The sequence below is a fragment of the Oryza sativa genome, chromosome 3 (assembly GCF_034140825.1).
Source record: "Oryza sativa Japonica Group chromosome 3, ASM3414082v1".
In the NCBI taxonomy this organism is placed as follows: domain Eukaryota; kingdom Viridiplantae; phylum Streptophyta; class Magnoliopsida; order Poales; family Poaceae; genus Oryza; species Oryza sativa.
This window is the reverse complement of record NC_089037.1, coordinates 5,553,127-5,618,457: the sequence shown is the minus strand read 5'-3', so window position 1 is coordinate 5,618,457 and position 65,331 is coordinate 5,553,127. Positions and strand designations below refer to the sequence as shown.

The 65,331-nt window shown below is 42.6% G+C and overlaps 5 protein-coding genes across 13 annotated transcripts; 2 read left to right on the top strand and 3 right to left on the bottom strand.

The window, feature by feature from the left end:
- The first annotated feature begins 6,389 nt into the window (after positions 1 to 6,389).
- Positions 6,390 to 24,112, top strand: LOC4331995 (QWRF motif-containing protein 2). Of its 2 annotated transcripts, XM_026024322.2 has the most exons (7): positions 6,390 to 6,622; positions 19,308 to 20,673; positions 22,329 to 22,448; positions 22,563 to 22,679; positions 22,767 to 22,856; positions 23,426 to 23,533; positions 23,624 to 24,112. In XM_026024322.2, exons 2-7 carry the CDS (start codon positions 19,489 to 19,491, stop codon positions 23,690 to 23,692), a joined length of 1,689 nt encoding a protein of 562 aa, XP_025880107.1. In that variant the 5' UTR covers positions 6,390 to 6,622; positions 19,308 to 19,488; the 3' UTR covers positions 23,693 to 24,112. The 2 variants fall into 2 exon arrangements, with proteins under 2 accessions (XP_025880107.1, XP_015628604.1); XM_015773118.3 differs by lacking the exon at positions 6,390 to 6,622 and having other exon boundaries at positions 19,228 to 20,673.
- Positions 24,113 to 30,796: 6,684 nt separating this feature from the next.
- Positions 30,797 to 32,631, top strand: LOC4331994 (probable N-acetyltransferase HLS1). Its single transcript, XM_015773772.3, has 3 exons — positions 30,797 to 31,162; positions 31,255 to 31,412; positions 31,541 to 32,631. Exons 1-3 carry the CDS (start codon positions 30,872 to 30,874, stop codon positions 32,403 to 32,405), a joined length of 1,314 nt encoding a protein of 437 aa, XP_015629258.1. The 5' UTR covers positions 30,797 to 30,871; the 3' UTR covers positions 32,406 to 32,631.
- Positions 32,632 to 36,894: 4,263 nt separating this feature from the next.
- Positions 36,895 to 42,263, bottom strand: LOC4331993 (BTB/POZ domain-containing protein NPY4). Of its 4 annotated transcripts, none has more exons than XM_015772542.3 (5): positions 41,905 to 42,263; positions 40,012 to 40,875; positions 39,521 to 39,590; positions 38,000 to 39,160; positions 36,895 to 37,771 (listed from the first exon to the last, which is right to left on the bottom strand). In XM_015772542.3, the coding sequence occupies exons 2-5, from the start codon at positions 40,071 to 40,073 to the stop codon at positions 37,247 to 37,249; spliced, it is 1,818 nt and encodes a 605-aa protein (XP_015628028.1). In that variant the 5' UTR covers positions 40,074 to 40,875; positions 41,905 to 42,263; the 3' UTR covers positions 36,895 to 37,246. The 4 variants fall into 4 exon arrangements, with proteins under 4 accessions (XP_015628028.1, XP_066164948.1, XP_025880072.1 ...); XM_066308851.1 differs by lacking the exon at positions 41,905 to 42,263 and adding an exon at positions 41,641 to 41,796; XM_026024287.2 differs by lacking the exon at positions 41,905 to 42,263 and adding an exon at positions 41,416 to 41,550.
- Positions 42,264 to 48,816: 6,553 nt separating this feature from the next.
- Positions 48,817 to 53,780, bottom strand: LOC4331992 (membrane-associated progesterone-binding protein 4). Of its 3 annotated transcripts, XR_003241306.2 has the most exons (9): positions 53,532 to 53,780; positions 52,951 to 53,027; positions 52,574 to 52,645; positions 52,366 to 52,417; positions 51,871 to 51,947; positions 51,722 to 51,765; positions 51,025 to 51,071; positions 50,527 to 50,701; positions 48,817 to 49,210 (listed from the first exon to the last, which is right to left on the bottom strand). XR_003241306.2 is itself a non-coding variant. In XM_015772918.3 (8 exons), the coding sequence occupies exons 1-8, from the start codon at positions 53,619 to 53,621 to the stop codon at positions 49,040 to 49,042; spliced, it is 714 nt and encodes a 237-aa protein (XP_015628404.1). In that variant the 5' UTR covers positions 53,622 to 53,780; the 3' UTR covers positions 48,817 to 49,039. The 3 variants fall into 3 exon arrangements, 1 of the variants encoding a protein (XP_015628404.1); XR_003241307.2 differs by lacking the exon at positions 51,871 to 51,947; XM_015772918.3 differs by lacking the exon at positions 51,871 to 51,947 and having other exon boundaries at positions 52,366 to 52,403.
- Positions 53,781 to 54,168: 388 nt separating this feature from the next.
- LOC4331991 (DNA repair protein UVH3) lies at positions 54,169 to 62,548 on the bottom strand. 3 transcript variants are annotated; one of them, XM_015777340.3, is made up of 14 exons: positions 62,085 to 62,548; positions 61,041 to 61,237; positions 60,826 to 60,961; positions 60,579 to 60,656; positions 60,431 to 60,484; positions 60,061 to 60,245; positions 58,337 to 59,930; positions 58,011 to 58,205; positions 57,807 to 57,892; positions 57,225 to 57,498; positions 56,978 to 57,114; positions 56,383 to 56,467; positions 55,450 to 55,938; positions 54,169 to 55,106 (listed from the first exon to the last, which is right to left on the bottom strand). In XM_015777340.3, the coding sequence occupies exons 1-14, from the start codon at positions 62,421 to 62,423 to the stop codon at positions 54,543 to 54,545; spliced, it is 4,413 nt and encodes a 1,470-aa protein (XP_015632826.1). In that variant the 5' UTR covers positions 62,424 to 62,548; the 3' UTR covers positions 54,169 to 54,542. The 3 variants fall into 3 exon arrangements, with proteins under 3 accessions (XP_015632826.1, XP_015632827.1, XP_015632828.1); XM_015777341.3 differs by lacking the exon at positions 62,085 to 62,548 and having other exon boundaries at positions 60,826 to 60,938; positions 61,041 to 61,069; XM_015777342.3 differs by lacking the exons at positions 61,041 to 61,237; positions 62,085 to 62,548 and having other exon boundaries at positions 60,579 to 60,643; positions 60,826 to 60,908.
- Positions 62,549 to 65,331: the final 2,783 nt, after the last annotated feature.

The window sequence follows — 65,331 nt, the reverse complement described above, 5'->3', positions numbered from 1 at the left end:
GTGCATCATTCTGCTCTCCTATCCAGTCACTGAACAGATAATACTGAAATTTTATTGGTTAATGGAGAAGTTCCTGGATATTTCAATACGTAGCATAATATTAAGTTATTTTTCATGGTAAGATTAGGACTTTAGGAGAGTTAAAATTTCGGTCAGTATGATTAGAAGTATGACTACTGTAGATTTGTCTGAACAAAAGCCACTTTACCCTTCAGCTTATAAGCCGCATTTAAATTTAAATTTTATTAATTTTAGAGTTAATTTTAGGAATTGTTTTTCATCGTAATTTTTTTCACTGTTTTCTTTTAAATTGTTAACAACATGTATATATAAGTTTCATGCACAAATCATATTTTTGTTGCTAATAAACCGTTATTTTTTAGATAATGGAAGCTTTATTTAGACTCAGTTAGTTATATCAAGATGATACAAACAAACTGAGTCATCCCCGGCCTCTGCATAAAATGCACACAGCCAGAAAAGAAGAAAGAAACAACTAGAACATCTCCCAAGCATAAAAGTTTGACAGAAACATATATCTTAGTGGCTATCAATCCGTAGGCTAGGTCGCCACCCATGCTCCTGGGTAAAAAAACTCCTGTGCCACCTGGTCCAACTGTCGAGATACCACCGTATATCTTAGTGGCTATCAATCCGTAGACTAGACCGCTACCCATGCTTCTGGGTAAAAATCTCCTGTGCCACCTGGTCCAAACATCGAGATACCACTATAATAGTATCCCGCGGTCCCAGTTGGTGGAGGATAGCCCAGGTACGTAGCCACCGGGTAACTAAGGTGATAACCTGCAAAGGAGAAGACACCATTTTGTTATCAAAAATTACTCCATTCCTGCTTAGCCAAATGGACCAACACAGAGCTGTTGCACCCATCAAAAGCAGATTCCTCATTTCTTTGGGGACACATGATAGCCAACTCCCAAACATATGACCAACATTGCGAGGAGGTTTCAGATTAGAAGCCAAATGAATTACAGACCACACCAAGCGAGATAAGCGGCATTGAAAGAATAAATGTTGGATAGTTTTATCCTTGTGACAGAAACAACATGTCTTGCTGCCTTTCCAATTTCTTTTAGCAAGGTTGTTCTTGGTGAGAATTACGCCCCGACGTAAACAAACCGTTATGGCTTATAATCAACATAAGTGAAACGATGTCTGTCTTTGTTCCGCTATACAGACATGTGCTGATTAAATTTTGCACGACAACCTACCAATCTACCATACCCTTATACGTATTTTATGACATCGTATTTAGCACATGTTGGATTCTTATATTCTTTGTTTGGCTTAGACACTACGAATGATGATTTAATCAGAAAACAAAGTGTACACCTTTCTACCGTCTTCAGGTCTTTTCATTGAGAACTACTTGGAAAATTGTTGCATGTGACAATACAATACCTCCAAGCTGCATTTCAATATTTGATGTAACTGCAACAAAACTTAGTTTGTCAAGTCAAGTTTTGATTTGACTCCATATATTCTAATTCCATTGACGAACTTGAGTAGTATTCTGACGACATTGAATAAAGGAAGAAATAAAGCACGGTTAGCTTCTTTCTTAAATAATCGTGTCGAAATAAAGCAAGTGGTTGGTAAAAAGGGGGAACAACAAGACAGGCCGTGGACAACAGTTCCAATAGATCAGTCGAAAGACTTGCAAGACCTCTACCTCGCAGGAACGAGACAAGTGTTGGGTGATGGGAAGAACACCAAATTTTGGTTGGCGGACTGGTTGCCGGTGGGGAGCATAAAGTCGAGATTCCCCTTGAACTTCAGCCATGTCGAGCGCTCGGGCTTGACGGTGGCACGAGGGCTTCTGAACCACAGGTGGGTACGAGACATCAAGGGGGCATCCTCCAATCGCGCAATTGGGGAATACTTTCAGATTTGGGACGCGGTCCAGGGGGTGCAACTTCAAGATGGGGAGGAAGATGAGACAATCTGGAAGTGGGCACCAAATGGATAATACACTCCCTGCTCGGCCTACAGCATATTCTTCATGACAAACACGGTGGCGCGATGTGGTACTCTGATTTGGCAAACAAGAGCGCCGTCAAAGGTGAAATTCTTTATGTGGTTGGCAGAAAAAGGGCGATGCCTCACGGCGGATAATCTAAGTAAGCGTGGCTGGCCGCACCAGCAGGTTTGCCAACTTTGCTTGGTGGGTGATGAAGATTTTGAACACCTATTTGTGTCTTGCACCTACACGACCAGGGTGTGGAGAATGATCAAGGGCTGGATTGGGGTTGGCTTTCTGCTGCCATCTGAGTCAGGCTTGGACTTGGGCGAATGGTGGTTAGCGATGCGGCAAAATTTTCGGAACAACTACAGGGACGCCATTGACAGCCTTGTGCTGCTTGTTTGTTGGATGGTTTAGAAGGAAAGAAATGCGCGTGTGTTTCAAAACCAGCGGCGCTCAGCCGGTTTCCTGTTTGGTTCAATCAAATAGGAAGTGGCGATTTGGAAGGAAGCTGGGGTTTTCAAAAATATAGGAGAGTAGTCTCTTAGTGTAATCTTTTGCTTTTGGGAAGTTGCTCCGGTGACAACTTCCATTACTTCGACAGCTTTTTGTTGAAGTTATAACTTTGTATATTTGTATATATTCTTCAATCTTAAGTAAATTTGGTTGGCCTTTCTTGGCCGGCCTGGCAAAAAAAAAAAATCGTGTATCCAGATTATCACTTGAAATATTGTTTAGAAACAAGTGTTAGCTTATACCTACCTGATGTAATGTTTCAATTTCTTAGAGCTGTTAGTTAGGATTTTCATATTGCTTTTAACTTAAGCTCGGACAGGCAGAACAAACTAATAGTGATGGTTTCCCTTGTTGACAATTTCCTTTCAAGCTTTTATTCGCACTGATATAAACACGAGACACACGACAAACAATATTAGTTAGGAGATATATATGTCGCTGTTTCGTCTCAGTACTGAAATTTGTCAAGAGCAAATTAATTAGACCACGACTTGTTTTGAAACGAACTTTGCTTGTCCAAAGCATGTCTCTGTTAGGCTGGGGAACATCCTAAACTAAAAGCAAGCAGAACGAAACATTCTGAACACCTGCTAGGTAGGCCGCTAGGGCAAATCCTGATCTTAGAAAACACCCCGTTTTGATTCACATTGCATACAAAAGAATAAAACTATTATCATCAACTTGGATAAGCTTGATTGACATGAGACCTAATCACCAAGCATCACTGGCAACAACTTTGATTACCAGTATGATGAGCCATGGCATGTATGTTCCTTCTGTCTCAAGCCATAATAAGGCCATCAGCATTCTACTGAGAAATCCACACCACAACATGCACCCACTTCTACACAAATCTTTGTAAGCATCATGCTTACAATTATGCAGAGAAATCTGCCACTAATTTCTAATCCTTTATTCATCTACTAGGCAGTGAGGTTTAATTACCTCTCCACTGACAACCTCCATCTGGATTAATTAAAGAACTGAAGGTAAGCCTTCAGTGGCCATATTATGCTCTGTAGGTGACACTTGCTTTCAGGCTTTCAGAGATGGGCCTATTACTACAAACTAACAAGCATCATTAGTAGACAATTGAGTCAGTGATGATGGACTAATGCCGGTGTAATTAAGACTCAGCAATCAGCTGACACCTTAGCTAATGCTGAAGCTTCATTAGAAAGACTGAAAACCGGTGGTGGTGTTTCTTTCAGCGGTACACAGATTGTTCAGACTTCAGAAGCTGTTGGCATAGTGTTTTGCCCTTATCTTTTGGGGAAAAAAAACTGCTGCTCATATATGATCTATCACCTGCTACCCTTCGACAGAATTCTTGAATAATCTGCTTATCAGATCTGAAAAAGACCCTCCTTTCATTTTTTAAAATTAATTAGAGGAAGGTTTTCTTGGTTATTGACTTGCTGTAAACATCAGGGTAGCACCCTCTGAACATTCTGATACGGGCTTTTGATTAACGCCGTTCTGTAACTGAAGTCAAAATCGGCTTCTGTCAAAGCAGCCCGTTATGTTTTCACTTTCTCATTTCTGTATCATATTAGTACTGTAGATTTGGATGACATCCACACTTCCAATGTCGCGTTCAAATTAATTTAGTGAAAATTTATGGGGCTGTTCAGATTGATGTCATTTTCATAATATCATTTTTTGGCAAAGTTGCAAAAAAAATGTTTACGTTTAGTTTGTTGTCAAATTTGATAAATACATAAGAAGTCTTGCCAAAATTTTAGCAATATTGCCATCTTGTTAAAATTTTGGTAATGCCAAAATTTGGTAAGGTTTATTTTGGCTACAATCTGAACATGCCCGTACGATAAGTGTACGATAAAAAATACTACTGCGTATTAGTCTTTTTGTGCTCAACCAACAAGAACTGCATCTTCAAGGCTGCTAAAGTTTCATAATTCCGTTGTTTCAGGATAGCTTTATAAAGGAAAGTAGTGTTCCACTTTGACAAATTCCTAAGTTTCAAATGAGAATAGATTATGATACAAGTGAAACGCTATATGGTCTACTTTCCTTCGGCCATTTGCCAAGCAACTGAAATTGATCAATGCTTTGAGTGTTTCATTCCCTCGTATAAGCAAAGTTGTTCTGAAAACTGGAAAACTAGAGATTTCCTTGCCGAATGCCAATAAGAAAAATGGGCACTGAATCAAATGGCCAAATAAATTGAAGTTCAAGCTTTCGAAACGTTAGTGCGATGTTATCTTCATATGAAGAATCCTTTGAATTAAGCATGGAATATGAACTAACACCATGAAGCAAGCAATGAGACTCTTTTATTCACATACAAAAATATTCTTTCCAGGGAATGCACACACAAAAAAGAATTTCAGAACAATCCATTAGTCACGATTGCAATCCAAATGTTGGCTAAGCATAATCATGAATCTTTATGACTGATGGACGTCCTCTAGTGATAACAGCCAGGACCGCTCCGTTTATCTTATTTTTCGTAATTATTTCTGACTCATAAAAACTGGCACGTGAAAGACTACTTTGAAAAAAACTTCTAATGTATATCCACAGCTCTTCATGTATATACAAAATCTCGAACATACCCTCATACCTTACATCAGTTACGATTCATTGTATTTTCTATAGTACTACTATAAAAGACGATAGTGGTGATGGTAACTTTGCCACCGACTCACTGCCACTACCTTTACACGTTTTATAAATCAATCCCTAATTTGTTCTGATATTATGCAACAGTCTAATATTTATTTGATTCAAGTGAATAACATATATTGAAATAAGCACATGCATTTTACCTTAGTAAAATACAGGTATTTTGTTAGTTTTCAGAAAATCATTGCCAATTGCATATCCTCCCAGCAATGCACTCAGTTTGATTCAAAGCAGTGTCAAGTTCAGCTGGATGCTGCATGGAAGTGTGAGCAAACAAGTCCAGTTCTGGGCACAAGCTTAGCTGTTCCATACTTCCATTCCAAATTGAGTTGCGCCTTCCTTATCCGAAAGTCACGAGCAATCGTCCTAGTCACGCCAGTGTTGATGCAAAGGCATCATAAACAATTATGCCAGCCATGCCCAGGTTAGCAAGGGTTTTGAGTATGATTACGCATACATGCATCCCAGTATCCCACAGATCTTTTCAGCAGTAGTCAGTGTTAAGTCATGTAAAGATAAGTAGCAGCTCTTGATGCTTCTTTTCCTAGATGCTTCTTCTGATTGAGTGTTAAAACTTATGAGCTATAATGTCAAGCCACTTCTAATTGTTGGGTGATACGCAAGACATCAAACTTAAATGCTTCTCTCTACGTACATGTATTTAAATACAGCTGAATACTGCAGTGTACCAGTTGCCGTAGTAAGCAGCATCTAAGTACAGTACAGTACTTGGTACTAATACATGAGTTGAGTAAAAGCCTCAAAGCAGTTGCCGTAAGGGTCCATGAACTATTCATCTTTCTTCAGTGTTCTTCAATGTTAGATATTCAGAGTAACCAAAGTCATAGGCAGTAATAACATTTCAGTACTTCCCAGAGACTAATCACTGCAGCAAGAACCCTGCAATAATCTGCAAATCTTGATGAGCTAGTCAGTGATCAGTACTTACAAAGGTCCAGCTCTTCTAAAAAAGATGCTGCCACTTTACTGTGTGGATGAGCAGAAGTCAGATACCAGTCACACCTTTGTACACTAGTGCACATGCACAAGCACATGGCCAAATGGTAATGTGATAAGAGTTTTTTCTTCAGTGGCTAATACTGAGAAAATTATGTTCATGAGAAAGTAGATACACTGTTCCAACCTGTAAATTAAAGAAGAGACCGTGTGACCCCAGGATTGAATAAAAGAGAATAAAAAGGGAGCAAGAACCTCCTTAGAAGCAAAGGAGGAGAGGACAGGGAAAGGTATTTAGAGAGGGAAGGGAACTGTATGAGGGGGCTCACTTAGCTTAATCTGCAAATAATAGCTGCTTTTAAGGGCACTAAAGCTGCTTCTTGCTGGGTTTTGGAGGCTCTTTTCTTAAGAGATCAATTGAGCAGCTGGTCTGGGAGGCTGCAGTTTCAGTCACCTGCTAAGCTTCTCCCAACCTGATCATCTGTGGGAACTCTGCAATCTGCATTGCCAACTCAGGTACTACTGCTAAAACCTTCTCAACATTTCAAAGTTCAGATTTGCTTTTATATCGCAGCTTTTGTGTTTGATTCGTTCTCTTCGGAATCTTGAGATGCCCTCTGGGCTCTGATCTTCTTTTTTCAATGACATTTGGCATTGCCTGTTGTTGTTCCTACTTCTTTAATGCATTGCATTTAAACCGCATCCTGTCTGCGTGACAAAATTGTTCACTGTTTCATGCTAAGCTTGATGACGAGTTAGCCAATAAGATTCCCAATAGATGCTCTGATCATTCGACCAGTTTAGAATGACTTCCAAGTTGAGGTTTTGATTAGTATTCAGAATGTTCAGCTGCATTTCCGTATTGCAGCAGAATTCAGAGAGGGATCAAATTAAAGTTCAGACTAAAGAATTTTCACTTATCAACAGCAAAGTTCATTCAAAAAGTACTAAACTACTAATAACCAATAAATCTTCTCTTTGGGGGAAAAAAACAACATAATCATTCATGCCCAAAATAGCTTCCTCAGAACCACTCACTAACCAACTCGCTTACATGAAATCTACACGTAATAATCACAAGTCCCAGTGCTTATATACTCCCAGCAGCTGGTGTCCTGGCGCTTTCAGAACGAGGCCGATCGATCGGCGTGTCAGCAGCAGGAACACCGTGATGTGTCGCTCGCAATCTCACATGCAAAAATACGGCGAGAAGCAAACGGCTACGTGCAAGAGGCTAAATAAGAGAGAACGCGCGAAGCGTCCAGCGACGCTCACTCACGCTCCCAAATCGTTGCCGCATCCCTGTCGCCGAGGAGCGTACATACGTAGTTTTCATGTCGTCATGTATGTATTGTATGCTGCTAATCGCCATCTGAATAGGGACCTTTTGTTTTCTTTTCTGAAACCGGTATTAGCTTCTCCAAGTACTGAAAAAAAAAGTGTTGCGATATCTGGGGGTTTTTTGCGTTGAAGTTGCACCTCCTGATCAGCAGAAATTCTCTTGCAGATAGTCATCTGTAACTTAAAATATTCTTTTAAGATAATGGCTCTAACTTAAAATGTAGAGTGATTTGTTAGTTCTTAAGGAGGTATATCAAGAGATATCATATTTTCTATTAAAATTTTATATCTCTTGGTACCTCCGACACTAGGAAATACGGAAATTTCTTTTTTTTTTACTTTTTAGTACCTCTCGAAGATTATAAATTTTTTTTAAAATATAACATTACCAATTTGCTCCTATGGCTGAAGATACAAACCATTTTCATTATCCACAATTGGAAAATTTAATTATTTGTCGTTCTTTAGAGCATGACCGACTGTTCCTCTAAATCCAATCTCCTAAATCTCTTTTCTTTAAAAAAAATCTATAATGAGAATTTAAGGCATGAAAATATCCTTCTCTTCAAGAGATATCCTCATTTAAGTCCCTGAAATGAAATAAAAAAGGTGAGCTCCCCCAATTCCCGCACTGCGATATCTCTTGCAGCTGGTGCTTAGATTCCACTTCTCTTTGCACGGTGGGAAGAAGCTACGAGCGAGGAATCGGGAGCGAGCACGGCCCCAAACTTGTGGGGACCGAATTTGAAGGGAAAGGAAACTCCAATTCTTAAGCAGATGGTTAGAGCATCACCAAAAGTATTCCAATAATTAATTCCAAAAACTATGTGTTTTGGATTTTCTAAACTGAATGTAGAAAGCGAGAAAACCTATCTCTCCCGGAGAAAGACTAAAATTGAATTCCTATAATGAAAAGTGGACCCTCCCTTTAACTACCAATAGAGAAAATTAGTTTTTCTATGCACGAACCGCGTTATTTTTCCTCTGTGCGCGGTTATTTTTGCTCCTTGAAGTGGGGAACGAGGTATCACCGCACCGCCTCTACGCGCGAACTGCGTTATTTTTTCTCCGTGCGAAGTTATCTTTGCTCCTTGAAGTCGGAAACTCTAATGGGCGATCGATCACCCTGCCCATGGGGTAGCGATCGATCCCCTCCCCCCTCCCTCCCTTCACCCCTCCACCTGGTTTTCTTTTTTGGCACCGCATTACTTTCCTATTTTAGTAAATTTATACACCTCAAGTTTACACATCTAAAGTTTAGAGACCAAAGGTTTATAACTTAAAAGTTTATATATCCGATTCAAATTTGAATTTGAATTCAAATATTTTTTATATATAGTATTTCTATACATTTAAAGTTTATACACCTAAAGTTTATAGACCTAAAGTTTATAAGTCAAAATTTTATATACCCGTTTCAAATTTGAATTCGAATTATATCCGATTCAAATTTGAATTTGAATTCAAATATTTTCTATGCATAATATTTCTATACATCTAAAGTTTATACACCTAAAGTTTATAGATCCAAAGTTTATGAGTCAAAAGTTTACATACTCAATTCAAATTTGAATTTGAATTTATTCAAATTTGAATTTGAATTTATTCAAATTTTATAGACCTAAAGTTTATAAACTTTTATATATATATATAGTATTTCTATACATCTAAAGTTTATACACCTAAAGTTTATAGACCTAAAGTTTATAAGTCAAAAGTTTATATACCCGTTTCAAATTTGAATTTGAATTATATCTGATTCAATTTTGAATTTGAATTCAAATATTTTCTATATATAGTATTTCTATACATCTTAAGTTTATACACCTAAAGTTTATAAATCCAAAGTTTTTAAGTCAAAAGTTTACATACCCGATTCAAATTTGAATTTGAATTCAAATTTGAATTTGAATTCAAATTTGAATTTGAATTCAAATTTTTTATATATAGTATTTCTATACATAATTTTTTCTAACTTTTGTTTTTTTAAAAAAAATTGTGGTGTACTGTAGTAGGAAGAGAATAAGGGGAGAAGGAAGGGAAGAAGTGGGAGGAGGGGGGCGGATCTGATCGTTGGGCGATCGCCGGAAGTGGGTAACGAGATATCCGGAGTTAGGAACCTGTATTATTGGAAGACAAGTTGGGAATCTATTATATTATTAATGGAATAGAAAACGAAGCCTCCACGTTCGCTGTCATGGCCTAGAAATTCTCACATTAATCAGAGAAAAAGAAAATGCAGAGTCCATATAGAAATACAATTTAGAAATAGCTGAAATTCGGAATTAAAAAATAAGGAATATTAGAAGAGGAGACTAGAGTCCATGTAGAAATACAATTTAGAAATAGTTGAAATTCAGAATTAAAAAATAAGGAATATTAGAAGAGGAGACTAGAGTCCATATAGAAGTACAATTAGGAAATAATTGAAATTCGGAATTAAAAATAAGGAATATTAGAAGTAGAGTATAGAGTCCATATAGAAATTTAAAACTAACTAAAATTCGGAATAAAAAGGAGCCTCCACGTTCGCTTTTATGACCTAGAAATTCTCACATTAATCGGAGAGAAAAAAAGCAGAGTCCATATAGAAATACAATTTAGAAATAGCTGAAATTCAGAATTAAAAAATAATGAATATTAGAAGAGGAGACTAGAGTCCATATAAAAATACAATTTAGAAATAGTTGAAATTCGAAATTAAAAAATAAGGAATATTAGAAGAGTAGACTAGAGTCCATATGGAAATATAATTAGGAAATAACTGAAATTCAGAATTAAAAATAAGGAATATTAGAAGTAGAGTATAGAGTTCATATAGAAATACAATTAGGAAATAATAGAAATTCGGAATTAAAAATAAGGAATATTAGAAGTAGAGCATAGAGTCCATATAGAAATACAATTGAGAAAAAAAAAGAAATTCGGAATTTAAAAATAAGGAATATTAGAAGTAGAGTATAGACTCCATGTAGGAATTTAAAACTAACTAAAAATCAGAATAAACATAATAAAATGAAAAGTAGTGTTTAGAGTCCGTATAAAAATACAATTTACAAATAACTTAAATTCGAAATTAAGAAAAAAATAGGAAGAAGAGTTTAAAGTCAATATAGGAATACAATTTAGAAGTAATTGAAATTTGAAATTAAAAATTAAAGAATATTGAAAGATGAGTTTAGAGTCCACATAGAAATACAATTAGAAATAATAAAAATTTAGAATTAAAAAAAGAAATATTAAAAGACGAGTCTAGTGTCCATATAGGAATATATATATAATTTACAAATAACTAAAATTTGATATTAAAAATAATTAATAACTAATACATATATAAAATACAATATAAATATTATACATTAGTAGTTTCGTAAAGTTATTACAAAATTTAAAATTATGTTGTCATTTAATATATTTTAATAATATAATGAGAAAACATATATGCTATTATATGAGAGAAAATGTAATGATACTAGCGGCGCAATCTGCGCGGGCCATCATGCTAGTTATTAGATTAAGGAGGGTGTTGGTCATGCTACTAAGGATCAATTGGAACAATTTTTTTTCACCTAAAACCCTCTACTTTTAGGTTTGGGAGGAATTTAGGAGAAATATTGGCCATGTACTTAGGTCGGGGATTTGATGATTTGCCATGCTAAACCACTCGTTACTGATTCAGAGTCCTGCGTGCCATTGGCAAGGACGCAAGGTAATCTGTTGAGGGGCAAATTTGGCTCTAAAATTTGACACAAGCTCTACTAATTTCCATGCAGAGCACAAACAAAAGCCACAGTGGATCGAGTATCTTTTGTACACTAGCGACATTATCTTACGCTGCATGTAGATGTAGGAGTACTTTACAAATAGGAGTAATTTTAGCAATTCCACATGTTACACATGTGCATGACGGGATTGGAACCCTGAGTAGTAGACAGAAACATGTACAATCATCATGGGCGTCTGATTACTGATGCTTCCCTTGTCTGATCTCGTGCCTCTTATTGACATCATCACACACCATCTCTAGTCAAATTGAACTCAAAGATAACCAAACAGTGCTGATGATTGGGGTGGATTTGTAAATCCGTTCTAGTCCAAAATCTGGGGGAATATGTAAATGTTTATGACTCCGTACATTGCATGGCTCCATCCATGCATGGGAGGATGGAATCTTTCTTGGAGTATCTTGCTTCTAATTAAGTACCCCCCATTTGTCAGTGGACTATTGGTTCACTGTACTTGGCCAAAAACTGGGCTCTGCCTACATGGATCCATAATTAGTGAAACAAAGATGACAAATCATGTTCATTGTTATTGTGTTCTGCTTCTGCACTGCTGCCCCGACAGAGACTCAGCAGGCCAATAGGTTAACGGGTCAGTGTTTTCGCACTGTTCATACAGAAACCAAATGTTCAGTTTTCTGAAGAAAAAAAATCAACCGACTTTTCGCTCGTGTGTTAGGAGGGGATCAAATGTTCAATTTTCTGAAAAGATCCATCGTTTTTTTTTCTTTGCTCGTGTGTTAGGAGGGGCTACGATTTTTTTAGTGTCCAATAAGGTCGAGCCATGTTGATCCTTCATGTGGTTTCAAAATGCTCATGAACGTTACTGCGTGCGGGGTTTTCTTTTCTAGATTTGTTGTACTGTAAGATATCTATCTAAGGTTAATTTTTGTTAGAAACACACCATAAATATAGACACTCACCCATATAAACGCACACCCTACCCCTATGAAGACCTCCGAAAGACTAGGCCGACATATCTTGAGATCGACGAAGTCATCACAGGTGCATGGACTGGCATATTTTGAGATCGACGAAGTCACCACAGACGTCTCGCTGTCGATGGATATGTCACCAACCACTGAAAAAATAATTAACTATAAATACGAGTATATGTGTCAAGTCTTTGGACTTGAATATGGATGGATTGGTTTTAAAAAAAAATAACCAATTAAGTTACGCTTACTTCGTAAGGTGGTTTATTTTGAGATGGAGGTACTAGATGAAGCATCCAGCAGAAGCCATGCCGAGGCACCTGCGACAGAAAGGAGGGCCAGATATAGCAAGCACCGATGGTGGCGGATACGACAGAGAGTACGTACAGGAGAAAACGGCAAGGAAGCAGGCAATATCATATCCGGTCAAGTGTGAGGTGTGGAGGATGGAGGCCGGCCGGTGCCGTGCGTGGTCCAGGCCGTGCTAGCGCCTAGCGCCCGGCCCGATCGATCGATCGAGACCACGCGCGCCTTCCGTTTCTAGATCTCTTCGCTGCACCGCGCATGCGGCCGTTGCCTGCCTCGATGGCCAGCGTGCGGCGTGCCAACGCTGGCGAGCGAGATGAGATGTCCGCGGCGCGGCATGTGCACCCGCGGCTCTTCGTTTCGTTGGTTGGTTGGTTGATTTGGTCCCCTGAATGCAACGCCGAAACGCCACTGCGGCCAAGGGATCGTGCTAGCGTGGCTGGCATTGGCATGGGCCAATCAATCCCGTTCATTTCAGGCTGTGCCTGAAGCCTGCAGATGGATACTGATCCATCCATTCCAATCCTGGCAGTGTGTGCCTCGAAAGAAGATGATTCTTAATGCCACCTTACCCTTTACAGGGGCAGGCTGCAGGCAGCACCACTTCACACCAGCTTTCTTTATTTCTTTCTTTCTTTCTTTTTTTCTTTCTTATCCACAGCGAGAGACCGAGGCCGAGGGACCAGACCAGAGGGTGTACAACTACTACAGCGTTCGCATCAGCGGATCGCTGTGCAAAGTGCGTTGCGAGAGGGGAGGAGGGTGAGAATGTGAGATGGTGTGCTCCGGACCCCGGTGGCTTGGTTGGCCGCTGTCGCTTTACAGCCTCGCCCACGGGAGCCTGTGGGTTTCACGGTCAGTAGGCAGGCAGGCAGCACTAGGAGTAGTAGTCTAATAGATTTCGGCTGGACGAACACAACAACCAGAGTCTATAGGAATTTTAACATAACAGCTGTTTGCACCTGAAAGTCATGCCCGATAGATCAAGCATCATTTCCATATAAGTGATACAATTCTAGCCATATATAAACTTGGATTTCCTTTTCTAATTCCCCTTAGTAATGTATTGTCATTGGCGTTAAACTGATAAATATGATCATTCGTAAAAATAAAAAAGTAAATATGTAATTTTTGATTGACCGAGATTCGCTTTCGAAAAAGACGTTACCGTTCCCATTCCTACCTAAAACCCTCGTAGGCAAAAGGTGAACATGTGACGAAATGCGATCAGTATGGGATTTGTTAAAACGGAAACACTGTGAAATGAGATTCTTTAGAAAAATAAACAAAAAAAAATAGAGAATGGAGTGGTTTGGTACTTATGGTTGGACCGGTGGTGGCACATACATGTATGACCAGTTGAACTTCCCTCTCAGGTTGTTTGGCACATTCACCCGGTCGATCCATATATTCAACAAATTCATTAATTCCGATCTGGCTCGACTGAGTACTCAGACGTAAATTCTCTGTATCTATCAACATTTAATTGGTGATTTAGGCGACGTAGCAGCTAGCCATGAGCAATATACTAACATTTTTATCGACGTGACATGTAGCTTCATGCGTAGGTGGTGCGTGCAAGTAGGGACCGATTAAATTTGCGTACTAACGCAATTAGCTTTGCTTTCCGGTGATCATGCATGGTTTATTTATGACTTGACAAATGCACAGCATCACTGATTACACGTACAGCAACTCTACAAAGTGTACAGTGCAGTGTACTTAATTTTACAGTCGCTGCAGACTAAGCTAAGCAACTTTAGTGGTTCAAGCAACCCCATATTATATACAGACGAATTAAAAAGATTGTTATCGTCATGGACACATGGTTAGCTAGCTTATGTACAAAGCAAAAAAATACTTACCTGCTCAGTTCTTAATCTGTGAAATACTACTAACACTTTTCATTTGTCATATATTGACTTTGACATACAATACAACTAACCGTGATTAACGAGGAAAAGACAATCAACTAATTATATGGTCATGTCAGACGTATAAGGTTTTTACGCAATTACAATGTACCACTTTGAACACTACTTTATTTTATAATATATTATCAGCAACCACAAAATTAGTGTCATACAAAAAATACTTCCAAATACAGATTTTTTTTAGATAATGACTTTTTCTTGAAACAAGAACACATTATATATCCGTTTACGTTTGTATACTCTACTGTCCCGGATGACACCGATACTAAGGACGGGTGCTTAATTAGTATTGGCGCCATTTAGTTGGGGCGGTTGCTTGAACATGACTGATGAGATAGCTCTGCTACTTAGCACAGCTGAGCTACCGATCATGTATATTTTCTCCATGGTATTGCCAAGTTTGGTGAACTATGCTTGTCTAACTACCCATCTGATTAACTTGGAGCATGAGTACTGCTTCTATGCATGTGACGTATTTATAGTGTTTGCTAATTATAAGCACGTACTGTTCTGACCATGGCACACACAGAGATGTACAGGATGTATGTACGTACGGTGACCACTGTTCAAATGATCAATCAAATCCAATTAGGGGCTTGTTTTTTTTGCCAATTAATTAGCCCGTGTTACTTAACAAGTCACACACTAATTAATTAAAAGTTGCCTCACGCACTTGTCCAGTGGCCATGTGATGAGCTCCAATATATTATGGGGCGACCAATTTCAAGATCATATAGACTCGATAGTTTGGCAAAGAAATTGACATGTGATTGGCAATTAGGTTCCCATAGCATATTGTTTTCGTTTACGAGACGGCCTTGTGATGTTGTGGTTCCCAAAATGACGAGTGTGCTTGCTTGTTCTCCTCTCTGAACCTTAAAATAACATCTGTCAGAGAACTAGTGTGCCCACATTGATGCAATAATATACCGGACACAACTAATTAAACAACCGACAGTTATACATCTCTCTTCATCGAGAAAATATATATGCTTTAGATACTCAGGTCATAAATGTTTGGTGCTTAATACAAGATTAGATCGAAATATTGAAATTCAGACAATCAACTTTATATATTAGAATATAGGTTTGTAAAATATATTTTTCTTATTATATTATGATAGCACTTATCGAGACAAATATCTATTGATGTCTTCTTTTTTATGATTTTAAACTAAGCGTTTAAAGAATGTTCTAATTATGAAAAAAATTAAAAGTTTGATAAAATCTTATTCTAACCATCCTATATCTATGACCGGAGGAAGTACATAGAAGCACCGGGGCATAGTTTGGAACAAAGGAATTGAATTTTGTCCCGCACTTGTGTAAATACTAAATGGTGTTATTTTTTAGCTAACATTTTTTGGGCACGCCATAAAATTTTAAATGAGTCCAGCCATGTCAGGAAAATATCCTTCTGAATAATATATGGCTGCCTTTTTTAGGGCTTGAGAATTATTGTCACTTGATGAAGAGGCCTCTTTCCCAATTGGCAGGTTTTACTAGGCCCTGTAGTGGCTCCTGAACCTGACAGGACGGAAAACAAATTAGAGCCTCAAGTAAACAAATTAGGAAGGTTAGATGTCAAGCAAACAATGAGATTTATAGGAGAAGAAAGGCGAGGCCACAACATCGTTGTGAGAAGGACTACTTAGCGAAAAATACTATAGTTAACATGATGATGTGAGTCATAACGGAGGGGTTAGGGGAGATGGGAACAAAGCTAGCCAGATGTTCAAAGTACATGCAGTTCTCAGCTAGCTGTGGTTAAAAAGGCACTGTTTACCTAAACCAGAGAAAAAGGAAGAAAATGACATTAATTAATCAAATATGTGAAGGTGGTAGTTTGTGTGCTGTGCTAATTGATCCATTAGCAAGTGGAAAAGGAGTACCTCAACTGTTTTTTATAGATTATCACTCCCTCTATTCTTCTGTATTAATTTGTACCCTAAAAATGTTTGGTAGTCAATGTTTTACAACGTATTCAACATATTTTTTAAATAATAAACAAGATTTTCAATATAAAAATAAATAGATGTTTCTTAGCATTTTTAGACTAAGAAGTATAAGTATACACGGTCATCCAACTTTATGTGTTTGGCCAGATCCTGCAATTTTCCCTTCATCGGAAAACTAGACAATTATTCTCCACAAATATAAACAATTAAGTTTTGAGGTCAAATTATTTGATTTTATTTTCTTTACTCATACATGTAGTAAAGTTCTCATCATTATAGACACGAATGATTATATCACTTTACAGTTTTGGTATCACAAAGAAACCAACTAACTAGTTTAGTGGTAATATTCAGACTTTCTTGATTGATCTTTCTAATGGGTCACATAAGCAATCATATTTCAAAAGACTTGTTATTTAAGGTGTGTTCTTACTTCTTGGTACAACCATTTAGGAAATTGGAGATTTAGTACAGAAAGTCCAACAAGAAATTGGAGATGGTACCTTTCTTTTAGCGAAAGGAAACAACTTTCCCCTGTTTACCTTTTGTGTGCTATCCATCACTCTTTCTATTTATCAAAAGAGAAAAAAATTAAACTATACGTTTCTTGCTAGTATTGTTTAAGTAATCCTTTTCGGAGAAACTGCTCATGTCAATTTTTATACGTCGAGCCATTTACACTGAACTTTTCTACTAAAGAGTTGTTCTGGTGGGGCATCCATATTGTTGCTATTATTTTTTAGGTTTAATCAGAGGTGTGATAAAAATCAATAATTGTGACGTTTAACTGAAGAAAACTAAATCAGTCCCAACAACGAAGATCATAAGTAGCCATCACACGAGTTCACAACCGGGCCACATAACATGCGGTTCAAGCCTTGAAGTGAACTCGTGTTATCTCCTCCATCAAAATTAATTCAAGCGTAAATATCTCTAGTTGAAAAAAATCTATATGTCCACTACTTTTACTTTTGATTAGCTGATGATCTTAGTCAAACTCATAAGGTGCGTAACCATCGTGGCTCAAAGCTTTCAGGTGTTTCTCACTTTCTCTTTCAGCAACCAAAAAAAGAAAAAAAAATTAACAAAACAATGCAGAGCATTTTGATAATTTTTTTTCTTTGGTGTGATTGGTGTCCGCGTTTATAACAACGTTGCCTTCCTGTTTGCATCAATATCGCCCTGTCACGCATTCAATTAACTTTTTGTTACCTAGAAAAAACACTATTATGTTTTCTTATTTTCTTTTTTTTTTTTTGCATGTAGCAATCAAACAAAGCAGGATGGCTATTTGTTTGTAGATACGAGGTAGGAAATCAAGTCAAGCATATATAGCCAATACAGTAAAAATGTTTATTAATTCCATAATGGAGAATTATGTATCTTAACTTTTCTACAAAATTTGAGATCTAGGTCATGTATTATTATCCATATTAAATGAAGGCAGCACGGATTGTACTATAGCATTTTGGGCAACTCAACTTCTTTAAGCTTGGAAATGAATTAGGAGTACATCATTTCATTGAAGAACAAGATAAAGTTAAAAAAGCAAAAAACAATCCGGTACGTGTGCCTAATCCTCCCGCAAGTTACACGCACAAACACCCAATTACTAAACAATATAAACAGGACAAAATGTCCTTCGATTCGTTCGCTAACATCCTAAACTAAAGGAAGTACTACTAGACATATTCAGTCTAGCTAACCTACCCAAATCTTCTCAGCCAGTACTTGGCTTTCCAACACCAAAATTTGTCCCTTATTGATCGTTTTCTTCTTCACGTTTGATTTATCTATTTCAAATACAATATATATTTTATAAGTTGAGAAAACATGTATTCCAATTTCCTATTATTTATCACCCTTGCACTTCACTCCTGGCTCCCATTTCTCATCACGCTATTGCATTTACCAAGTTTTTTTTTCAAGTAAAAACGCTACCATTGAATCATCATCATATATGGAATCTTATACTGGCCACCTTGCTTCAACCGTCCGCACAAATGTCATTGTCCAACCCAAGTAACAAATTGACACGACCAATCACCTTTTACTTCTTGAGAAAATTTAATTTCCCATATTTGTTTTTTTCCATTAAACCTTAGCTACCAACGGGAATACATAAAACAAAACCATAAATTCATATCACCCACTTCTTAAATCTTCAGTTACAGTATTATTTTCCATGTCAACCCAATGAGGCAAATGTTGGAATCTATTTTGAGGGGAAAAAATCACATTTACATTCCCCACATTTTGAAATTCAAGGCGTGTAAAAATAACGGTCTTAGATAATACAAGACGTGTAAAATTAACGGTCTTAGATAGTTTTACCTTGGTTATCTTCTCCTATTTCAATACTCGTGTGTTTATAGAGGTGAGTGTGCGTGCGTTGTGAGTTTCTACGTTGTGCCATGTAATTTTAAAAAAAAAAGACGTACATAATTATAGATAGAGTAGCTTCTGCTGACTTTTTTTTAAGACAAACATGTAACCTACTCCTGTCTAATTCCTGCGCTTAACTAAATTTATCGAATTGTAAAACAGAAGGATTATCTCCCCATGGTTGATACTGTAAAATGTTCTAATTAACATCACTTTAGAAAGATCAAAGAGAAAGAAAAAGGCACTCTTCTCTCCTCTGGGACAGCTTGACAGCCACACTAACCAGAAGGAGGCCACACCCACACACAACCTGGCTGGAAGAATCAGCGGCAGAGCTGCACAACACAACACAAAGCCAAAGGCAGATTACAAAACGAGTAGAAGTAAAAACAACAGCAAAAGGCCCCAAAAAAAATTAAAAAAAAACATTGGAAGAGAAAAAAAGACGCAGAAAAATCCCCCACTTCACTCTAGTACTCTGCTTGCTTCTCCGCATCCATCAACCACTCACCCAGTTTTGCTGCTGCTGCTGCTCGTCTTCCTCCTCTTCCTCCTCGCAGGCGGCCGCGCGCGTCGATCCGGAGGCCGCTCGCCGCCGACGCCGCCGCCGCAGCAGCAGCCGGAGTGGGAGCGGGGGCGGCGAATCTGGAGCCGAGGGGACCTGCATTGCCGCGGGAGGGCAGCGGGTAGCTAGATCTCCTCCCCCCTGTGCCTCCTTCCTTGGACGGCCGCGGCAGCGGCATGGTGGCTGCTGCGGCAGCGGCTACCGCGCCAGATCCGGCGCACCCCGCGCGCCCGCCGCTCACGCCGGCCCTCGACAAGCCCAACTCCGCCCCCGCCGCGCGCCGCCCCGCGCGCTCCAGCAAGCCGGTCTCGTCTCGCTACCTGTCGGCGGCCGCGTCGCCGACCTCCTCCACCTCGTCGTCGTCGTCGACGTCGTCGTCGTCCGCGCCGTCGTCGAACCGCCGCTCGCTCTCCGCGCAGCGCGCGAGGTCGTCCACCCCCCCGCCGCAGCACTCGACGTCGCCCACCCCGGCCCCCGCGGCGGCGGCGGCGGCGGTGGCGGTGGCTTCGGGGGGCTTGACGGCGACCACGATGCGGAGCCTCTCGGTGTCGTTCCAGGGGGAGTCCTTCTTCTACCAGACGTCGCGCGCGCCGCGGGCGGCGTCGCCGTCGTCCCCAGGCGGGCGGCGCGGGCCCACGCCGGAGCGGCGGAAGAGCGTGTCGTCGGTGCCCGAGGCCGAGAACACGCGGCCGCAGCACCGATGGCCGGCGGCGAAGCCCAAGGCGTCGGACCCCCTCGCCCGCAGCCTCGACTGCAGCCTGGACCGCAAGGACTCCATCCTGGCTGCCGTCCACCTGCTCCGCCGCTCCATGGCGTTCGACTCCACCACATCCCTCTCCCCTTCGGACCCGGCCGCCGCCGCCGCCGCGGCCCACGACCTCTCTGCATCCTCCGACACCGACAGCGTTTCATCCGGCAGCAACTCGGGGGCCGGTGATCCCCCACGCCGCGGCATCAGCGTGCCGGCGAGGTTCTGGCAGGAGACCAACAGCCGCCTTCGCCGGCTTCCAGAACCAGGGCTACCGCTACCATCATCCTCTGGCAGGAGATCGTTCTCAGACAGTCAAATGTCACCGAGACTGCCTGGCCGCTCTCCATCTCCAAGCCGCGGAAGCAGGGGCATGGCGAGCCCAGCAAGAGGGCGGAGTGGGGAGGCATCACCCAATGGTCACACAATGCAGGCGCCGGCAAATGCGCCATCTATCATCAGCTTTGCTGCAGAGGTGAGGAGGGCGAAAAAGGGGGAGAACAGAATTGAGGAGGCACACAGGCTGCGGCTGCTCGATAATCGACATTTGCAGTGGCGATGCATCAATGCTCGGACAGATGCAGCTCTCCTGGTGCAGAGCTTCAATGCTGAGGTAAATTATGTTGACCTATCTGGTTTTAAGCTATAACATTCCAAAATCCTCTTACTGTTGGTTACTCATAGTATCCAATTATCCACTCTATGTATAAAACAATTAATGTTCTACTAGTTTCACTTTTATTATTGTGTTTATTTCACTTCCTAAATGCAAATGTGTGGGGGTACATTTGGGCCTCTGGGGTATCTGTAATCAGCAACTGCACATTCTGTTTCATTATTTGTTTGAATTCAGAACAATTTACAACTCAATGGGGGTGCTTGATCAATATGATTACTGAGGTCATAGTATTTGTTATATCTCGCAGACGAGGAAAGAATACAAAAGTTCCATTTTTATTGTGAGATATTAGTCTTTGAGGACTGTAGAAGCCTGATAAGTAAGTTGGTATTTGTAGACTACTAAAAAGGTTGGGACTGGTTAGCTGCTTATTTACTAGTCCTCACGATAGTTGCATTGTAAACTAGGGTGTGTTATGCTGCAAGCGTTGCATGCAAATCTTGACTAAAGGAGAACCAATGGAGCTGCTAATCACTTGCTCCCTGATTTTGAAGAATTGAGTTTTGAATATTCACCTTCAACCCATACCTATCGATTGTTTATGATCCATTCAGAAGTCCCATGAAGCGTATTAATAAAAATAGCACTGTGGGGTTCAGTGCTTGTAGTGGACTTAGTTTGGTGGGCAAATGGGCATTTGGGTGTCATATTACGAGAGAATCTACTCTATATTGTATATAGATAAATTTCAGTAGTCCTTTAATTACTTGGTTCACATCAAATATACTGAAACTGTAAGATATTTTCACGTCCGCAGTCATGTCTTGATTATTTTATTTAAACCATTTTTTTCTGTATGTACCACTTCAAACAACCAGTGCTGTAGCGCATTTCAATCGCATTCAGTAGCTTTAGGGTGTGTTTAGTTCATGCCAAAATTGGAAGTTTGATTGAAATTGGAACGATTTGACGGAAAAGTTGGAAGTTTGTGTGTGTAGGAAAGTTTTGATGTGATGGAAAAGTTTGAAGTTTGAAGAAAAAGTTGGGAACTAAACCAGGCCTTACATTTCAAAGAAATGTTATGGCAGATTTGCCCAAGGAGACTTCTTTTAGTATTAGTGTGAATGGTTGGACCCATACCCCTTTGTTTCTGTACTGTTAGGTTACAAAAGGATACTGGCGCGATGTTGCTAGGGATGTTGGCAGTGTCAGGATTTAGATGACTTAACTCGTAAATCGTAGTCTAGTGACTTGTCAACTTTATTGCACTATTAGCGGCTGATAACTTGATTGAAATTATTTCTTGGTCAATAAAGTCATCTGGGATATATCACCTAGGTCCTTGTACTGCCTTTGATTAATGAGAGAAACAGCCTAGATACCAAATTTTACATTTCTCCATCTTTGGTTCCAATTTGGCAATGCCTTTGAATCAAATGTATTGTTTTAGATTCCAGATATGGATTTATGTGAAGGTGCACTGTTTTGTTATTTTTCTTTGATAGCTGTGTACATTGGAATAAACCATTTGTTTTCAAATGTATTTGTTCTGACACTTAATACATTGAGCTGTATGCTCCATAGAATGAAAATCTAAAAAGGGTTGAGCTACTATTCTAACTAATGTTGCTTATTTCACTATTTTTCAGAAAACTCTGCACAGTGCATGGAAGGAAATATCAAAATTACGAGACAATGTCAGTTCTAAAAGGAGCAAACTCCAGCTTCTAAAACAAAAGCTCAAACTGTTCGCTATTCTTAGAAGACAGGTAAAAGAGATTATATCTATTATTGTTTTAGCTATTTATGCAGTTTGCACTAGGATTTGGTAGCATTTCTGGCAAAGTTGATTGTATCTAAGTGCTTCTATTTGACATGTTCAGATATACTATCTAGACGAGTGGTCTCATATTGAAAAACATCATTCAAGTGCTTTGTCAGCAGCAATCGAAGCACTGAAGGCTAGTACTCTCCGTCTTCCAGTTGTTGGTGGTGCGAAGGTTAGGATTTTTTTCATAATACAATATAGTTATCTGATATGATTTGATATACCCCTTTGGATAGTTTTAATGTTTCTCTCTGAGCAGGCTGATGCCCAAGGTGTGAAGGAAGCTGTTAACTCAGCGGTGGACGTGATGCACACAATGGCATCCTCAATGTGTACTTTGTTGTCTAAGGTGCATATGTCCTATCCTTCTTCTCCTTGATATCTCTTTTATCAAGAATGTAATTTTCATATCTAAATTGCAAAGTACGTAGATTCTTTAGGTCCATCCTGATGGGTAGCTATGGTCATACATAATTGTGTACTCTTCCGGCATATATATTTTTGTAGCTATAAAATCTGAGAGATAAGACAATTTCCTTGTGGCCAATTACCTGAGTGGACAGCTAACAACTGCAAATCTTTCATGAATGATATATTTGATCCAGCGTGCATTCAAATCTATTGAGGTATTTACAGGTTTATGGAAAGTTGGAATCCTAGAATCCCAAGGAAAACATGCCTATTTTTTATGTTTATATCGAACTTGAATCACTGCATTGAATATAAGCTGGCTAACCAGAACCGCGATTTGTCTGTAAACATAAGCTAGGTGTACTGCAGGTGTTTGCCTGTTATGTGAACATTACTTGATTTGTAAGGCCTTGGACAATGAGGCGACTCTTACATGGGCATGCATTTCATGTAATTCATGGCGTATTTGCTGTGGCAACCTCTGAATCATGTTTTATTGGTCTTCAGGTGGAAGGAACAAGCTCTGTGGTGTCTGAGCTTGCCAAACTTGCAACACAAGAACAAATGTTGTTGGATCAATCAAGAGATCTCTTGTCCATGGTCGCAGCAATACATGTATGGAGAATTTCTGTAATACTTTTATTTGATTGTACCCTTGTATATTGTTGTTTGGCTCATTGTGTTAATTATATATTTGAAAAACAGGTTAAACAGTGTAGCTTGCAAGCTCATATGCTACAACGAAAGCAAAAGCAGAGCCAGACACGGGTGTAGATCAGTTTGTCTTGCCACATTGGTGGTCAACTAACATCACACGGCCTCATCTTTTCACACTGGAGACTGTGCTACAGGTAATAAAAGCTGTAACCATTTGTTGGGTGTGAAGTGTGTCCTAATCTGCTTTGATCTCACCGAGTGTAGCTGATTCATGTAATTTTTTGAGTGCATATCACCATAGAAATGGCCCCTTTTACCTGCAACAGTTGCTGCAGTGGATGTATACAGAGAACCTAGTGTTGACCAAGGATGAGCTTTCTGTAGATATGAAAAAAGCTTGTCGTTTGCGTGCCTAGCTTTGCTGTGTTGCGTGCCTCGCGTGTTGATGATTGGTGTTTTGTATTCTGGAATGGAAACAGTTGTTAGTTTGATACGGGTGTTTTCATGGCAAATTAACATGCAAGTTGTTCATTCTAACTTGCTCCGGGGCAGTATACAGACGTTATATGTATGTCTCATGCTTATCCTGGAACTAATTCGTAGCGCACTAAACCTTGTTGTGATTGCTGTTGTTGAGTCGTGCCTTGTGCGACGTGTATTGGTCCTTAGTTTTGGGGATTCCGAGAAGTCCCTAGAACACACAATTCACCTACATGTTGAACTACACTGAAATCCAAAATTTCATTTTGAGACGTGCAATGCAGAGTCTAGACTTGGTTGGCGGCGTGAGGGCGAGGAGATTTTTTTTTAATTTTTAAACTTTTTTAATTTTAAAAATAAACCATTCTAAAATTTATTTTAGATCCGAACTTTTTGGCCATATCGGTCGAACTTTTTGGCCACATCAACTGAGCTGGAGTGGCAAAACAATATTGTTACACTGGTGTTATTTAGTTACACCGATCTCGCTGGCGCTGGCGTGATTGTTATTTGGTCACATCGGTCTGGGCATCGCATGATAAAAATGTCACGTCCGCTGTAGATGGCGTATCAATGTTGTTTTGCCACGCTAGATAGACTGACGTGGTAAGGTTCAGATTTTGAAAATAAAATTTGGAAGGGTTTATTTTTAAAATTAAAATAAAAAAATGTTCAAAAAAAAACTTTTAAAGAAAAATCCGAGGAGATGAGAAGATTACACGTACCGTAAATGGAAGGCCCTGGTTCTGTGGGAGAGCGAGAGGTTTCGGTTGGCGCATCGTCACATCATCGGCGATGGTACATGTCGCGGAAACCAACCCGCCACCGTCAAGTCAGGGCGCCCCCGTTTTGCATGCCCACGTACGGATGACGCAGGCGCCGCGGCAGCAGCCGCCTGCATCCACCAACTGCCTGGGTGCCTCCGGTTGAGAGCGACGGGAACACCACGAGGCGAACAGGCGAGCCGACCAGCGCGCAGCACCCCCTCGTGCTCTCGTTGGCGCAGGCCACCGTCCCCCCGGTGCGTCTGGTAGGAGGCCGTCGCTGGCGGCGGCGGGACAGCGGTTGGGATACTGGGAATCCGGGATGTGGCGTGTGCATGTGCCACAGCCGCCGGTGCAGATTTGTGGGCTCTGCATGCAGCGGCCACACACCGACGCTGCGTCACAACTCAGTAGTTGGGTTGGGCCAACAGAATGAGTTAGCCCGGTTTGGATGGTCTAGGCCTTGAGCTTCAACGTCTTCAGCTCGATCTGGGATGGCTGCAGTCCCCCTGAATTCTGGCATTGTCAAGTTTGCTTGCCAGCAGGCATTAGCTTTACATCTTCAGCTAGGTTCACCGTTTTCACAATCCAAACCTACAAAGTTTCAGGTTCCTCTAGAAAAACAAATCCACGGTCCCGAGTCTTCCTTCCCAAGTGGTATTTTTCTGGTGGACGGCATTACATATTGCCGTAGCAACCGCGCAAGTCCACTCTTTCTGCCTTCAAGTTTTTCCTCCTTTCACTCAAGTGTTCAGCACTTCAGCAATCCTCGTAAACATTTCTGGACTGTGAGATCAGAGTATCAGACAGGTCTCCATGCCAACGACCGAATGTCTGTGCATATAGTAGACTTTGATTCGAGTAGACTGCACAATGTCTATGCATAGAGTAGACTCTGATTCGAGTAGACTTCACCACTCTCAAGCTCCTTTAAAAAGCATTCAAAATTGAGAAAGGAAGACTTACAGAGAGACCTGGACTACAAAAACGTGGCCTTGCGTTGTGTGCACTTTTTTGACCCACCTATCCTACATTCTAACAATTTGTCCAAAAGAAGCATTCAAAGATTTGATCTGAAGTTCATGTCAAGAATTATACTGGAAGTACCTGTAGACTGAACATTTTTTTTCTGATCTAGTCGTAATGCATTAGCTTGATCATCATTACAATCGCTCAATCAGTAGACCAGAGCATCGACGCTCCAGAAAATTGGCATCCCAGTCCATTCGGCGACTCGCCATCTCAAATATCTGCCTGTCCGTTGTCTTTATTACGAGTCTTGTCTTGCTTCCGTCAGTTGAGCTGAGCTGTTTCTGAAGAAAATTCAGCTGAACTGTTTTGGCTTTGAGCCACACCTCCCTTTTGTCCCGAGGATGGAGCAAGTAACACAACGGCAACAGCATGGTGTACCTGCCAATATGCCATCAGCCCATCACAATATGCCATTTGGAAATATCAGAGCAGCTCCATTGGGAGTACTGAACCGCAGAAGTTACTTCGTCCAAAGCAACGTGTTCTGTTATTTCTGTTGCTGCAACGAACTGATGACGGAGACGACACCTGGAAAGCGTTGGAAGCGGTTTGCATGCTTGCATGGTCGATCGACCCGGTTGAGCTCGTGCCTACCCTGCTTTCCTCTCATCTGAACAAACCCGTTGCAAGTTAGCCTCAAGCGACTGACCATGGTGATAATTGATGACCTCCAAACGGCAATTAAACGACCATATATAACCTGTCACAATCACGCATATCTCTGTTGCTGGAAGAATCCGAATCCGAATATGAACACAGTGAGTACGATACAAATACAAATGAACGCAAAGTCGATATAGAAACAACAATGAACTGGCTAGTACTAGTAGTAGCAAACAGCACATGGAAGATGGAAGTACACTTGCTTGGAGATAGATATCCCCCCGTGTGGCTCCCACGATTGTACGCTTTCACGATCCGTGCGTGGCCGCATTGCCCATATGAAGGTGCATGCATCCAGGACTTGACAGCTGACATTCCAATCAGCTTTGACACACTGCAGCGTTTTGCGAGAGATCGAGTTTGGCACCATTGGTCCCCTACGTATACGGGCGTGCATTTACTTGATCTAGCTAGCCAGGTGCCTGTGGGTCAGTCTCTGTGTGTCGATCAGTATCTCTAGCTCGCTATGTGCCAAAGCCGGCATGGCGAGAGTTGGAGACATGCGCATGAGCCGTTGTATCCATCTTGCTTGCTGCCTGGGACCATCTTTGGCAAGGATGCACCTGCCCAAGCTAGCTAGGCGCATGCGTGCGGGCGTGCGGATGCATGTACAACTTCGCCACGACTCTGATCGCTGCTTCTATCCTCTCTCTGTGTGTGTTTGTGTCGATCTCTGCTGTTTCGTCTCTGTGCGCTCGTCACGGCACTGTTTTTCTCTTTTGAGGTGGCGGCGCCTCTGATTACATCGCTTGCGCTTGTTGCTTCTGATATCAATCAGCTCTCGCGCCTCCATACCTCTTGTCGACGGCGACACGCGCGGCCCGGCCGGAGAGAGCAAGCTGAGTGAGCCGGCGTTGGCTTTCTCACGGCTCGATCGGCCGTGTCACCATCAGAATGTACAACACGGAAGCCTGCGCTGTGCATGCGGGGCTTTGGGCTTCCCCTCCTGTCATGGCAAGCATAATTTCTCTGGTGGACATGCTCGTGACAACTACGTCCACGTACCACCAGCAGCTAGCAGCTATAGCTACCACTATCGAGTATAGCAGTACAGTACTAGTAATATCTTGGGTCAACTGTCTGAGAAACTTGATCTCACCTTTCATTTCAACGGAGAGAGCAGCCACGTACGTGCACTTGGGCCGAACAGGTGTAGTGGCACTACTATAGTACCAAAAGTTGGGGTGTCAAGCGTGCTGATGATTGACTGATTTTGCTGTAGCATTGTCGGTCAAGATCGATAAGAATACTGTACTGGTACATTCCCAGCAGTTGGGGCCCATGCATGTATAGGGGGGGGGGGGGGTGGGGGGCAACTGGTGGTGGCCTACTGCGCCGCCGCCTCTCCATACCTCCCCGTCAGTTCCTGTGTCATGTACGGTGCATCTTCTTGATTGCACCCCTCGACGGTTAATGCACCGGCGGCGGGCTGTCTGATGATCAGTTTACCACATCGGGTTTTACCTCATGTTACCGATCGAGATCAGGTTACGTAGCTTGGCTTGTCGTTTGTAGTACAAGCTCCTATGCCCAATCCGGGACGCACAAACAAAGGGGTTATGGACTCAAACCGCATGATCGATCGGGTTGCGGATCCGTGCTAAAGCCAAGCTCTCAGGTGTGGGTCATTTCACGTGACCGGACCGCGAAATTGAAATCACACACCACCGTCGTCGCCAAAAACCGCTCCACGCTATCAGACACGGCTCGCCTTTCCACTGTGTAAAGTGGGGCCTTTTCCCCTGGTTTGTACGGCGGAAAAAACAGCGCGCGCCACCGAAACGATTGGCCACACACACCCCCCACCCACAACAAAACCCACCCCCGCGCGCCGTGCCTCCGCCGTACGTCGCGTCGTTACGTCCCGGGTAACCACCAGCTGTTTCGCGTCTCGCGCGCTCGAGTCGGGCGACTGACGCGTACACGCCCCGCCTTGTGATCATGAGCCGCCGATGACACGCGCCGCCCGGCTGGGCGCCCAACCAGGAAACGACGAGAGATCACCGAGCGCGCGGCGGCACGTCGTTTTCGGCGCGGATACGCGGTCGCGGGGGCGGATGCTGTTGCCGTTAACTGCTGGGGGGCCGGGTGTCCCGTACTCCCGTGGCGCGGAGCCGAGCGAGCGCCCGAGCGCGCGTACGTCGGCATCAGATTCGTGCATGCGCGGCGCTTGCCTCGCTCGCCTCACATGTCCTTTCGCGAGTGGTAGCCCGTAGCTAGGGAGGGCGCGATATACTCCTATCGAACAGTAGAGGCCGTAGGCATGTCGTCGTGACAAGGAGGACGTACGATGCGGTTTGTTTTCGACTACTGTTCAACGGTGCATTTCTGGTGATCGATCTAGTCACATCTATGCTCATCCACTTACAGACAGGATCGCTTTTCAGGGAATTATTTGAGCAAGATTTCTACACTACTGCTTTACTACTTTTCGGTCATGGCCTCATTGGAGCTCCGGTGTTTCTGTGTCACCGAAAGATTTGTGCATATATATTAGCTTGTACACCTAGTGCCCTAGTTACTGCATCAGTCTGTGGGATGCAGATCGTCTGCAGTACTGCTCATTGATATATGGATCCCACAGCCTCTTAGGTCCACATGTCAGTGAGCAGTACTGCAGGGAATATCAATTGCATTCTGTTGCTAAGGTTCAGATCAATGATATTAGACTTTGTTAAGGTGTAGAATGCTAGATAAGTGCGAATGAATACGTGCAGGTTTAGGGCAAAATGTCATGGTAGCTCGCCCCCTGTTCCGCGAAGCTTTTGGTCTCTCGATAACTCTCGATCTGAAACGCATATAGGGCCGGGTGCATTGCACAACACAGCACAAGGCACGCATGTGCATTTGGCATGAGTGTGAGAGATGTATCCGGGGCATCTCCTCGAGCTCTCTTAGAAAATTGTGCAGTGGTCAGGGATCAAACTATCCAATTAGAATTAGGCGTGGCTTTATACTGTCCATAATCCTTTCGATTGAGAAATTCACGCTCCATTTAGGATAGAACAGAAAAATAGGGAAATGTTTCCCCACTTGGCTCCCTTCATCCGACAAGTTGTATCGCCTAACTAATAACCGTGTTTGTATCGGCACAAATTGACGCAGAAAAGGATAGATTAATCCCATGCAAAATGGATGGATCGATCCACAAGTTGAGAAGAACGCTAGCTCGAACAGTTTGCTAAAATGCTGTTACTGTATTCTAACTTTGCCGGATAAGCTTAACTATTGGAGAGTTGGGCGCCTGGGTGGGCCCTATCTCCCCTAGGAGAGAGATCGCACTGCCGCTTTTGATTTTTGACTGACTCGGAAATCCATTCCCTCTGCAACGGAAACGTCATGGTAAAACCGACCACGGTTAGTGTTGCAAATCTTTGTAACGCCACCAGTGGCCGACCTTTTGTCTGATCACCGCATACAATTATCGATCTTTTTCACAGGTGGATTCACAAACCCAATCATGTTAACAGGGTAATTAAAAGCTAAGCAAAAGAGCTTCATCGTGGCAGGATTTTTAAGCCTCAATCCACAGCAAAAGAAAAGATCCAGTGGTGCTGTGGTGCATGCATGCACGCAGTTAATTTCTCCCCACCACTCCAATCATACGCTCCACTCCCAGCCGACGCAAGTTAATTCATCGCACAACCCATAATTAAATTGAACCAATAATAACTGTTTTTTTGATGGAGTCGTGGATGGATAACGCCACGCAGATAAAATCTTTTTTTTTTAACTTCATCGATGCCTTTTTATTCACCCAGCAGGTTTAGTGATATCACGAACCACAAAGGCATTTACAAATTCTGGAAGGAGTCGATCCAAACGATGGATTGACCCGGGTCCCAACTAGCGCCTATTTTGGCAAGATCATAGGCAACACTATTACAGCAACGGAGAACATAAGCGATATCGACATGGATAAAATTCAGCTGAATAACGCCACGCAGATAAAATCTTGAGAAGGAATCACAAAGCCAAACGGCCGCCGAATTAACGGTTGGATCGATCTCGGCCTCTCCTTTTTCTGCTGCCACCTCTGCTCTTCATATGCTTCTTGCCAATTGAATGAATTGATCGATCGATCGATGTTGCTGCAACTTGCATACATGGCCGATCATATGCGCCCGCGCGTATATGCGCGCACTTTCCCTCTCCCGTCAACCGCGCCCACATGATTCAGGGGAGAGAGAGAGAGGGCTCAGAGAAGGAAGTGCATTCGCGCGATATCTGCGTGATTACGTCCGTGCGTTACAACTTTTTAAAAAAATCTCACAGTTTTATTGTTATCCCTGCGAGAAAATAGAAGGCCGGAACCCCACTGCAGCCGGGTGCCTGTATATATATATGCTACATTCCTATGCAGAGCAGCAGAGTCGAGAGAGAGAGAGAGAGAGAGAGAGAGATCGATACGGTTGCGAGATTGATCGATCGATCGATCGATCGGATATATGCCATGATGAGAGATGAAGAGGAGGAGGAAGGGGTGGTGATCATCATCCGGGAGTACGACCCATCGAGAGACCGCGCCGGCACGGAGGCCGTCGACCGGGAGTGCGACGTCGGCCCGACCGGCGGCATGTCGCTCCACGCCGACCTGCTCGGCGACCCCGTCGCCCGCATTCGCCACTCCCCTGACTACCTCATGTTGGTACGTACTACGATCATATCGTGTCAGTACGTACGCTGTTTTGGTGGTTGTGTTTTCATTTTGTAGTGTGTGTTGTGTCTTGGGATGGAAAGGTAGCTGAGACGACGTCGGGCGCCACCGGCGGACGGATCATCGTCGGCATCATCAGAGGCACCGTGAAGTCGGTCGCCACCGGCAAGAGCTGCCCGGGCGCCCCCGCCGTCGCCAGCGTCGGCTACATTCTCGGACTCCGCGTCGCGCCGAGCCACAGGTAACAGCAGCGGACTTGGTCGTTTCTTGTGTCCGCGGAGGCGCGGCGTCGCGTGGCGTGGCGTATCGTTTCGGGAAAGGGAAATGGCGCGTGATTCGCTCGGGGGGTTTTCCTGGCTGTGTGTGCAGGAGGATGGGGTTGGCGCTGCGGATGGTGCGGCGGATGGAAGCGTGGTTCGAGCGGATGGGAGCCGAGTACGCGTACATGGCCACCGACAAGTCCAACGAGGCGTCGCTGCGGCTGTTCACGGTGCGGTGCGGCTACTCCAAGTTCCGGACGCCGTCGCTGCTGGTGCACCCCGTGCACGCGCACCGCCGCCGCGTCCCGCGCCGCGCGGCCGTGTTCCGCCTCGGCGCCCGCGACGCCGAGCGGCTGTACGACGGCAGGTTCGCGCACGTCGAGTTCTTCCCCGCCGACATCGGCGCCGTGCTGGGGAACCAGCTCTCCATCGGCACGTTCCTCGCCGTCATCGACGACGACGGGAGGTGGCGCCACGGCGAGTGGCGCGGGGCCGAGCGCTTCCTGGCGTCCCCGCCGGCGTCGTGGGCGCTGGCGAGCCTCTGGGACTGCGGGGGCGTGTTCCGCCTCGAGCTGCGCGGCGCGTCGCGCCTTCGCCGCGCCGCGGCGGCCGCGACGCGCGCGCTGGACCGCGCGGCGAGGTGGATGCGCGTCCCGTCCGTGCCGGACTTCTTCCGCCCGTTCTCCGGGTGGTTCGTGTACGGCCTCGGCGGCGACGGCCCCGACGCCGCGGTGGCCGCCGAGGCGCTGTTCGCGACGTTCGTCAACATGGCGCGCGGCAGGGCGGCCGCCGTGGCCGTCGAGGTGGCGGCCTGCGACCCGCTCCGCCGCCGCATCCCGCACTGGCGCCGCCTCTCGTGCACCGAGGACCTGTGGTGCATGAAGCGGCTGGGCCGCGTCGGAGAATCGGACGGCTGGGATTGGGCCAGGTCACCTCCTGGCCTCTCCATCTTCGTTGACCCCAGAGAAGTGTAAGTAAAAGAAATCAGCGGCGACCAGAGTCAAGAGTGTAGCTAGACCGTACGATCTAAACCCTTTTCTTTTTTCTCTTCTGCATCTCGGTATTTTTCTCCTTTGGTTTAGGTGAGCCTTTTACACGGTTCGTTTTGGGAGGCAATCGAGTTTTTGTAGGATACACTGCCCTAATTATAATCGGAAAAAAGCCGGAATCGATAGCAATATCGAGAGCTCTTATCTTGTTGATGCTGCTATCCGTAATGATTTGTGCCGTGACGGCTGACAGAATACGTGGCCCGCCCGAGCTCTAACATGGAAATGCAGAGATTGTGTGGTGGGGCTCTATAACCTTACCAAACCTTCGTATCAAATCAAGCACTTTACTAAAACATCTAACTTGCCATTTTGCCAAAATGTTGCGGTGTCAATAGTAGAAAATCAGGCACTAACATCTTCTTCACCTTTACACAGTACACAGTAACATTAATAATCATAAAAATACAGCCAAATTACTGATGTTGCTAGAACAAGTGATCAACTGATTATCCTGTACTGTAGAGTACATGCTGATGGCTCATGTTCGCCATGCCGTTCGAGTTTCTGCACTGTGCAACAATGGTCGAATGACCAGCATCAGCGATGCATGCGTGCGTGATGCATTTGCTGATGTCTGATGATGGGGTTTTCGTTCTGACGATTCCAATCCAAGCTTCTGTTCCGCTCTTTTGACCGGCAGGCAGGCAATATGGTCGTTCGCTCGGTGTGTACTGTGCGAGACCACTGTGCAGTGCCGCGTGTTGTACGATTCCATGTGAGCTAGTAGTGTTCGACTCATGCAGAATTGCATATGTGCAGTGGCTCTGCACCGGCACCGCTAGCTGCTTCGTTTACGCAGAGGCGAATTTTTTTTTTCAAATGGTGCAATGAATAATGTCGTCGACTCGTCGTCGCTTTGCAGCGACGTACTGTAACAGGGAAAGCCAATCGATCGGGGTACTGGTAATAACTGTAGTACATGAAGCACAATGATTGGAATTCTCGTGGTATAATAATTCAATTTGTCCGTTGCATTCGGCTACATATCAGATCGAGCGACAATGATGACAGGTGCAACGAAATAGTCCTGTTAAGAATCTCAGGATTAAAATGAGCTCATTTCTTCATATCAGTACTACTCTTACATTTCTCAGCAGACAAAGCAGATTATCCAACCTCGTTGACTTGCAATCTGATCATGTTGGCATCACTGATTGCACGCACGAATTGATGTTTGTGTTACGCTTTACTACTACTCCCTTAATCACATTGGTACTTACTCATTGGACACACACAAATTGGGTGTTGCACTATATTAGGTGTTGCACTATAGGTATCTCCAATGTTTATTACCATGAGTAGTATTAAGGTGGGTCCCACTATTCTTATGGTTATTACTACAATGTCTGAAATAAGAGTAAACTTTAAGATGGATCCCACAATGTACTATTCTAGTACTTCTTTTATCAGCCATGCCAATTTTTCATCCTCACATTCATTTTACCCTATTATTTTATTGCTTGTGGTCAAGCCATAAGCTTAAATTTTTCTTTTACATTTAATGTCTTATGGCTTTGTTTCACAATGTATATGGTCACTATAAAACCTTATGGCCTCTTCTTATGGCCACATTGTGGCTGCCCTTAGGTGGCTAAGTTAAGTACGTGTGTACCCAGATTGAGTGGATAAGGAAGAATCAACAAAGCTCATGCAGCCAGCCTACGCTTTGCACCATTCGACCCCTGCATTTTCACAGGGTATATGACCATATGTCCGTTCAGTCTACTCTATCATAAAAAAAAAATCTAGAACTAAATGTGACACATTCTATTACAATAAATCTATAAATCTAGATAAAGATATATCTAAATTTATACTATTAAAATGTGTCACATCAGTATTATATTAGTTTTTTATGAGATAAAGGGAGTACTAGGCAGCAGGCCAGCAGCTAGCATCTGCTATTACTTGAACTGTCGTAGTTTCAGCATTTGGCTGTTGGTGAGTTGATCCAAATGGCCAAGAGCCCAAGACCGAGGCATGTATGGATGCATCATGCATGCCAGGGTGAGATAAACCGAAAGCTCATTGGTCATTGCAGATTTGGGGGCACGTCGTCTCGCCATGCTCTCGCCGGTCGACAAGGAGTAGACAAAATCGCCGCCGATGAGAAGGACGGGCCCTGGATAATCCGACGACAAGCAAAGTTCAGATCGATTGATACTTCGTCTGTTCTAAAATGTAAGTATTTTTAAGATTGCCACGAGTATTAAGAAAGTATGTGAGAATAATTGAAGAAGGTGTGTGATTGGTTGAAAAGAGAAAGTAGGTGAAAAAGAATAGTTGTGATTGGTTGAGAGGAGAAGGTAGGTAGAAAAATAGCTTTATTTTAAGACAAAGTATTGTGCTAGAAATATTACATTTTTGGACGGAGGTAGTAGCTCGTTTGTGCTTCTTCGCCTGGCACGACACGATTTCGACGGAGTACGTGATGGTTGATGGTACGGAACTTGAACGGAGGCACAATTCTTTAACCTCCTGTTGTTCTGAACAGGACCTGGATTGTGGCGGAGCTTTCGATGTGATGAGATGCGGTACTATGATTGTGCAGGGTATGGGTTGTGTCAGTCAGTCGTTGCAGGCATATCACACTCCTTTGACCTCCTTTGACCTACTGTAGTACTGATTTCTTGGGCATGGATCCTTTGCACGCGTAGCTGGTCAAATCAGCCGTCAGGGGTGTGTCTGGATTTTTCAATCCTTTTAAAAAACATATTCTACAAGTAAACCTCTAAAAATTTTATTCTATAAATAATTTTTTTCACGGCACCAACATTATTGGTACTGCGGTTCCATCCCTCTAACCCCAATAAAAGCTAAATCATTAATGTGAAGGACGGCGACACCAATATCATAAACGATGGCCTATTTATTTTTCTTTCAAAAATGACCTAGCTGTAATAGAAAGAACATACTTGTAATTAAAAATTTACACATAGGTCCTAGGTGCAAGTGTCATTGACCTATTTGTAGAATGAATTAATTTCACCTCCGTGATGATGTGCACCGAGCCACCGACCGGACATATATTCCACCATTGAAAGAGAAGGGAAACCGTATGTGTACCAGTCCTACCCATTTGGAACAGCCATTTGAACAGGTTAGGTGATGGACGGACCAGGAAGACGAGTAGTAGTATGGACTGCAACTTAAACAGTCGTAGCTGCTACTTTGGATCTAAATCTGACGGTAAGGATTAGCTTGTCTACTGTAGCAAAAGTAATGTACCATAAAATATTGTTTAGAGTACTATATAGTGAACACTGTAGTGATTGATCTGGACCATTGATCATAAAATTGAATGGTTAAAAATACATGCAGTTCTAACGTGCAGTCGTAATTCCAGGAAGACATGCGATGCGAAACGAGAAGCGTCAACGGGTCCCAGCAGGTGATCTGCAAGTGCAAGCCAGACAACGTGATTTGCATGCACGATGAAGTGATTTGCAAGCAAGAAGGACGAGGTGAGCCTATGGATCATGGTCCGAGTCAAATCTGTTAGCCGGTCCTACATGGATCAGAAAAGCAATTCAATGGATATGATCTTTTACTGTGTTGGGGGGTACAGTATCCACGTTAATTCTCAAACTAGTGAGTATCTACTATTGGTTGCTGCAAAGCCGAGATATTCTATTCTATTATCTTAAAAAAATCTACTATTGAATGCTAAATGGTATATTAGGGATAGAGATAATTTAATTTGCACTAATTGTTTGCTACTAGCCTCTAACTTCTGGAAAACTATTCACTCGAATGGTTATGAATTTTCTTTAAAAAAAGAGAAGATGTATTAAAAAAATTAAAAAATATGGCATTCCATTCACATCATAATTCCTAGGCGATCAGGATGATCATCGACTTCAGGTCTTTTCTTGAGCAGTTTGTCGTGCGTGAGATTCCTTGATAAGTATAAAAAACATTAGCTGATTTCCTGCAATACATAGGCTAAAAATATTCTCTGTATAGTTATACTATCATCTTGATGTAATTGTCTATGTTCAATAAGACACACTTTAAAAATAGTTCCTTTCCTGCATATGCGTTCACAGGATTATACATTATGCTTCTTACAAAAGTGTGTACATATTCAGAGTACTGTTTCTTTTTTTTTTAACGAAGGAGCACTAATTTTAACTCTCTACAACGATATGCGCTTGACATAGCTGATACTAGTATGACGTACTATACTACAATCCAAATACTTCTTTTTTAGAGGTATAATCCAAATACTAAAAAGGCCCAAGTCGCTCAGGTAACAATGGCTGCAAAATGCCTATTGAGCCCAGTTGCGACAACACTGAACATCACTGGCTACCTTTCAACAAGATATCCCTATTTGGTCCGCAGCTCTGTTATTCTTGGCTCAGGACAGCATTGTCTAATTACAAATTACACAAGACTTTGCACGATCTGAACTGAGATCATACCACTATACCAGTATAAACAGGCTAGCAGCAGATGAATTATGCTTCCAAGTTCTAACAAAGTTCTAAACTTTTTTCATAACAGCTACTAACTTCTGAGTATGGCATAAAACCTCAAAGTAGCAACCAACATTTTCATAGGTTTCATGGCAAGCCTACAATGCTACTAACAAGATCACCTAAAAGCAGACCTCACATTATAACATCCCTACCAACAGACGTGTAAACCATTAGTTCTTGCTTCTATGCAACATTCATGAAGAAAGAAAGAAAAGAAGCAGCAGCTAAGAACCTAACGATCCTTACGAATCCACTGAGAATTCATGCAGGAAGCTAACGCTACACAGCAGCCGGCTTCGTGCTCCTGGAGGGGGTCCTCTTGGGAAGCTCCAGCTTCTGCAAGATCGCACTGTCCGACGAGTCCGAGCTGCTGCGCTCACCGGACTGCCCTTTGCCGGTTGGCACCGTCGTCGTCCTCCGGTGAGCCGCCTTCTTCGGCGTCGACGCGCCGCCTTTCTTCGCCTTGCCGTTGCTGCAATGGCTATTGGCTGCGCCGTCTAGCTTGGTGGTGGTCTTGGTGGACAGGCTGAGGTCTTCCACGACCATGACGCCGTCCCACTCGTCCTCCGTGTTGGTGGTGGCGCCTGACCTCGAGCTCTCGTACGAGCCGACGCAGATGCTGTCGGCTCGGATGGTGACCGCCGCAGAAGCCCTCGTCTGCTCGTGGTACAGCACCTGCACCACGGTCCTCAGTGGCAGCCGCTCGTTCTGCACCGCGTGAGCACACGCGTCCGGTGAGAGTTTCTTGCAGTCCATGAGGCTGCACAGCTTCTTCTTCTCATTCTTTCCCAAGCTTGGGTGCTCCTGCTCATTTAAGAAAAATAAACAGATGTTATACTTAAAAACAAATTTTGTACAACCGTAAATACAGAAGAATTTATATGAGCAATGCATATGAATAAATTCGTGAGTTGAAGCAAAAATGTCACGAGCTGAAATGCATTAGGACTATGTGCTAGATATTCAGTGTGCTTGTGAACATGTCCTATGAGTAGTGCATTTTTGATTGGAAGTTGAAATTTGCAAGAGTACCTTCAGATACATGTCGATGGCGCGGTATAGCCCATCATGAACTGGCCTTGAATTTATCGACATTGTCTCGGCTAGATGAATGAACTTCAAAATGGGTGTATTTGGATCTTTTGCAACCTCAGCAAGATACCCATCAACCACTTTAGCCACTTTGATCATGGATGCACTAGGTGCTTGGACATGACTGTCCACTTCACCACCATTATGTTTCTGAGCATTCTTACTGTCTTGCCTGACAAATTCTTCCACTATACTGAGTATCATGTCAATGTCATAAACTGTGGTCTCCCCATCCACTGTAGGAATCAGAAGATCCGACACGGACGCTTCATCTAGTTGCCGTCCAATACGCTTCATAAGCTCTTTCCTGCAGAGCTCTCCACATTTTAGCAAATTTGTTGCTTTCAGTAGCTTTAAGAGGAAGCTGCATGAAACTGATCCTTTCTCTGATGGCAACAAGCATGTGATGGTAACTAGCATGGCCCGAACTTTTGCGTCGCCATGGACCATTGAAACCTTACTTAAGGAAGGGAGCTTCTTGTATGTGTAAGCCTTGATTGCCTCCCCAATCACATCCTTGGGCACCATACCCTTGGTCTTGATTGCTGTTATGACTTGCTTGTATGAATCAATGTCGAGATCTGCGAGATCCTCGACCCACCAATCATGCGGCACAAACTGCTGCTTCTTGACTCCATTCCATTCCAAATCAAGGCCATTCTCAGTTGGGAGCTTCTTGCGATTGTATGAATATGACCACTCAACCTTGGAGGTGTCAGTGGAGGCTTTCGAAGCAATGGAGTCGATGCAGTGGCTAACCAGCTTAAGATCCTCTGACCAAGGCAAGTGAGCCTTTGTAGTACCAAGAACAATGATAGAGTCCTTCCAACTCCGGAAAATGCTTGAGCTGAGGAAGACCTCAATCTTGTAGATGAGATTACCCTTGTCGACAGTTTCATGCATCTCCAAGTACTCTGCGGCGCAGCGGGCTGCAATGACATTGTAGGCATTGAGCGTGACAATCATACCATAACAAAACTTGGCACAGATCTCAAAAGCCTTGGCGCCACCAGGAATATCATGGATGTGAATCTCAATGTTTTCATCACCAGTAGTTGGGATCATCTTCTGAAAGCGAGCGCACTTGGACAGAAGTGGGAACTGCACGGGTGGAAAATGGAAGCATAAAGTTAAAGTAGCATAAACTTATAACAGTGACATCGCTCAGAAAAGTATATATTAAACATTGAAAGAACAAGGAAAAAAAAGTAGCATAAAGTTAAAATATTACTTAAGGTTTCAATAAACAGATAAACCACAAAAGAAGAAAAAATGGAAGCATTTGCTCTAGTTATAAGTGGTTTAGCATTTAGAGAAGAGAATATGCCAGCAAGCAAATATCAAACCTTACATGAGGCCATTATCTTCTGAACCACAAGAAATTACTATTGCAATAAGTTTTATGAAGGCATTTCTCTGAAAAAAAAAAGCTGCATGAATGGAAAGGAAGGACATTTTTACCTTGTGAAGGTAAAACTTTGTAGTCCCTATGCGAACAGTGACATCGCTCACTAATTCAGTTGCCACAATGCTGCAAAGATGGAACAGTTCTCGTAAGTGATAAGTCAGGAAACGAGAAAAGAACAAGCAGCCTGTGCCTAAATGAACAGTAGATTTTGTGCATCTAGCATCTAGGCTATTTGGAATAAATGGGCCTATATAATGGGATCGAGAAATATAGTTTCTATAATTACAGTACTAAACCAAACAGGAGAATATTTCTCTGTTATTTAACATCTGCATTTTGTAAGTTATTCAAGATCATACCAAACAGGATGTATTACACATTTCTTGGACATATTCAGACGTTCAACAGTAGTACACTCAGAGAAGAGTAAGAACTGATGAAAACTACTACCAGGTAAACCCCCCAAAAAAGAGAACAGTTGACAAGTTAAGATCATGTACAAGAACAAGGCAAAGGAACTGAACAAGACAAGACGAACAATCACCTGACTTCATTGCCATCATCCTGAAAAGTATCCGGGTTCGATCCAAGCTTCATGAATTTCATCTTGAAACAGGCAAAGAACAGACGCACACGCGCTGATCTTAAATCTTATCTCTCCTGATCGACGCCCAAACACACAAACCACCACCACCACCACTAACACAACAACAACGCTGCAACCAATGCAACAACTCCACTACTAGCCCATATTTATCTACACAAGATGAACAGCAACTAGTACCCAGGAGCAAACAAGTACAAGGAGCAGAACAACTTGCTGCACCCTGCTGGTGGCTGCGGCTGAGACGGCGACCGAATATTGCAACGTGCCCGGGAGATCGTTCGTACAACGGAAAACAAGAACAGACTACGAGATAGTAGCAGGCCCTGATGCGGCTAGCAGCAAGCCAGTAACAGCAACAGCAGCACAGCACTCAAACTGCTGCTTCAAGCACACTCCAAGTTGAACCTACTTATGCGGGCTGATGCTGCTGCTATCGTAGGCAATGAGGCAAGAATGGTGAGGAGCACAAGCACCTCAATGGAAGTAAACTACTCCTATATGAAGAGAGAGAGAGAGAGAGAGAGGGAGGCAAGGAGCCAGGAGGGACAACACCCACAAAGCACAAAGCTGACACAACCCCACCTCCTCCTGCTGCTACCTGTTAATTGCTGCCTGTCCTTGCTGATCTGAGAGGCGATTAGTATAATTCCCTTCTTCCACCTCGCCCAACTTTGTTTTAATTAACCAAGAATCACGCAAGATCTTGTGTCCAATGCAGCACCGCTCTCTCATAAACAACGAGTCCACATTCCTCTCCACCAACACTGTTCCCCAAGCAGGTGATCTCTCTACTACAAATCTCTGCAGCAACAACAACGGCAAAACACAAGGGTCAGTATATATTTTTTTCTTTATCACGCATTGGAGCAGGAGACACCGAGCATCTTTTATAATGCAAGGTGTGGGAGGCAATGGAGAGACCAAGAACGGCCACTTGCTCTCTCTCAAGCTCTGGCTCCGTGCGTGCGTGCTTGTGTGGGGAATCTTTTACTACCAATGTGCCAAGATCTCACAGTTTTTGTGCCGGAGCCTGAGATCGCGATGACACGAGAGGATGCGTAATAGAAAGTATATACGGTGAGATGTGATGATCTAGAGAAATTTAAAAAAGAAAAGAAAAGAAAGAGGGGGAGAATTAAAAACGAAGAGCACACAGCAAGCGCGGCCACAATGTGACAGCCATGAGGGAGAGGAGGCATGTGGGAGGAGGAGGCATCGAGATTTTATAGCTAACACGGGGAAGGCAACAAAACAGGGTACGCAACAAGGCGCACACGAACAAAGGCAAAGCTAAAGGGCAGCATCAGCCATGACCGGGGAAAGAGGAACAGTGAGACCCACCCCTCTCCTCTACTCTTCCTCCTCAATCTCAACCCAAGAACTGGTCAGGAAGACGAGTGGCGCCTCCAGCCTCCTCCTCCTCCCGGATGCAGCCACGCAAGTGTGCGCATCCATCCATCCATCCGCCGTGTGCTTGCACATGTGCATGTCTCTCTCTCTCTTTATCGCTCACTTCAGCTTTGTCAAGCGTGCATGCTTGTGAGAAAAGACGGTGTGGCAATTAACCTCAGTGGCCTTGCAGGGTGGTGTACTCCGTCCTCCTCCAATGGCCGCAGCACCCAGGAGTCAGGAAGCCGGGCCAGCGTGCCTCCTCGAGTGCCCACACAAAGCTCACCACGCCACCCTCGCAATGCCAGTAGTGTTGCTGCAGTGAGGTAGGACGAGTCGACCAGGCTAGAACAAGAAAGAGATATAGAGAGAGAGATAGAGAGAGAGAGAGAGAGAGAGAGAGAGAGAGAGATTGGGAGGAGGAGTAAGCTAGAGGCTCACCGCAAGAGGCCAAGAAGGGGCAAGGGGGCAGCGATGGTTGGATGGAAGGCTTTCCTGTCTCCTCTCCTCCTCCTCCTCCGCCTTTGAAATGAGCAGCCTGCTTTTGGCGTTCGTTGGGCGGTGCAGGGTGCCACCACCACTGTAGCGTTTATGCGGGCGCGGGTGGGACGAGGACGACGTCGTCTTTCGCTGCCGATTTCGAGAGGGGAATAGAAAGCTCTCTCGCCGCGGTCCAGCCTGCCTCTGCTGCTGCTGTTGCTGCTGGTGGTAGTAGGACGGATGGCCGGCGACGTGCTGCCGGTGCGTGGCTCTCGATGCCTTTTTCAGCCCAAACTCTTTTTTTCTTCTTCCTCTCTGCTGCTTTTTTAGGTACGCGCGCAGCGTAATGTTTATGGCACAGTATGGGGGGTGATGGGGTGGGCCTACCTGTCCGTCTTTCCAGCTGCAGCCTCCGTGTCCGTGCGTGCGTGCGCTCGTCCTCGTCCTCTTCGGGCTTGGGCCGGGTAACTGACGGAAACCCGGCCTGAACCCGGTCGGTTCTGCTCGAATTGGACCGGTCTTGGGCCTAAGGCTGAGTTGGAAAGAGGAAGTCACGGTAATTTTCTCGTTTTCTATTAGCATATTTTCCTAACAGCTAAACGGTATGCTTTATAAATTAAAAGATAGTTTATATAGTTTTGTAAGAAAAGTGAAATATATTCGTAATGTTATAATTGTCAATATCTAATCTAATTAATTATGTGCTAATGATTTGTTTTTTTTTTAAAGCCGCCAACTCCTCTAGCTGAACTATCAAAATGAACTCAAGTTAAGAGGCTGGCTGTTTGAGGAAGCTCAAGATTAAGATAAGCAGCAGCTAGGTAGTTACTCCCTTGGTCATATAGAAAACAAATTTAAAACTGGATGTAACAAATTCTAGTATAATGAATCTGGACAGTCTTAATATGTCACATTCATTTGTTTTTTGTGGGACAAAGGAAGTACTCCCTCCTTATATAAATCTTAGACCTATTTCTTTTTCATCAATACCAAAAAGCAATTAACTCATACATCATGTGGCAAAAATAATGGACATGCAACCAATAAGTACGAATGACTTCTTGATTTTTGATCAACAATTTAATTTAGCACATAGTAACTACAAATAAGACTTAGATTTTTTGAAAAACCAAATAATGAAATAGGTCTAAGATTTTTAGAAGGATGGAGTAGATTCTGAGAATTAAAAAAAGCTGTGTTTTTAGCTTCTAGTTCATTTTATGAATCTACAGCTACAGTTTCTCAAAAATTAAACAAAAAGTTGAACTGTTTGGGAAGTTTCTGATTGTAGGAGAAGTTACAGTTGCCAGAAACCCCTCCAAACATGCTCTTAGTGTTGAGCTCAATATGATAATTTGGGATAGGCTTAGACATATACTCCTACAGGGGCGTCCAGGGGGCCCGTGCGGGCCGTGCGACCGAATAGGGCCCCCAAATTTTAAGGACCCCTAAAATATTAAGTATGCCCTATATATAATAATATTAGAGGCTTTAATTTTATTAATTTGCAGTCCAAATAGTAGCAAACACAAGGCCCAAAACGCTGCATAAGGTGAATCGATCCATCTTCCATCGTACTCTCGTCCAAGAGTCTGCGTCGTCTCGTATCGCCGAAGTCCTGATGCCGCAGCCGCTTCGTCTCCTCTCCCCAGTTCTCTCCGGCCTCCGCTTCTGCTTCATCGCTGATGATCGGTTAATCGTCACGCCCATTTTTAATTTTACTATAAAAAATTTACTAGGCTACTAGGGCCTATTTTAATATTTTGCACGGGGACCCGATTTGACCGGGACGCTCCAGACTCCTACTTTCTACTCTCTCCATATAACCTATGGTAGGATTTGAGGTTAAGTTATTTTGGATGAAGAGATTTGACACACATAATTGAACAAGTGGGGAAAAGGAAGCTGTGTTATTAGAAAACGGTAGTAAGTACGTAGCAGTACAAGCTTACACACGTAAGCTGGTCCTCTGGTCCCAGATCGATCGCATAAAACCAGGGGCTCGCATGGCTAATAATCTGCGCCTCCGATCGATAAAGCTATCCCGCCTTTTCGAGTTTTGCTACCCATGCGCCCCGCCGCCCTCGCCCTCTCTTCCCCTATTCTTTATCCGCCGTCGCCGAGCCGCCTAGCGGCCGCCGTCTCGCCTCCGCACGCGCGTCGCCAGCGACGAGAAGACGACGACCCGTGCCGTGCGCCACCCGCGGCTTGGACGGCCGCGCGCTTTGGCCTTTGGGCGCGAAACGATGCCGTGAGCTGGCGGGGCGTACATCGCGGTGAAGCTGTGGGTATACTCCCTCAAGTAAAAAAAAAACCCTAAAATTAAATGTGACACATGCTAATATAATAATGAATCTGCATATGTGTCACATTCAATACCTACTGTTAACTTTTTTATGGAACAGAAGAGCGCTGTAATACATTACTCTCTTTGTCCTGTAAAAAACAAATTAGAACCAGATGTGACATATCTTGGTTATATGTCGCATCTGATAATAAGTTGGATTTTTATGGGACGGAGAGAGTATTACATTGGATCATGTCACGCTCTGTCTAACACGCTACTCCCTTCGTCCCATAATGTAGCAACCGACTACGAATTTAAACATGAGACATAAAAATCCAGATTCATAGTTTTAGGTTGGGTCTCATCCCATTCTAAGGCTGTGTTCGCACCACCTCGTTCCCATCCGAAACAGTGTGCGCGGAAAACGGAGCGGTCTATTAGCGCGCGATTAATTAAGTATTAGCTAAAATTTTTTTTAAAAAATGGATCAATATGATTTTTTAAGCAACTTTCGTATATAATTTTTTTTTGCAAAAAATGAACTATTTAGCCGTTTGAAAAGCGTGCGTGCAGAATACGATAGAAAGGGGTTAGGGACCCTGGGTTCTGAACACATCCTAAATTGCTACATAAGAGCAAGTCTAATAGTATAGCCAACTATTAACTCCAAATCATCTAGAGCCAATGTAGGAGTAATAGCCAATTCATATAATAGTTACTTACTATATTATTAATATCTGGTCTCACCTATCACACACACGTTATGTTTTGGAGTCCGTGTTGCAGCTGGCTACAGATCTATGGCCCGCTACTTTTCTCTTTTTTTTTTATCTTTTTAAAATATGTTTAGAGCTGGTTTATAGTCTTGTTATTGTATTGATCTTTTGAGAGGTAGGAAGTAACATTTTCTTTGGGTAACACACGAAATTGGCCGGGGTTTCAGGTTCAACAGCTAGCGCTTCCTACACGGCTACTACTACTTCTACCGTCTACCGTGCCAGTGCTCGTGGTAGCCTGGTACAGTGGTAGCCGTCGTAGAGAGGGATGGACGGCGGATGATGGCAGTGGGGGGGTCCGTTACGTCCGTAGCTAGGGTGGGGATTTACTGCGTAGCGTGAGCGCGTGGGCGGTAACCTCATGATAGCCCTCGGGTGCCAGTCTTTTGATGCGTGCCCTTGCTCGCTCTGCCCGCGACAACCTATGATGATGTTGCGCTTCACGAAGGCAGGGCATTTTCACCAGGCCGCACACACATATTCCACCACTGCTTTTTCCCTCCCCCTTTTCCCGTACGTAGCCGTAGGCGGGTGAAACGAGCTCTCCGTCCGTCCGTCCACTCGCACGCATGCAGAGGAGGTGAGGAGGAATTACGGTGTGTTTTCGTGGCGGTCCACCGCGCGGAGGCTCCTCTCCTGTTGGTTGCCGTCCAGGGCGTGCCCATGACGTCGTCGCTGCTGCTGCGAAGCTAGTGGAGGACTACTACTAGTACGTGCTGGAGACCGACGTTAGCCCGGACGTGCTGGATCTCCGTGGTGTCAATCATGCGTGTTTGACAAGATCCTGGCTCTTCTTTGGACATGTCATCAAATTTTGGCACTTGTGAGTTTGATAAGGAACATCAAAACATCAGAGCAAGTTTAATAGTACGGCCAACTACTAGCTTCATATTATGTATAGCTAATATAATAGCCAATTCATACAATAGTTACTTACTATACTATTAATATCTGGTCCTACCTATCATACACACATTACGTCGTGGAGTCCGTACTACAGCTGACTACAAATCTGTAAACCGCTGCTATTCTCTCTCTTTCTTTATCACTTTAAAATATGTTTATAGCTGACTTATAACATGCTACTGTACCTGCTCTTAGATCAAGAAACATCTCACATGTTCCAAAATAATCAACTTTTACACCAAATAAACTAAGGTCAGGTAAGATTAGATGTAACCTTATTCCGTGAAGATAACATATATAGCGGTGCTAACTAAAGAAAAATAATATCATTTATGCCCTTGCGCATTTCACCTATTTTCTCAATGGTTTTTGTTACTTCAATGCGTTGACGCAAAATTTTCCGCTTGACGTACTAGATGTGTGTCAATCATGCCAGCATTGAGGCCCCGGAGATCGACTAAGATTTAGTGCTGGATTATAGATCTTGATGAGGTGCAGGCGTGCCAGTCAGTTTGATTCTGTAACTGACAATATGTCGATGTAGCAACGACTAGCTGACACGGTGGAACAATCGGCTGTTGGAGAGTTGGAGACACGAACGTTGATGACAATTGCAAGCTCGAGTCTCGAGTGTGTCAAAAGCATGTGTTAGCCGATAGCCGATAGTCGATGGTTTGGTACAGAATCAACGGGAGGATCCGATGCTAGTACTTAGCATGAACGCTTTTGATCGTTGATGTTGATGGGGCTGTGGACGATTAGTTGTAAGCTTGTTGTACAATTGGATCGGATGATAGTTCGATACAAATAGATTCAAATAGTTAGACAAATAGTGAAGTCTCTTTTGCTGCAATTGGCTTTGGCCAATAGGAGTACAACTATTACCTGCTAGTTAGGGGGGGTGTCCAAACTTGTATAAAAATCCTTGTCACCCATCTATTTTTACCGTAATCTCGCGTATGTCCTGATACTAACGATCTCCATACTCTACAAATACCGTAGACAAGGCATAACTCGTCAATAATGGTTTTTTATTGGTTCTAGGTATATCATTAGTGGAGATTGTCTGCGATACTATCAACCACTTCTATTGTAGATGCAATACTGCAGATGATCCGTGTTCATATATCAAAACTTTCGGTTGCCCGATCAAAACTTTCGCGCCAACCGTCATCAACACCAGAGTTCGGAAGCCTCAGAAACTACTTTTCCTCCTTACCATCGAGAGTTTGGTTGATTTTTCGACGGGAGCCGGATCGCAGAGGACGAATAATGCCAACACGGCGCCTTGCCTTTTCTTTCTCTTTCCACTGGGTGGATCCGAATCGCATCATGCTCAGGTATCCGAATCTGACGACCGGGGGAGTACTTCTAGTGCGCATTGAAAGTTTGGCAACAACCCTGAGTGGATCCATATGTTTTCTTGCACGGGAGAATCATGCACACCACAGACACACACAAGCAGATGCAGCCCAGTCGTGGCAGTGTGACAGGCACAGCCCAATGCCAAATTGCTCTGATTTGCTGTCTCGGCGAGAGCAGAGCCGGGGGGCGGGGGCCGTACCGACCAGAGGAGCGTCGGGATGGGAGTTCTCAGCTCTCCCTGTGGACGCTGGATGGACGCGACGCGAGGGATCATCACATCACATCGCGTCGCGCCTTTCGCGGCGGCAAGCGAGGCATCGGCATCGGGCATCATGGCCCTTGCGCGCACACAAAAAAACAGGGGCCTGCGACGTGGTGTGTGTGATCTGAGGAAACGGAGGAAAGCGGTGGCGGGTGAGATGATCGCGGAGCAGAGGAGGCGCGCTGCCATATGCTAGCTACGCTTCGCTTCCGCGGGTTCTGCCCATGGTGGCGTGACGCATCATGCGTGCTTCGCTCGGAGAAAAGCGCGGATGGGACGATGGGTTGATGCACACCCAGCCGAATAATTTCGGTAGGCGAGTTGGTAGTACTGGTTGCCACCACCTGCAATAACGAGAGAGAGGGAGAGGTGCTTGGTGGTAATGGAAGAAGAAAGGCTTGTGCGCCAGGACTCTAAATTCTACTCCCTCCGTTCCAAAATATAATGGATTTTGAGTTTTTGTTTATATTGTTTGATCACTCGTCTTATTTAAAAAATTTATGTAAATATAAAAAACAAAAAGTTGTGCTTAAAATACTTTAGATAATAAAGTAAGTCACAAAATTAAATAATAATTCTAAATTTTTTGAATAAGACGAGTGGTTAAACAATGAAAAAAAAACTCAAAATCCCTTATATTATAGGACGGAGGGAGTGGGTTTGTTGGGCGTAGCTTTAACTTCAACTCTAAACTTTTCTGGAGTTAAAAATGCTAGCCAAACAGTTTCAATTTCATTCGAAAAGAGAGTGAAGCGAACTGAACGAAATATACTAAAGAGATAGAGTTGGGTTCAGAATGCTTCAAATTTAGAAATTGGAGCCCTACCAAAGACTTGCTTGGGAAATAAGTAAGGAGATGCAAAACAAAAGATGTAGTTCTACTCAACATGATCAATTATAAATCCCGTATTTGATTCAACACGATCGTTCAAGATGAGAATTCGGTAGGACTTGCGGGCATTGTGGTTAGTTGATTTCTTGCTCACGTGAGCCAAATCTGGATCTGTCGTGGGATACTTCTTCAGACTTTAATAACTCCTGAGCAGTCCTCTCAAGAACTCGAGGTGCAAGGATCATGAAGACCAAACAGCAGATCAATCGATAGCCAAGGCCTCCTTGACTGCATCGTCAAGCTAGCCGCTAGCGTTGATCAATCGATAGCCAAGGCCCCCCAGGCCCCCACGGCTATGAATATCATGGGCGGCCTCTGCATTTCGCAGCGCTACATGTATAAAGCATGGCAGTACTGTATTGCCATCATATGGTTTGATGGTGAGTAGTCTTCCAATCAATTGCGTATCTTCAATTCAGAAGCAAAACGATTGCTCTGTATATCCAGAAATTCAGACATAGATCGATCCACTACTTGCAAAATCGATGATCATGATGTATTCTGCCCATACTGGGGCTTTTCGTGTATGATTACCATTAGCAGCCTTGCAGATAAGCAGTGGGCAGCCGTAGACAACTACATGGGCAAGAGAAGGAGATGTACATATCCTAACTCACTTTGCAAGATGTAGACAAATAATCACACCCTTCGTACACAACCAGGCCAGCCTTGTCCAACTCCTCCTCCTTGTAACAGGCACACCGCTGGCTAACTTGCCCCGTCAGAGCTATGTCACCTGGTCTTCTGACTAATCTTGGATAGCCTGTTTCGCACCAAACCTAACACATAGCAGAGTTTTAAAGAAGGTTTCACATTAGGCAAATTTGTTAAGCCAAAATGCTTTGTCTAGAGTTCAGACTTCAGTCTCTAGAACGAGGAGTAACCATAAAATATACTCTCTTTTTTTTTAAGAAGTACTAACAAAATAGACAAATATTAGTTCAACTCGATCTATGGATGTCAAGCATCAACAAATTTAAGGCCTTACGGGCATAGCACACCCCCAGGAAAGCCGTAGTCCTTAGGTATAGAGAGTATATACTGCTATGATGCTATCTCAGAGGCTGGAATACCACTGCCAAGCACCCATCAAAGATATGATTCCTACAGTAGGTAGGCAAGGACAAAAGTGCAGGGGAAAGATCAGAAAACAGCACCCCAAAGGCTCTGGTTTTCGAGCAATCTCAACAAGTCGCATCAAGTTAGTGCTACATTATTGCTTTGCTCAAGAGAAAATAGTTACTCCATTCCGGACTTTCATTAAGGCCCTGTTTAATTCGCGAAAATTTCCAAAAAACATCATATCGAATCTTTGCACACATGTATGAAGCATTAAATATAGATAAAAACAAAAATTAATTGCACAGTTAGGGAGGAAATCGCGAGACGAATCTTTTAAGCCTAATTAGTCCATGATTAGCCATAAGTGCTACAATAACCCACATGTGCTAATGATGGATTAATTAGGCTCAAAAGATTCGTCTCGCGGTTTCCAGGCGAGTTATGAAATTAGTTTTTTCATTCGTATCCGAAAACCCCTTCCGACATCCAGTCAAACATCCGATGTGACACCTAAAAATTTTCTTTTCGTGAACTAAACAGGCCCTAATAGCGTTGCTTCATTTGCTTTTCTTCTGGCTACAACACATTTCTCCATGATTTATTTTGTTGCCACTTGCCAGCTTTGTTGAACATCAGTAATTAGCAGGGTTGAATTCTGGGGATAGAGCATAATCCTTGCTAATGCTCATCGAGATTGCAAAGACCCATTAGTAACCAGTCCAAAAATGGGCTTGAGAAGACTAGTGCACTAGAAGAATGATAAATCCTAGTACAAAACAGTGCACTACTGCCCTGCCAATGGGCGAATGGCTGTATGGAGAACTGTGAGCATACTCCCAATGGCCAACAGTGCAACTTACATGATTTTTGTGTGTCAAATTAGGGAAAATCACAATTCAGTTCAATTTTCATGTGTGAATCTGACAATTGGTAATGCGAGGTTTAATTTCATTATTAATTTTTTCATGAGATGTTCTAATAAAAAATCAAACTGAAAACAGCAGCAGTTGAAAATCGATATGAGGGTACTTACTTCACCACCCTCTTGCTGGCTCCATTTCGAATTACAGTTGGGTATTTTAGCTTCTTCACTCTTCTGTTTCTCAAGAAGCTGAGCACCTCTCTTTGCCTTCATCTCTATACCCTTGAGATATTTTGTAGGGTTGCCTTCATCGTCGTAGTAGCGTCCAACGATTTTACCAGCGAATCTGCATTACAGGTTCACAGAAATATTATGGTAAGACACATCATCTAGCAAGGTTTTCTTTTACACGATCCACAATTTGCATGATAACTTTAGCGAGTTTCACATAGCATATAGGACCTTGCGCTCTAACATGAAGAATACCACATAAACATGATTTAAAAACACGGGAAATTTAAAGCATTCATCAGGATAGAGAGATCACATCAGGAGAAATAACATCAAGATTCAAGAGCATGAAGATGTCCTACATGAAGTCCTCATATTGACAAGTAATCAAATGAAATGGAAGTAACTTGACAAATCAATGAAGAAAAAGCAGCTCACATGTATCTCTCGAAGTAAAATTTTCTCCAGTCAACAATGCTGTTTACCTGAAAGGAAGTTACAAAACCAATAATACCTTTTTTAGAGAACACACAGGCATAATACTGATTATGAAAAATTCAGCAACAAGGAAACAGGAAAAAAAAAGATTGGGCTTTTAAGCTACAGAAGTGGCTCATAACAGAGCAACCTCCAACATATGTTCAAATATAAGCTGCAGAAGTGGCTCATAACTACAAGATGTGTTATCTTCAGTTTACTACTCCCACCGTCCCACTTATATTATGGGATGGAGGTAGTAAGTTTAAGGTTTCCATTAGTTATTTAAATATACATGAGATCAATATGCTAATGACCTCTTCAACTGTTTACAGTGTTATGCTGATCACTATATCAATGTAAACATTTTCTACAGATCGTGATGCAAGCTAGGCACACTAGTGACATGACTACATAAGATGAAGATTTAGTTACTATATGAACTTCCAAATTATAAAAATGTTGGTAGCTGGTACGAGGAGCAAGAGACCAAACTAATTGAAATTCACAATATTCCTATGCTTGCGCCTTTTATGTATGGTCTTCTCTCAACAATTTATTCTTGACCATCTAGCTGTAAACTTTACAATTTTTCTTATAGATTCTACAAGACTTATAAATATAAATAAACTATGAGAACTGTGTTCTCTTGTCGTACCTCCATGCTAGATAAGCCCTGTAAAGAATCTGTCAAACCATCACCTGTTGAATTAGAAAAAAGAGGATATTCTAATGTAAGTCCATATGAACTTCTATAGCCATGACGACTTCACATCTCGACTACCCTCAATAAAATTATGAACATACTTGAAGGGAAAGATGTGGATGCAGATCCTATTACATCAATTTCTGGCAGAAATTGAAATTTGGCGAGCTTCCAAGAACTTCAACAATGAAAATAAACCAGTCAAAGTTATGTATCCTACTCTTCATCGCACCTGACCAACTGCATTTTATGTATCCAAGCCCCATTTACAGCTTCGACACAAATCAATCTTAAATGTACCCAATACCCATGTGCTACCTACTTCTGTTTTCATATGTAGATGTATGTTGTTGATGCTTTGCTAGGAAGCAATGTTTTATGATGTCTGCAGTAAACATTTATAATTCGATAAAGATCTAGGTGTCCTAAATTTAGCTAAAATGATCAACACAGCCAGTGTAATTTATTCCTAATACTGTGCAATAAACAGTGGATATCATAATGATATAGAGTGTGGCTTGTGGGTAATGTAAATGAACATCAACTATGTAAACCTATTACTATGCAAGCCAAAAGCAATAAGATAGCAGATTTACCTGTAAAATTCCCAGAAACAAATGCACGTGATGCATCCCTGTTATGGAAATGCTGTTTTAGTATCAGCAAGATGAGATAAGTTCTCTGGAATTATCCTAACAAGGCTTAATACTGCTAGTAAATGTTAACTCCTTTTGAGAATTATCCTAAAGCATTGCTATTGCATTGCTCCTTGTGAGAATTCCAAAGGCCTTGAAAGATAATAACCTGCCAGCGAAGTGATGATAACCACCTCCAGGACCATAATTCGACTTCCCTTTTGTGACATCAAACACCGAGCTGCATTATCAAACAAAAGGGAAAAATAAGTTTGTAAATAGTCCATGCAGTGGAATGGAAAATACAACAGAGAACAACTAAGTGAATCCATAATGCATAACAAAACTTAAAAACAGCGAACGGGCTTATAAGAATTTGCATTTACAACTGAACACAATAAGTTTCTATGATATGGATATAGGTATTACAATCCACAAACAACAGAGGACAAACTTCGCATCATGGATTGCCACTTGAAGCCACTACAATACTAGTATAATTTGTGTTAATAGAATTGCAGGCATACGTGAGATAAGTGTGAATACCCCAAAATCCCAAGTAGTATGGGCAAGCTCTCGTCCGTTCCATTGTACACTGCTAACTCTTCCTTGGTCCACAACCTCTGCCGAGTATAACACAGGAAGAAGAGAAAATAGTGCTCACTATACGATCAAATTTTACTATTCACAATATCAAAAGGAACATAGCCAAAAGCCTAAAACAGATACTCCTTCCGTCCTAAAATATAAGCATTTTTAGCTATGAATCTGGATAACTGTGTGTCCAGATTCATAGTAAAAAATTATTATATTTTGGGACGAAGGTAGTAGTAAATCTAAATATGTAGCAGCAGTAAAGTCCAGCATACACCATACAGTTACAGCCTTACGGGGCATATCATTAATTTCACCAGAAATCTGCGAAGTTGCAACTGGGAACATCTAGTACTAATAGCAACTAGCAACCAGCTGATTTTGCGGGCGATTTCGGATCCAGAATTCCGGATCAGTTGCAAGCACAAAGGCAGCTTCCACACATTAGATAACAAAAAACACGCAATATCTAACCTCAAACTCACAGGTAAGCCAGTGGAAAATTTCGGGAGAAGTAGAAGTAGAGAACGCACCGGCTTCCTGAGGCGGTAGAGCTGGAGGACGACGGCGAGCAGCGCGGCGAGGAGGGCGAGGCCCAGGAGGAGGCGAGCGCCAAGCACCATACCTCAGGCTCCCGTGAGATCCACCAGCCGCCGCCACCTCACCGCTCACACAGTACTAGACTGACGAACCCTCGAGGGCCTGAGACACGACGGCAACGGCGACGGTGGCGACCGTCGAGTTGGTTTACGGGAGCTCGTCGGAGTGGAAGGGGACGGCCCGCGAAGGCAGCGGAGCGGGAGGATTAGTTGACTGGGCCAGTGGGCCGGGCCCGGGATCCACGCGACAGTAGTGCACTTTAATTTTTATTCTGACGTACTCGCTCCGTTTTTTTTAATAATAGATGATACCGTTAATTTTTAATAGTATAATGTTTCACCATTAGTTTTATTCAAACAATTTATATCAAAGTTATTTATTTTATTTTGACTTATTGTATCATTAAAAAACTTTAAATGTGAGTTATACTTAGCATGTTTGCACTAATTTTTTAATAGGATGAACGGCCATACGTTATTTTAAAAGTCAACAACATCATTTATTAAAAAAACAAACAAATAGTATTACTGTATAATCGAACTTATTGATGAAAAAATAAACATATTCAGATAGAGAACAATTGTCAGTTTTTTTGGGTGTATTTCAATTTTATCAGTATTTTCATCGGGTGCATTGCTTTTGTTGGTAAGCCTGCGTTACACATACATCCTGATGCAAGGAATCACGTCAGGTTTAAATGTTCACTTCAATCAGTTTACACCGATATACGATAACTGTCCTAGAAAAACAATGGACAGAAACCTGAAAAAGCCTGAAAACGGTGTGCAGAATGCCGACCTGCATTTTGTTCAGTCTTCAGACTTGGCCTACAGACGACAACGCCGCAAGCCCGCAACTCATTGGCTGCCGAACAAATCGAAACGTGACCTTGCCCAGTTGAACAAAACGGCATGATGTGCGAGGCATGATCTGCTGCAAATGAGTCATGATTTTCTCCTACGCTTTGTAAGCTTCGGCACGGCACCTGAACCACGGCTTGCATTGCGTCCCTGCGATGAAGACGCCCCTCGGGCCTCTGTATTTGCATTCTCTGTGCCCTCTCCAGTCGCCGAATAGCTCATGCTTTTACCGCTTTGACTTTCAGAAACCTCGTCAATACCCTCACAGGCATCACGTGTTTCATGCTCCATTTCTGCACCAGATTGATCCACTCCCGTATCTTGCTCGTCACCCTCTTCCATGCAGAATCCACCACCGGTGAAGAGATAGTCTTTTGGTGCAGTGTCCGTATGGCAATCCTCGGGTAACTCAAAGCCCGAAGGATCTTCGTTCATATCAGAGGGATCTGTATGCGTTTGATCGATGTTTAATTCACTCGTATCCTGATGGAGCAGATTAGATTGTGTGTCAAGTCCAGCCATGTGACACATGTCCTCCTCCAAAGAACCTTGGCCCTGATTTTCATCGATTTGATGTATGGAAACATCATTATCATCAGCTTCCTGACCATCTTCCGCGTATGTGACCTGCTTACGCTTCCTATTTGACTGCAGAAACAACATCAGCATGAAAAAAATAATAATGTTACTCTCCAGTGCAAATATTACTGCTCTTCATGTGCAGATCAGAAGAAATGCATAAACAATTCTGATTCTTTACTTCAAAAAAGAATTGATTCTCAAAGACAAGCATGTGTGATATTTTGAGGACTACAAGCATATGCTAAACAGCTAGCAATAAATGGAAGCTAATTTTCTAGGCCAGAAAGGTTTAGATCACATCAAATTAGTGGGCAATATTACAGTACGGAGACCTTCAATAACAGCATCAAAGAGAACATGAGAAAGAACCATACAATAAGAAGTGCAGAAAACCATAAGGAGTACTTACCCTGCGTAATGTCAATCCCTCTGATTCATAGTCGTTGGTATGTCTAATATGGGAATCCTCATCAGATGCTAAATTAGAGACATCAGAATCTTCCCCATTTCCAATTATCACATGTGCAGCATTCATGCTTCTTCTTCCTTTGCCTCTTGAACCACCAGAGGAGTTTGCAGTTCTTTTCTTACTGGACGTGCTTTTTTCTGTAGTATGTTCACCTGCATCTACTAAGCTATCAGCAATGTCATAGTCCTGATTTCCTGTGTTACCAGGCCCAACATCTTTGGTTCTTTGCCCTTTAGCCCTACCACGACCAGAGGAGGTTCTCTCTTTCTTCTTGCTGGTATTACTAGTACTGGGACTATCATGATCAAGTTCATCTGTCTCTAGAAAGCTTTTCCCTGTAATACCCTTGATAGCTTTCTTAATCCTTTTGCTACGAATTTTTGCAAATCTCTCATTGAATGAGTAAAACGCCTCCATGCGTAGTTGAGTCTGCATGTGTGTGACACATGAAACTGTAAAATTTAAATAACCCAATTTTGCAGACTTTGGATTGCTGACATTCCGGTTAAATCACTCTTAGTTAAATGAAATCCAAGCAGAAAAGCATGCCTATTCTATTTTCAAAAGGCAGCGATTTCCTAAATGAAAATAACTTAAAGACAATGAAACGAATTGTCAAAAACTTGCTTTTTACAGATGCCTAAAATGCAAATGTTGCAGAACATGGCAAACCAGCACCAGCCGATCCAAAAAAAATGTAAAATAGAGGTGAAATGCTGACATCTTAACAATTGATGTTCTCAAACCGTAAAACTAACTTACTAGTAACTCATTTTTTTAGGGAACAGAATTCAATGGTATCCATAAACATATTATCACATCAAACCATTCTATAATAGGATAAATAATAGTTACAGTCTTCCAGAGACTAACCTCGTGCTTATTATACTCTCTCAAAACAGGAATTAGCAGTTCATCAGCCTTTTCCTTGCTCCACCCAAACCTTTCCCAACATAACCTGAAGGAACTCAACATTAGATCTTCTGTTGTTGCGCCAAAGAAAAGAAATAGAGCATGTGTGTTTTTTCATAATCATAATCCTTAGTTTTGAAACAGAACTAACTTGTGAAGAAAAAGATCAGAACAAATTGTCAAGGTAATGATAAGGAGCTAAAAAGCACATTCCACATCATAAAAACAAATTGATTATAACATATCAGGCAGCTAAAAGTAACAGAACACTCTGCTTTCTGGTAAAACTTGTCTAGGGTTTTGCGCTCCACGGTACCAGTCTGAACACCTACCAGAAACAAGCTGGTGCTGGCATATCGGATATATTTTAGGTTTTTGAGCGGTTAATGCCACTGCCAATATGTTGGACTACATTGTCCACCACTTTCCAGCAAGAAAAACATTGCTGCTCTTAAAAACTGATTCAATACAAAAAAGTGCAGGGAAATGAAATGAACGGTATCTTTTATTGTTTGCTCGCATCCATGAGAACATAAGGTTATTCAAGAAAGCTTACTTGCGCAGTAAGCCTGAATCTGGTCTTCCCCAGGAAAATGGTTCTGTTGAATCATCAACTTGTGGGGAAATATATGCGTTTATGACTGCTTCACTAGGAAAAGTAGAAGGAATATGCCAGTTCTTGCTCACATTCCTCTGATAAATAAATGATAACAAGTGCAAAAGAAATATTAGTAAAGCAGTATCTATAATCACCATGCAATTACAGCAATTGACAATTCAGTCTATAAAGACAACATACTTACATGCTTACTCATAAATATTTCCTTGATGCGTTGGGTCTCATTAGAAGATTGGCTGTCATCAGAACCTTTAGCGTATTCAGGCTCAAGGCTGTTTCCCTTTCCGTCTGAATGATTTCTGCCAGACTTTTTTTTCTTTGAGCTGCTACCACTTTCCATACCAAGTTTTCCCAGTAAAGTTGGATCTGGTGATTCAACCCACTCCCTGAACTTTTGGAGCCCATCTTCCTCAGGAAATGCGTGTGCAACTTCAATAGCATTCACAATGCCAATGCCACTGCATAATCAGTATATAAATAAATACACTGGACAAAACAGAAACTGAAATGGCATTTTCCCCCCTTCAAAATAAGAAATTGAGATGGCATAATTAAAGTACAATGCTCTGTATTCTTAATGACTGTATACATAACAAATTTGTCCAACAAAACAGAGCATGCACTTGATCTCTGGAACAGCAAGTTTTTCAGTTCATATTTCCTTTCAACGAAAAATGCAACTCAACAAGAAAAATGAAGTTCTGATCTTATTTTTATACAAACTGCAAAAAAAGTTACAGGATACATATTCTTGTTAGCATATCACCTAATTCCTTCAGTGTAGTCACTCCCAAGAAGCATTGCCATACGTATTAATTGTTCTCTTGTTAGACCAAGCTCAGACTCAATGTCCTGAAAATGTATTACAATATTAGCTGTGGAAGGTCCAGCAAGGACATGGACTTCCCATTGCTTCAGCTGGCAATGAAATAAAAATGAGAGTAAAATTGAAAGCAGAAAGAAAATTGACCTTCATTAAGTATGTTTCAACATATTTCCTATCGTCAAATATGTTCTTATAAACATTCCTTGCACCAAACAGGAAAACATCTGAATCATCAGTAACAACTCCATCGACAAGGTTAGTCATTTCCATGTATGCACACTGAGCTTCAGCTTCCATAGGTGCAATTATATATGGCAAGCCAAACATTTGAAGCAATTCCTGTATAATACAAGACATACATATGTTAACATTTTGTACTGCTAAAACCATTTACTTCAAACTTCCACTAAATCTCAATTCTGAGGTAAACCTTGCCTCAACTCAAAGGGAAAAGGTGATTGTATTCAAACCTGGCATTCAGCAAACATCTCACTGCTGACAGACTCTGCGTGGCTTTCAAGCTTCCGCCTTTCATTTCCGAGATATTCTTGTTCCTGTCTCAGAAGAGATAATTCCTTTTCTAGATTACTAGCTGACACACTATATATACCAACATTATCGTTCAGTTTCGTATAGTTTATCTCAGATGTGGATAAGTCCGTAGTTCTCTGGATCATATTTTCTTTTTGTACAGCAGTGTCAGGAACCAGTTCATCCATCAAAAGGTCATTTTGGAGTGACCTCGAGGTTTCTCCAGTACAAGAATCATCTATTTTGCACTTTGAATTATCAGAATTCAAACTGTATTGCGTCATAACTTTATCGCTATCGTTCTTAGGCCACTCGGGAGTTCTGATTGAATGTAACATTGAATTGTGGTGCTGAACTTCTGAGCCCTCAGGTGATTTTGCAGCACTAGTACTGGCGGTCATATTACATGGAGGGAGAGGATCCAACAAATAAGCTCTCTTCATATCGGCATGCCCATCACTATTCTCGGGTTGAGTCTGATTCTCGTTTTCTCGTCCATCAACTACAAGTGATCCATGCACTATATCATTCTCTTCACAATTTATTTCCTTCCCAATTTTATCAGCTGTCTTTCCTGCAGCTCCAGCTGGCTTAGGAACATCATCATAAGATTGCAAAGGTTTGTCTTCAAAAGATGCCTGTAAATCTTCAGGGGTCACATTTTCATGTTCTTGCTTCTTAAAATCCTCTAAACTTCTCCTTATAGCTTCCTGAACAAGGGCATCTTCTTCTAGATCTCCTTTCGGTACTTTAGATTGATCGTTTTCATTACTGGAAGGACCTCCAGGAACATCACAACCACCTTCTTCCCACTCTATCTCATCATCAGTACAGAAATTGTCCATCAGTGATGCTTGGTGATCCTTCTCATCAACTTGCATAGGAGGTGTTTCACTTTCAAGTACGCCTTCTTTTGTAATGCAATCAGAGCCATCAGTCTGTTCTGTAGTGAATAAGTTGGATGAAGCTCCAGAAGCTAAATGCAAGAAAATTTGGTCATCATTGTCCTTCACTTCTGTTTGATCGTCAGCAAAGGATATCTCTATTGTTTCTTTGCTTCCATGATAATCACCCTCAGAAATTTTGTCAGATCCTACTAGTGATGATGTGTGATGGTTATCGCTAGCAGTTTCATCATAATCTTCGCTGAGATGAAGAGAACTCCGCAGCCCATTACCTTCAAAAAGATGTTCTGGAAAATCTGGAGGCTCTTCATTGTTAGCTAATCCTTCAACTACAGAGTCATGCCCCCTGTTTCTGACCTGTTCATGCTCTTTGATAAAATCCAAATTCCTTTGAATATCACGAGTCATACGAATTCCCATTGCTTTGACCCTACTTACTCTAATCCTTCCTCTCTCATCACGATATGTCTCAACATCAGGTCCAAAACTCCCCAAAGGCTCACTGTTGTTAGGCTTAATTGAGCTAGAACTACTAGTGGGATTGGATTTGAAGACAGCAGGATTGATTTCCCTCTTTGATTTAATGCTATCGACAATATGCTCCTTTCCGCCTCTTTGTGCTAATGTCCTGATCCAGATAAGTATCATCAATATCTATATGGGTTGGAATTGAATTTTAACAAGTACAGCGACCGAATGTGATGCACACTCACATGCACAAAGTTAACAAATGACTATATGTGAAGACTAGTACTTACTGTTTATCACCAGTGAATGATGATGAGAAAATGAACTCTCTGTTAGCTTCAGATGCTATTTTTGATGTTTGGACGCCTCCAACACCCCTGCCTGCAGCACCCCTCTGAACTTCATCTATCTCTCGCCTGAAAGCAACAGTTTTCAGGTACGACTGTATTTGGAGCTCTGAGAATTTTGCAGGTTCCTGCAATGAGTCAAATCATCACAAGGTCATACATGCCACACCTAACTACTGAAAATGGCACAGTTTATGTAAATAAAATTATATAAAAAGGTTGTATTCATAGAATTATAATACTTCTAGTAAGATATAGTAACATTAGTGATATGTTGGACCATGCTGATAATCCAAAGAATAATGTCTATTACCTTTTTAATTTTCTGGTACTTCTGCCTGTTTTCAGCCATCACTCTCTCCCTCATCTAAACCAATCATATTCTCTTAAATTAGTCTCTGGTTGCATACAGTTTAAGGTACCAAGGAGAAACATGAGAACCAGTAGTTCATCCTCTTTACCTGAACAAGAAGATCCAACTGCATTGATGGAGGGAGTGAAGCTAATACTGCAGGATCAATATCACCTGTTGTCATAGGCTGCAATCGGATTACAAAAACCAGTACCTTTTAATCAACTAATAAATTAAAAAAAAAGCAGTGGGTGCACTAAAAAAAGATAGGGACCATGTTATGTGAAACTGAATAATAAGAAAAACTTAGATGGCACACTCAGTTTTCATCAAGCAAATAAAAACCAGATACTTACAAAGATCATCTCTCCATCATCCTCGTCATCATCCTCACTAATGTCAGCTGCTTCTTGCAATGGAACACTTACAGTATACTGTTTTCCTTTGCCAGTCAAATTTGCCTCTTCCTCTGCAGCAAGTGATGCGGCCAGCCTTAAAACATGCAATAAAAACATCAACTTAATGATCTTAACAAGGAAGAAGTATGTGGAAGCTATAGGGAGGCACACACAGTTCATCCAGTTTCTCCTGGTCGATTGGTGCTACAATCCCCCCGCTGTTTTCTCCATCGTTGTTTTTCTTTTGCTCTCCATTAATTTTCTCAATTTCTCCCATTTTACTGCTCTCAACTTGCTTGCCTTTATTGTCATGCTTAGCCCTGTCACTCTTGATTTGAGCTGCCAATTCTTCAAGCTTCCTAGCCTTGAGCTGGAACCACATGCCCAAAACCATAAAGATATTGATTTTGCCTTTCCAACAAACTTAAAATACTAGTAAAATTAAAATGCCATACCATCATTGCTAAACGAATGGTCATTTGAATTTTTTTTTTCAATATGATATAGTATGGTAATGGAGTGTGGACTACTCGGGAAAAGAAACTAGAGGAAATTAAGAGAAAATATCAGAACAAATTTAATAGCCTAGACAACTCTTGGGAAAAGAAACTAGAGGAAATTAAGAGAAAATATCAGAACAAATTTAATAGCCTAGACAACTCTCCTTTATGTCCACTACAAACACTTTTGGGTGGTTAGGACACATTTGGGACCTAGGGAAATCTCCCAGTTCCTGAAGAAACTGAATAGTGGAATTCCAGTGGAAAGAGATCAATCAAATAACAGGATGATCACAAGGGTAGAGTCCAATACAAAAGAAGCTGGTGGGATAAATTGCTCCCTTTGCTTGTAATTTTTTTTGTGGGGAATGTAAATTAACCCTGAGAAACATGTTTATGACACGTTTTTTCCCATAGAAATGCAAGGCATCATCCTTCAGAAATCAGTAGTAGTTTTTCCCCAGAGAAGTAATACATGGGCCTTGGGTAGATCATTCTCTTGTTCACATGATCATAGCATATTTGGTTGTCATTGTAGTGTTGTACTGGTACTAAAATAGAGTGTATAGTGCAAATTCTCTGGTCATCACTCACTACTAGTACTGGATTAGGAATAAAATTTCCTACAAATCAGCCATCATCCCTACAGTATCAATTGGGAGGATACCTAAAATACGCTGCGCCAATAAGAGGAATGGGGGGAGAGAGGCCACGTACATGGGAGAGCAGGAGCTTCTCGGCGGTCTTCCGGACCTTGGCCTGGGCGGCGTCGCGGTGGCGGCGGCGGGCGGCGAGGGTGCGCCGCTTGAGGGCCGGGGTGGCGCCGTCGAAGACGAAGACCGGGCGCGCGCGGAGGAAGAGGAGCTTGCAGATTCGGCGGAGGAACCCGAGGAGGTGGGCGTCGCGGATCATGTCGCCCTTGTCGTCCCGCATCGCCCGCATGAACTGCACCATCCAGATGCTCGCGTCCACCGCCAGCCGCTTCCCCGCCAGGGTCTCCACCGACACGCGCCGCCCCACGGGAGCCAGCAGCTCCCACAGCCCGTGCACTCCCATCTCCCCCCCGCCGCCGCTGGGACGGCTTCCGGCGACCGCTCCGCCTCCTCCTCCGCCGTCGCCGGAGCACGGGAGTGACGCGACGCCGACTCGCCGATGAGCCGGATGGAGTTGCGATTACACGCAGGTTTTTTTTCCCTCATTTTGGAGAAGAAAAGGTCAATCGATGGCCGAATGGCGGTTCGCGTTATTCCAGTCTGGGCTACGGCCCATGTGGGTAATGGGCTCAATTAAGGATTTTGGGCCGCTCAGGTAGTTGGCCCAAGTCGATTGGAGAACAACCGCACAATGCTTATATCTATTCCTATATCTGAACCTAACGAGAAACCAATGCTATTGCTCAGAACTAGCAAATCTCAACTGAAACTTGATACTCTTTCTGCTTTTCTTTTTCAGGAAACGAAAAAAGATAATCTCTAGACTTCTATAAACAGTTTCCTGAAATTACCCTTTTCATATCTGAAATTGATTAAACTACCCTGCTATATACTCCCTCCATCCCTAAATGTTTGACGCCGTTGACTTTTTTAAACATATTTGACCGTTCGTCTTATTCAAAAAATTTAAGTAATTATTAATTCTTTTCCTATCATTTGATTCATTGTTAAATATACTTTTATATATACATATAGTTTTACATATTTCACAAAAAATTTTGAATAAGACGAACGGTCAAACATGTTTAGAAAAGTCAACGGCGTCAAACATTTAGGGAAGGAGGGAGTAGTTCTCATTTTGTCTTTAGGAACCGAATAGGTTAGGATTTCTGGAAAAAGGGTTTTGTAGGGATGCAAATATCCAACCCATGTTTTCGAGTACTTATGATAAAAGAGTTCATTTTCTTCAGCTAATGGTCCTGCACCCTTGTTGAATGATATGCTTTTGTCCTACTAGTTGGATCTATGATAGAGCACTTTCTTCTTCAATTATATAAGACGGTCTCTCTTTTAGTTAACACATCTTTGCTAATCTAAGATCGGGTGATGTTATAATTAGCTGACTTTGTGCTAGTTAATTAGTTGACTTCGATGCTAGTAGTGTCAATTAACATTGTTTTATGTATGTTAGTCTGAGTCTCTCAGCCTCTCAGGTGAGGAATGATTCCTTCCAATAGCCAAGGGAAGTTCTTTCACGGTGAAATTTCTATTTGGGGATGTACCTTTTCTATGAAACAGTAGCTGTTGCACTATAGAGTATAGTCTAGTGTTTAATCTGTATGAGCTAGGTTGAGATGTTGCATTTCTACATTGTATTTTTCTTGACACTAATTTACTTCCCACAGGAACATTTTGTTCAAGTATGGCTGTGTATGTAAACTTAGTCTTAACAATGTGTATCTAAAATTATATTGTATAGGATTATTAGCCGAAATGTAAAACCAATTGGGGCCCTGACAATAAGATAAGTATACTGGTCCAAACTCCGGTGTAGGGCTGTCAACGAGCCGAGCTCGAGCGAGCTTAGATCCTCAGGCTCGAGCTCGGTATGAACTCGAGTCGAGCTCGAGCCGAGCCTGGACTAACCTTCGAGCTTGCAGTCAAGCTAGCCTCGAGCCTAATCGAGCTCGCATCAACGCAACACAAGCATGTGTACATATTTCAAAAAGTAGAGAAGCTGACAGAAAGCTGTAGCTGGGCACGTTGTGTAGAGATACGGCCATACGGGAGCACTAGTGTACTGTACTACTAGTACTAGCACAGGAGTAGTCTGCTTTGCTACTACTACTAGCTTTGGGAGTAGTGTTCAAGAATTGATTGCTTCTGTACTTCACATAGACCAATGTTGGAGTAGTAGCAGACCAAGGAAAAGCATCGATGATTTTTTATTGGAGACCAAGGTAAAGCATGAGACATGACAGTTACTAACTAATACTCGAGTCTTTACCGAGCTATTCGAGCTCGGCTCGTTAAAGTGCACGAGCCTCATTTCAAGCTCGAGCTCGGTTCGTTTTAGGCTCAAGCCGAGCTCGAGCCGAGCCTATAACGAGTCGAGTTCTAGTAGCTTGCGAGTCTCGAGCTTTTTTGACAACCCTACTCCGGTGCGGTGAAGGCCACGCGCTACTGATGTTTGGTTGGAGGTATCAGAGTTGGCGGGCGACGGACCACAGCGACGGGGTGAAGAGGGTCTCAGGCGAAACCTAGCCTAGTGCTTTATTGGGCCGGCAGCGGCTACGCCTTTTGGTGCAGTAACCCTCTTGGGGGCGTTGTCGAGGAACCTTCCTCCCTCGACGAGGATCTCTAGGTGAAAACCGTGTCCAATTTCTTTGGACGGGCGACGACAGCGTCTTTTAGCGTCGCAACCTTCGTGAAGGCATTGTTTTCGGAGTATCCTTTCTATGGTGTTGTTGTATACCCGGCGGCGACCGGTCTCGCATAGCGGTGGCCGGTTTGGCGTTCAGCTCTCCTCTCTGTAGCTTGTGTCTGTGTGGTTGGCGTGTGGTGTCGGGGCGTGTGCTTTGCTGCACATCCTTTCTCGACAGCTCGCTGTCGATGAAAAACTTTCTTGTAAACATTTTTTTCCTCTATCTTAATTACATTTGATGATCTCCTTCGGTAATCCCGACAAAAAAAAAGTATACTGGTCCAAACAGTTCGATGTTATAGAGTATATTTCTCTTAAGCCAAACATTTCCCCGGGTGGCAGGACTAACAATGTCAACTATTATTCATTTCAATGAGAAAGGGAACAATACACTAGCTGTATATCTGCATTCGTATAATCTGTATGAAGATTTTAAGTCTGTTTTGAACTGCTTGAGAATATTGAGATAGCTCATGTCTTACTTTCTTTTCTCTTTAGCATCCAGCTTGTTTAAGGTTCCGGTTGATTTCTTTTGCCAGATCAACAGTAGACTATTCAGTTCAAGACATCAAACAGAACTTTAAAGCGTGTTGTTCTTTCTTGACCG

What these genes read in the sequence shown, in the direction of transcription:
- LOC4331993 (XM_015772542.3), bottom strand. Translation starts at nt 40,073, where the DNA reads ATGAAATTCATGAAGCTTGGATCGAACCCGGATACTTTTCAGGATGAT. An exon ending in CAAAGTTTTACCTTCACAAG is followed by an intron (nt 39,161 to 39,520) that starts GTAAAAATGTCC and finishes CCACCCGTGCAG; the next exon opens with TTCCCACTTCTGTCCAAGTG. An exon ending in CCATCGACATGTATCTGAAG is followed by an intron (nt 37,772 to 37,999) that starts GTACTCTTGCAA and finishes TTAAATGAGCAG; the next exon opens with GAGCACCCAAGCTTGGGAAA.
- LOC4331991 (XM_015777340.3), bottom strand. Translation starts at nt 62,423, where the DNA reads ATGGGAGTGCACGGGCTGTGGGAGCTGCTGGCTCCCGTGGGGCGGCGC. An exon ending in ATGATGGAGAGATGATCTTT is followed by an intron (nt 60,657 to 60,825) that starts GTAAGTATCTGG and finishes ATCCGATTGCAG; the next exon opens with CCTATGACAACAGGTGATAT. An exon ending in TCATTCACTGGTGATAAACA is followed by an intron (nt 59,931 to 60,060) that starts GTAAGTACTAGT and finishes TATCTGGATCAG; the next exon opens with GACATTAGCACAAAGAGGCG.
- LOC4331995 (XM_026024322.2), top strand. Translation starts at nt 19,489, where the DNA reads ATGGTGGCTGCTGCGGCAGCGGCTACCGCGCCAGATCCGGCGCACCCC. An exon ending in TGTGTACTTTGTTGTCTAAG is followed by an intron (nt 22,857 to 23,425) that starts GTGCATATGTCC and finishes ATTGGTCTTCAG; the next exon opens with GTGGAAGGAACAAGCTCTGT. An exon ending in CCATGGTCGCAGCAATACAT is followed by an intron (nt 23,534 to 23,623) that starts GTATGGAGAATT and finishes TTTGAAAAACAG; the next exon opens with GTTAAACAGTGTAGCTTGCA.
- LOC4331994 (XM_015773772.3), top strand. Translation starts at nt 30,872, where the DNA reads ATGCAGAGCAGCAGAGTCGAGAGAGAGAGAGAGAGAGAGAGAGAGATC. An exon ending in CCCCTGACTACCTCATGTTG is followed by an intron (nt 31,163 to 31,254) that starts GTACGTACTACG and finishes TGGGATGGAAAG; the next exon opens with GTAGCTGAGACGACGTCGGG. An exon ending in CGCGTCGCGCCGAGCCACAG is followed by an intron (nt 31,413 to 31,540) that starts GTAACAGCAGCG and finishes CTGTGTGTGCAG; the next exon opens with GAGGATGGGGTTGGCGCTGC.
- LOC4331992 (XM_015772918.3), bottom strand. Translation starts at nt 53,621, where the DNA reads ATGGTGCTTGGCGCTCGCCTCCTCCTGGGCCTCGCCCTCCTCGCCGCG. An exon ending in AGGGCTTATCTAGCATGGAG is followed by an intron (nt 51,072 to 51,721) that starts GTACGACAAGAG and finishes ACTTCCTTTCAG; the next exon opens with GTAAACAGCATTGTTGACTG. An exon ending in GCCAGCAAGAGGGTGGTGAA is followed by an intron (nt 49,211 to 50,526) that starts GTAAGTACCCTC and finishes GCTATGTGTTAG; the next exon opens with GTTTGGTGCGAAACAGGCTA.